The sequence below is a fragment of the Euprymna scolopes genome, chromosome 14 (genome assembly GCF_053919585.1).
Source record: "Euprymna scolopes isolate OS-2025 chromosome 14, ASM5391958v1, whole genome shotgun sequence".
In the NCBI taxonomy this organism is placed as follows: domain Eukaryota; kingdom Metazoa; phylum Mollusca; class Cephalopoda; order Sepiida; family Sepiolidae; genus Euprymna; species Euprymna scolopes.
The window spans coordinates 364,983-427,257 of NC_136495.1; the positions used below are offsets into that span (position 1 = coordinate 364,983).

The window sequence follows — 62,275 nt, forward strand, 5'->3', positions numbered from 1 at the left end:
TAACGTAGCATTTTCAGACAGCTTACAAATGTCTGTACATCTTTGTAAATCCAGCTGTCTTATTTTAAGTAACTCAGCTTGTGTCTGAGGGTTACGTATTCCCAGCACTATTTGATCTCTGAGTACTGAGGAAACGCAATTGTCACAAAAATTGCACGTTTTTACTAACGTCTGAAGTGCCGTAATAAAAGATTCCACGGTCTCTGTTTTTCCTTGCTTTCTCGTGTGAAAAACATAATGCTCATAAGTGTCATTTGTTTCCCCTGTAGCATATTTATCAAACGCTTGAATAATTTCCGTACGCGTTCTTTCATCTTCGAGAGTTGAAAAGTGAAACCCGTAGTACACTTTCAAAGCATCATCCCCTAACGTATGAAGCAAAAGTGCAGTTTGATATTGTATCGACTGGGTTGTCAAATACGTAATAATAGCATAATTATGCCATTTCAGCTTAAATAGCTTCCAATTCTCTGTCAAATTCTGCTCCATACATGGGGTGGTGGTGGTCTTATGCCAGCTACCGGTCTGTTTATTGCACTCATGTCTCCTTCTGACATTTTTTTTCCTCCTCACCACCTCGTGGCATCGTAATTTTCACACCGAAAAATTAAACATTACTTATCTGTTTTTTTTTTTCTTTTTCTGCTACCTTCCCACCGTTTTGTTTTTTCTTCTCTCTATTGTACATCGCACCGCCATCACCATGTTTCATGTATGAGGATGCCCCTGGATAAAATATAACATAAAACCAGTCGTTGTATTTACTCGGCTACCATCTTTATTTAATACTCTTTTTACACCGGTCACCTCCAAGGGGCGTTACTCCAAATATTCATGCAACAGTATCATACTTAAAGTTTTTCTGTCATCTAAATAAGCTAATCTATAGGGAATCTTCCCCCCCCCCACTACCTCGATGCGTCATGGTAAAAGGAAAAAATTTAGTCAGGAAATTGTTTTAAAATAAGTAAGAATGACTTAAATGTGTCTGAGAAATAAAAATAAAGTAAAACTAAACAGAATATTATGTACACACGAGAAAAGAGGGTTAGATTTGTTTGACTTTTTAAGAAAGAACGGATAAAAAAATGTACTTAGCTTAAAGTTACGTCTTCGAAGCATGCCTTCCATCGGTCAGCATCCAAGTGACGCTAAAAATTCTACCTGTACTAATGGAGGTCATTGGAGGGGGGGGGTCGTCCAATGGAAGGTTTCCTAAAAATAACAAGCTATGAATGAATTTGCGAATGCGTAAAAGTAATAAAAATATATCGGCAAGTTGAAACGAACACTTTGCATTTAAACTTGCCTACATATTTCTGTACATGTTATTTATCTAAGATTTTACTCTTTATAAGCCATCCTTAGTGTATTATTATTTCCTGCTAATTTCAATGTTATGTGACAAGTAGCTTAACAGTTTATCGGTTAAATATTTTCACACAGACACACACAACATACATATGCACACAGAACTGATAACTTGAGAGAACTTATTGCTACCCAAATTCCAATTAAAACCAATAGTTGTTGCCAGAGAGAGAAATCAATGATAAGCAGCTGTTGCGATAACGCAAATTCACATGCAAAGATTATCGAAAGAGGTGAAGAAGAGTACTGGAAATCTGGGGAACCTTTCTGTCATTCAGACTCCAGGAAACAATATAGTTTGTTCTCAAAGACAAATGTTTCATTATGGTATGTGTGAAAACTAGATACGGGCAAAATGAATGCCGCTGCTCAAAATCTATAAACATTTTGACCCCTCCTTTTACTTAAAAATTCACCAAAAATCAGGAAATTAACCAATTTTAATGAAATTTTCAGTATTTATTAAATAATGATCGTGGAATATAATGAATTAATTATTTTTATTGAAATCTCAGAGAAAATGTATTATTTTGTTTAAACAAATATACATTTACTAAAGTTATGGTGTCGTGGGGGCAAGAAAACTACCTTTCCCCACTCCACCGTGTTTAAACACGCATCATCTCTAGCATGAGCGACTGAAGAAAAGAAAGGAGTGTGGACGAATAGCCTCACCTAAAAGGCAAGGTCAGCAGCTGACCTACTTATGTCTCCCTTCCCCCAGCATCCTCGCTGTTAAAGGGAAACACTCATAAAAATGAATCTTTTACGATTAATAACGAAATGATTGTCTTTTTTGTTTCAGACGGAATGAAATTAAATACAACTCTCAAACTGCCAAACTAAGTTTGACTTGTAAACATTTCGTCTGGAATTAATGACTTTCATTTATCCTTTTTCCGAGACCGACGCCAGTTGTAACACCCTGTCTCCAGAAAGAAAGCGCCTCTCGGCCATAAAAGTTAATCCGGGCTTTCCGGTGGGGCAAGTTTATTGCTTGTTGCGCCCCGACCGGGGAATGCCGACGGGGTTACTCAGGCAATTTTTAAAATTGCAGGAGTGCCCCTCCTTTAGGGGAGCTAGGTTACCACTTTCCGGCTGAGTGGACAGCAAATAAATATAATCCGGCTAGGGGGCTACGAGTCCCCTGAATTGGAGATCCACTCACACTAGCCGACGGATCTCATGCGGTAGCAGCAGCGGTCAGGAAACACCCGAGAACCAGAACCAGTGCCGAAGCAGCGACAGCAGTATTCAAAGAGCCCTTTTCAGGGCTAGGTTCCTACGAAAGACCTACCACTTTGTTTACTCTGTTAGCCCTCCTCAGAACCACTCCAGGACCAGCGCCGATGCAGCTACAGCAGTAACTCAAAGAGCCCTTTTCAGGGCTAGGTTCCTACGAAAGACCTACCACTTTGTTTACTCTGTTAGCACCTCCTGCTTCCAGCTTCCTGCATCTCCTCCAGCTTCCTGCATCTCCTGCCTGCAGCATCCAGATTCCTGCCTGCAACCTCAGCTTCCTGCACTGCATCTCCTGCCTGCAGTCTCAGCTTCCTGCACCGCTACCTCGCTTGCACCTCTGCACCGCTACCTCGCTTCCACCTCTGGTCCACTACCTCGCTTGCACCTCTGGTCCGCTACCTCACACCTCCGGTCCGCTACCTCGCTTGCACCTCTGGTCCGCTATCTCGCTTGCACCTCTGGTCCGCTACCTCGCTCGCACCTTTGGTCCGCTACCTCGCTCGCACCTTTGGTCCGCTACCTCGCTCGCACCTCCAGTCCGCTACCTCGCTCGCACCTCCGGTCCGCTACCTTGCTCGCACCTCCGGTCCGCTACCTCGCTTGCACCTCTGGTCCGCTACCTGGCTCCGTACCTGTCGTCCGTTCCGAACACTGATCCCTCCGTTCTCGGTGTTGTCGGTTCCTCAACACTGACCCCCGAGCTCTCAGTGTTCACCCTGCGTTCCGGATCGCCCTGACGCCCGGCTGACCGTTTCCATACCCAGCAAGCACCCTCTGAACCACACTACGTCCAGAATACCAGTCCGGACCTCCAGACGCTGCCTCCAGTGACGTGCGACCTTCCAGGCGATCAGCACCCGGATTTGAACATTTTTGTTTATATTCAAATAAAAGGCGAACCCTCGTCTTTAAATCGAACAACCTGTGTCTGTCATTCTTCTTTGCCTTGCATGCTGTTCACCTTTTGCCTGTGTTTATTTTGTTAGTTGTTGGGTCGATTGTCTCCGGACGACCGGCCCCCGCAACAATGGTTTTCAGTAGTAAATAAAAAACACAAGAATTTATTTTTGCTTTTTTTTATATAAATAAAGCATCGTAATTTGTAACAATAAAATAAAAATAAAATAATTTTTACAGGAAAATTACGAAAAACGCCCCTGAAGTTCGTATTAATGAATTCGATATAACTCGAAGAAAAATTTATTTCTCGAGCTACCAATATTATCATTGAATTAAGTATTGTTTATTTAATATTTTCACACACAAACACACACACACACACACACACACACACACACACACACACACACACACACACACACACACAAAATTATAATTGTAAAAATTATTTCTACTTTTTTTTAAAAGTTTACACGTTTTCGTAATCTTTACATGTAAGATTCTAATATTTCCTTTACATGCAAGAACGTATAATTATCAACGTAAAATAATGTCCATATAATCTTGGAAAATAAAGTAAAAAAATTAAATTGAAAAACAGGAACATAGAAAAATAATTTAATTAAAAAATGGCAAAAATTATACGAACGTTCCATGTCGGTAAGTACGGATGTACAGAGTTGAAAAGAAAACCAGCCTGTTTTGTCCACCCACCTCCTCTTTTCAACTACCCGCCTGTTTGTGTTTATCAACTTTAAATTTCACGTAAACATTATGATAAATTTTAACGTAAGTCTGTATTTTTTCAGTGTGTAATTTTTTCAATGATTATAAATTGTTTTTTTTTGTTTTTTTTTTTTTACAAAGGCATCACCACATTATCAAGGCCCAGAGGCCACTCAAGGATAAGGGTTAAAGAGTGTACAGTAGAAGTTGGTCAATATAGTAATCATTAGTAATGAAAATTTGGTAAATTTAATAACTTATATGGAACGGCTCATCAAGAACTTATTTACCTTAGACTTGAACACAACCATATTGTAGTCAGCTGGAAAGCAGGAAAACGGAAGACAATTCCACAGGCGTGCAGTTCTAAGAAAGAAGCTTTGTTCATGGAATCTATGTTTAGGTTTAGGCACAGATAAAGAGTGGGGGAAATTATTGATAGTGTTTACAGCTAGACGAGTGTTTCTTGTGAAAGTTTGGCGAGGGGGGACCATAGATTGAAGCTCAGTTGAACACTTTCCATGAAAATAACGATACATCAGAGACAAACTCGCAACATCTCTTCTGTGAGATAGAGGTTGTAAGGAGGAGAAAAGGACATCTCCTACGAGGCTACGAAGTCTATTTTGAACTCTATCAAGGCAGGACAAGTCCTTTCTAGCAGCTCCTGCCCAGATGTGGCAACAGTATTCCATCCTTGGACGTACCTGGCTCTTATATAGATAGAGAATAGCATCAGCAGTGAGATATCTACTGGATCGATAGAAAGATCCCACCATTTTTCCAGCGGCCTTGGCAACAGATTTGATATACGTGTTCCATTTAAGATCAGGAGTAATGGTCAAGCCCAGAAGCTTGTCAAAACTTGAGGCCTCCTGAAGACGAGAGCCATTCATTTCAATTGATGACAAATGTGGATTAAAATGTTGATGATGTAAAGAGAGAAGCTTGGTTTTAGATGCATTAAAAGTAACCAGCCACTCCTTTCCCCATTGTACTACATGCTCAAGATCAGAGGAGAGAGAATTGGAGAGTACTTGCTCGTTTACTGTCTTAGATGTGGTACCATAAATGGTAGTGTCGTCAGCATAAATTTCTACAAATGATGTAAGGATATGATTTGGAAGATCATTAATGTAGATCAGGAAAAGAGTTGGGCCCAGGATGGATCCCTGAGGGACACCGGCATTAATACTGAGAGCTTCTGATTTTTGCCCCTCAACTACTACTCTTATGAACCTATCAGAAAGAAATGATTTAATAATTGAGAAGACTTTTCCAGCTATACCATAGCTAGCGATCTTATGAAGTAAACCTTTATGCCATACCCTATCAAAGGCTTTAGATATGTCAAGAGCAATTGCCCTAGAAAGATTGCCACCGTCGAGAGATTTGCTAATCCTATGCGATATAACTGTAAGGACATCTGCTGTAGATCTAGCATAACGGAAACCATATTGAGTGTCACTAAGAAGGTTATTTTTGTTGAGATGTTTGATTACTTCTGTATTTAACACAGATTCTAGCAACTTACTCATGACGCACAGGAGACTTATTGGCCTGTACTGAGAGGGGGATGAGCGATCACCTGAATTCTTAAATACAGGGCATACTGATGAGATTTTCCAGGGAGATGGGAAACTATTCTCCTTAAGACAACGTTTAAACAGTTTTGTAAGTATGGGCGCTAGTTCAGGTTGAAGTTTTTTGAGTACTATAATTGGAATACCATCAGGGCCAGTTGCTTTACTGGAATCAAGGTTTTTGATTAGCTTGGCAACATCACGTACAGATATACGTATATCACATAGCGTGTTTTCTGATACAGGAGGAAATATTGGGGGTTGGCGGTCTTGGTCGCAAAGGGTAGAATTAGCTGCAAAGTTCTTGACAAAGAGTTTGGCTTTGTCTGATGCAGACGAGATTACCTCAGGTCCATTGATAATAGTTGGGATGGAGCACACGCTTCTGTTCAGGATTCTGTTTGCTATTTGCCAAAACTGGTGGGAACCAAGCCGCTGCTCAGCTACTTTGGACTTAACAGATTGAGCATACAACTCTCTTGCGTTCCTTATTACTTTCTTACAATGGTTGCTGGCAGTCCTGAAAACGGCTTTAGTTTCCATACATCTATTACGTTTGAAGCAGTGGAAAAAGTGATTTCTGTGCGCAATGACAGCAGCACATTCTGGAGAGAACCATGGCTGGCTGTTAGGTTTTTGCTGAAACTTTTTAGAGGGTATGAAATGGTCAATACCTACAATTAACCATTCAGTTAGGTCTAATACTATAGAGGACACATCCTTTTTAAACATGGAATGCAGAGGTAGATCAGATATAAATGTACGGAAGCTATCCCAGTCAGCCTTAGTGTATCGATATACTGTACGATGAAGTGGTACGTCTGGGGACTTATTACATTTCATTTTTATCTTAATTGATACAACAGAGTGGTCGGAAGATCCAAGAGGCGACAGAACAGAAACTGAACATAGTTCAGGGCAAGTTGTGAGAAAAAGGTCTAGTAGGCTCGCATACTGGCCGTCATTATCGGGCACACGGGTAGGTTCCTGAACAATCTGAGTGAGGTCATAGGCAATGGAGAAATCATGACAGAACCTCCCCTCATCATCGGTCTTGTTTGAGTGGGTCAACCATTCGACGTTGTGAACATTGAAGTCTCCACATACGTGAATGTTAGCTGAAGGATAAGTAGAAAGGACTTGGTCAATTTTCTCAGATATGCTTTGAAAGATAGTAACTCCGCTGTTGTGGGGGCGATAGAGAGTAAATATAAATGCAGTAGTGTGAGCTAAAGCAACCCGGAAGCACATATAGGGTAAGTTAGGATCTTCCCTGGAGATGTCCCTCCCACATGGAAAGCTATCTTTAATATAGGCACATATTCCATGCCCATGGCGATCTTGGGGGTCAGATTTAGAAGTTAAGTTAGAGTATCCTGTAATTGCAAACTCATCTAGGGAAATAGCCTGTCCAATGCCAGTTTCACTTAAAAATAAAAGGTCTGGTTTAGTCTCCTGTAATTGGGTTTCAACCGCTGGAAGGTTAGAACGTAGACCCCTGATGTTGGAGAAGGAGACATGGTAGTAGGGGTCTACGTTGGAAGTTGGAGAACCGGGTTTAATCGTGTATTTTTTCTTGAAACTTGTCATGATGAAATTTTGGAATTTGTGGACTAGGTCGACAGATTTACTTAGAGCAGGACAGAGAGGGGAAACTAAGAGAGAAAAAGAAACGAAGAATTTTTTTTTTTTTTGTACCACATGATAAGGTAAAGCCGTAACAATTACCCACTAGTATGGCATCGAGAGGCCCCACCAGAAGCTACTGCATGGTCCAGATTCCATTCACCAAATGGCAATACAGCAGCCCCAGTACTTTGCACCTGCTGATAGGACAGCCTCCTTAGTGGTTAATCCAAGGTTCGGGTCCCTGACTATCAGGCGGATAACGTCAGCCCAGACAAAACGTTTACCTCCAGCACCCTTACTAGTGACATGGCTACAAGGATAGACATAGAAACAGAAAATTTCCACCAACTCTGCCAACTGTTCGCGCAAAAATACTGCCAACCTAGAAAACAGCTTATTCTTCTCCCTTTGTCAGAAAAATCACTCATTTAAAAAATGAGGACTGAGGGACAAATAAGAAGAAGCGAGAGTAACAGGAGCTGCCGATAACACATCCACAATGCGTTTTCTACTCTTTTCTTAACCAATTGTAATTCTATATTAATATTAATTAATAATGATGCTAACTTTTTTTTTTCAAAGAATAAATTGTCAGTAGTATAATTCATGAATTTAATTAACTTTTATGCATTTTTAAATGAAGAATGGAGGGTCTGCGACTCAAAAAAAAAAAAAAAAAAAAAAAAAAGTCGCTCTGTGTGTTAATGTTAAATAAAGACATAAATTATGTCTAATTTGTCCTTCCATACATACTTCAATTTTGTCGCCAGAGGTTTTATGGATACGATAAACAATGTTTGTTCCTACCGGTGATACATTTTTGGATAATTATTACTTTTTTTTTTAGCAAAAGTTAAGTACATTTATTGTATTAATTCATTATCTGGTAATCGTGAAGAAAGAGAGAGCCTGTTTCCTCCGTTTGACTATAGGTGGCGTTACTGTCTGTCCACCCAGTTACGGAAGCACAAAATGTATATAATGCCACTCTTCAAATAAAAATAAATGTTTTTGTTATATTTTAATTTTAAACATGTTTTTTTTGGGGGGGGGCAAACATATTTAAGTTTTGTTTTTTGTTTTTTCAAACATATTTACGTTTTTTTTTGTTTGTTTTTGCAAGCATATTTAAGTTTTATTTTTCCAAACATTTACGTGTTGTTGCTTGTTTATTTTAAAACATTTACGGTTTTTTTGGGGTTTTTTTTTTTTGCAAGCATAAACTAAATATTTTTGAAATATTTTTCTTTTTGAAAAGTTTGCTTATGCACTTATTGGTACCGCGCTATTTTTTAATAGTAGTTTCAAGTAAGATTCAAGTTTTACAATATCCTTTTTCAAATAATATATATATATATATATATATATATATATATATATATATATATATATATATATATATATATATATATATATATATAAATACTTGCAGAAAAGGTAAAATAAGTGCAGAAAAATTAAGAAAAAAGGGGGGGGGGTCCATAAAAAAGATAAAAGAAAAAACGTTGATTTTTTGGTATTATTATACAAACACCGTGACAGCGAATTAGTAAAATCTTTTACGTAGTATTCTGTTACGTTTCGGTGTGCGTGCTGAACACGAATCTGAAAACTGGGGTAGGGTTAGGGTTAGGGTACATTTTTTTCTACTAATTCGCTGTCACGGTATTTGTATAAATTTACCGATTTTTTTTATTATCATAAGAGCGTAAAAAATACTCGCGGAAAAACGGTTGTACCCATAAATATGTTTAAAAGAAAAATATAGCAAAAACATTTAGTTTATGCTTGCAAAAAAAAAAAAACGTAAATGTTTAAAAATAAACAAGCATCAAAACGTAAATGTTTGGAAAAATAAAACTTAAATATGTTTGCAAAAAAATAAAACTTAAATTTGTTTGCACAAAAAAAAAAAAAAAAGAAACATGTTTAAAATTAAAATATAACAAAAACATTTATTTTTATTTCAAGGGTGGCATTATATACATTTTGTACTTCCGTAACTGGGTGGACAGACAGTAGTAACGCCACCTATAGTCGAACGGAGGAAACAGGCTCTCTCTTTCTTCACGATTACCCATTATCTTAAGACTTTAACTTAATACTAAACTTGGAAATAATTCCAGAAAACTTATATTTTTCTTGCCAGAAAAATGTAAACGCGATTTTTTTATGATAAATTTTTACGTGAAATCTAGGGTTTTTCAGATTTGAGATAAAATTATTCCATGTATTTTTTATCTCACACACTTTTCTTTTTTGAGAAATCAACTTTAAACTATAATCTTTCAAATACAATAAAAAAAAAGTACTCGAAAATTAAAAAAAATTATTATGATTAACCGGCGTTAAAAACCATGCCCCCCCCCCATACCGAAGCAGGCATTAATTGTCCGTATCTAGTGAAAACTCACAGGAAATACATAACAGCAGCAACTTACAAATAACGAGAGAGAGAGAGAGAGAGAGAGAGAGAGAGGACGAATGACTGAGAGACAATGAAAGAGGGAGGGAGAGAACGTTTGAGCTGATAGCGCATGCGCCGACTACTTCAATCTAATAACAAACCCTTTGTCCTGAGCATCATATGAGGTCACAAAGCTAGACTTATAGATTTAAATTAAACAACAACAATAATAAAAAAATAATCAACAGAATAATAAACAAAACTAAAATGTAAGAACCGTGTTTACAATAAGTAATAATAACAAACTTGTCAGAGAAAGAGAGGGGTTGAGAAACCCAGTAGAAAAAACCTCAATATGATTTGGAATACACTATGTGACCATGACGAGATTTACTTAATTCTAAACTTTTAAAGCAAGAAAAAAAAAAACTCACAATCCTTAAAACATCAACGAATATTTTTACCACGTAAGCCAACGAAAGATTAGATAATTAAAAAGTAAGTATTTGAATTATTTCACCTTTTTGTGAATATATTTTTTATTAGTTTTTCAAATATATCATTTCGAGGTGAAAAGCAATTTTTCAAGGAAAATGTCGGTACTTGGGATTAGATAAATTTAATTCCTGCATTTTTCTTAGACGTTTTAAAGTAGACGGTGAAGATGTGACAATCAAGTACATAATATTGCTTTTACTTAAAAATACATATTTAAAAAATTAGGTACGTGTAAAATGAATGCCGATACTCAAAATGACCCCCCCCATACTTAAAAATCCATTAAAAATCAGGAAATTAATCAATTTTAATGAAATTCTCAGTATTTATCAAATAATCATCCCCTAATATAATTAACCTATTACTTTTATTCAAATCCTCGTGGAAATGTATTATTTTTAAAACCAAAAAATCCCTTTATTAAAGTTATGGTTTAAAAAAAATGCATGAATTTATTTTGGCTTTTTTATAAAAAATAAAGCATCGTAAATTACAACAATTAAAAAAAATTTTTTACAGGAACTGAAAAAAAAATTAATTTTCCCTTAAAATCCAATGACTGCTCAGTCGAGGAAAGGAAGCAATGTGCACCTTCACCTACCTTAAGTTGCGGAAAAATTGCCCCCCCCCCTCCCGCGACGTGACAGTCTGTTAACAGTCTCTAGCCAGCAAAGCTGAGGTAATCAAAGAGTAGCTTTCCGGCACCAGCCACAAATGCATCTGAAAAAAACAAAAAAAAAAACTTAACCACTGGGCAGAATCTTCCTTTAAATAACCAAAAGGTCATGTGATTAACTGTTACCTGACCTGAGGGGGGGGGGGAAACTTTAAAAAGGCAGAGAAGGCAAGGCAATCTCTTTTTGTTAGTAAGCAAGGTAAGTGCGCACCTCTCTCCCTCTCTTGAGCAATCATTAATCCGCCCCCCTTTTTTTTTTCACACATTCCCCAGGAAAGAAAAAAAAAGAAAATGAAGAAAAACCAAAAATATAAGGCATGCACTTACTCGAGGAAGTTAACCTGTTAGTATAATTTTTTGGTTATTTTTTTTTCTTTTGTTGGGTACTAATTATTCAGGGAGGAGGCTAGGTCTACCTCGCTGCCGTCTCCGGGGTGCACAACTTGTACAATACCATTTCTGTCTGAGAGGAGGTTGAGACTCGATTCCCACACACTAGAAGTGACACCAGTAATCACATCTGTCGCAACAAATCATGTCCTGATCACCCTGTGGAGAACCGCATATAGGACAAAGCCAAATTACTTCGTTGGCAGATGTTGATTGAGGAGGAATAGCGTTAATCCCATCCTCAGGCCTATCAACAGATTCAGGTATGGATCCATCTTGATCCTCTCCACTTAAGGATAATTCAAGGGGCAATCTCTTTTTGTTAGTAAGCAAGGTAAGTGCACACCGCTCTCCCTCTCTTGAGCAATCATTAATCCCCCCCTCTAAAAAAAGCTCCAAAGTCCGTTTTAACAAAATCGATATAAATCAAGGGAAAATTAATTTCTCGAACTAACGATATTATGATTGAATTAAGCATTGTTTATTTAATATTTTCACGGAAAAAATTATAATTGCCAAAATATTTCTACTTTTTTATACGGTTACATTTTTAACATAATCTTTATATGTAAGATTCTAATATTTTGATTGCACGCATGAACGTCTAATCATCAATGTAAGATAATTTTCTTATAATCTTGGAAAATAAAATTTAAAAAAATTATATTGGAAAACAGGAACATACAAAAATAATTAAATAAAAAAATGGTAAAAATTATACGAACGTTCCATGTCAGTAAGTACTGATGCACAGTTCTGAAAAGAAAACAGATCACCCTCCTGTGACCCAACGTCATTTTCAGATACGTGTGTGTCAGTCAACTTCAAATTTCATGTAAACATCCCGATAAATTAAAAGGTAAGTTTGTATTATTTGTTAAGTATGTATTTTTTTCAATAATTTTATAAATTGTTTTCTTTCTACTTTGAATTCTGTATAAATATAAATAATGGTATTAACTTTTTTTCAATGAATAAATTATCAGTATAATTAATGAATTTAATTAACATTTATGCAGTTTGTCGTTCAAGTTTAAATTCTATTAATAATTAAACTTTTTTAATGAATTAAGTGTCATTGTAACTTAGTGAATTTAATTGACCTTTCAACACTTAAAATGCACTTGTAGTTTTATTAAAAAAATAGGTACTCATGCAGAGAGTGATCCATGCTGAAATAATAATGTTATTATTTAAAAAGCCATTCTTAACATGGGGAGGGGAGGGTGTTTTGTACCTATTCTGTACTTTAACCTTACAATTGAATAAAAAAACATATAATAACACTTTAATTAAATGTGGAAATACGATTTTAAAAATAGCATGGATCACTCACTGTATTAGCACCAAAAATAATTTATTGACGCATTCAGAGTAGCCGACGAAGCAAAAACGGAGTAAAAATAAAAATATATATATATATATATATATACATATATTACCGAAGGCAAGCTATCTTTCTGCATAACTAGATAAGTTTTGTTTTGTGTATGTTCTAACTTATATTTAAGTGTTTTTTTTTTTCTATTTATAATTAAAGCTAGTGGAAAGCCTGCAGAGTTAGAATGAAATAAAAGCTCTCTTATATTCTATGATTATTAATTAATAAATACTGACATTTTCATTAAAATTGGTTGATTTCCTGAATTTTGATGAATTTTAAATGAAGGAAAAATTTGCACGATATGCCAGAACAATATTAAATAACGAAATTATGTTCTTTGTGCACCTCCATACTTTTTGAATTTTGTCGCCATGTTATTTTTTTACACGATAAATAAACTTTGTTGCTACCACTGTGTTATAAGGGACATAACTACTATCGAACCGGATACGAAATAGTATATAAAAGAGCTACCATTTTTAGGTAGGGCGTCTTATCTTGTTTGCAGCCTTGCGTCCTACCAGTCTCGTGTCTTACACTTTACAAGTATACTCCGGTTAACCAAGCTTCCCAGAGACAAGCTTTTAGCTCTCACACGCTGTTCCTTTTTCTTTACCTTCAGTTACATTTATCTAACTTCAAAAGCAAGTAGCCATTTTGTATTTGTATTATTGCAAAGTACTAATGTAGCAGAATTAGCAGTGACCAAAATGAGAAATAGAGCTTACCTTGGATACGTCTGTTTTGGGTTGAGCGAAAGAGAGAGTTCCAAGATGGCGTCCATGGACTTTTATTAGCGTTTACCCAATGTAATTATCGTTGAAGCACGTCTGCTCTCGCGCGATTATGCAAATATGTCGTTCCCGGCCGCTATAAAGGCAGGACACTGGAATGGAGAGGGAGCGTTCTGCAGATTGTGTGTAGGTGATTCTGGCTTACGACCCACATGTCTGCGAGAAGCGAGTTTTTTGTTCCGTCTGTTTTTAGTTGTATTTTTTTTTTGTTTTGCCTACTACATTTTTGTTTCAACTAATAAACCTTTTTGTTACGCATTCCACTCAGCGTATTTTGTCACATTATTATATACCGTTGAACAGGATATAACAGTTGGCGAATGAAGATGATTTTTTATCTCTTAACAGAGATAAATTATCGTATTTAAAGGATTGTGTACTATTCAATGATTTTTGATGAAAATTTCCAAGGATTTTGTTACTGAACTACCATTAGGATCATGTGTGACAAAGAACTATTCAAATTTTCCTACATAAAGTAGTGGAAAGTATGGATTTCTCCGATAAGAACTCATGGAAAGGTAATAAAATTGTACTTTAAAGATATTGTTATAACAAATGCGAGTTAAAGTGAACTGTATTTATATTTTTGACAAAAAAATATTTGGGAAACGCAAACTGAATTCGAACTCGACACCATAGGATTACGAGTTTTTCGAAAGAAAAGAAAGAACTCTTACGATTCTTTTTCTCTAAACAAAACAGAGACTATTGTTATAATTTTTTTTTTTGCAATCATATTTTTGTTGAAAAACAGTTTGTTCATCATTGTTTTGAGTAAATTAATTAGAACTATTTGTTGTGTGAATTTGAAAAAGTATTATTGTGTAAAATTACGTTGTTGAAGCAGTTTATTTTGCAAAACTTGTAGAAGTATTGTTGCTAATTTGCGAAAATGCAGATTTATGAACTTTTGTAGAATCATTGTTGTAAATTTTGGAAAGACATTTTTTTAAGCTAAAATGGAACAATTGGCTGAGTTGACGAAGGTGCTAACTCTTAGCATTCAGGAACAGTAAAAAATGACACAACAATTCATAGTGCAACAGCAGCTACAACAACAGCAGGAAATGACACAAAAAAATTTAGAGGCACGACAAGAAAAAACAAAAATACTTCAATGCCAAATGTCGACTTAAGAAAAGAATTTGGAAAAATTAATTCAAACCTCGACAACTGAGAAAAAAAATTAATTTTTCTGCAGAGGGTATTTCAAACTCTTTGTCAGAATTTCACTACTCTCCCGATACTGGTGTTACATTCCCAGCATACTATAGAAGGTATGAAACAGTTTCTACAAAGAGGTGTTCAGACTAGACTGACGAAGAAAAAGTTATGCCGTTACTTCAAAAACTGGGTACTGACGAAAACACCAAGTATGCTAACTTTATTTTACCCAAAAAATCGGAAGAAGTGACCTTTGAAGAGAAATTTATATGTTATCTAGAATATTTGATAAAAGAGTTAGCCTTTTCTACTCTAGATATAAATGTTTAAATTTACAGAAATCGGAATCTGAAAACTATCTAGAATGTGCTTGTACTGTAAATTGCTTATGTGAATCATTTAAATTAAATGAAATTTCTGTGGATTTATTTAAATGCTTGATCTTTGTGCAGGGACTCACAGCACCAAGGGACAAAGATATCAGATCCCGGATCTTGACAATTATGGAGTCGGACCCAAATATAACTTTACAAAAAGTTACTGAGGAATGTCAACGTCTCATTAATATCAAGAGAGACAACACCCGCATTGAAGAAAAAAGCATTTACAAGGTACAACATGTAAAAAGGCAAAGGACCTCTAGAACGTACAAGACCCAAGAACAAAAGACCCCCAAAATGCACAAAGATCAAAATTGTGAATGCTGCGGAAGTACGAGACACACCAAAAAGACTTGCTGGTTCAAGAATAGGATATGTTACGAATGTGGATTCAGAGGCCACAAGGGAACGTACTGTGACCAGAAGAAAAAGTGAAGGACCGACAAAGTGAATGCACTTCGCACAAGAAAAGAGAAAAGTTGCGAATGGCGCAAGTATGTCGATGTTCACATAAATAGACATCCTGTAACATTACTCCTGGATAGTGGTGCGGACATCAGCATTATAGATGAAGATATCTGGAGAAGGATCAGTCGACCTGAACTAAGGGAAACCAGCAAGATGGCGAAGAACGTGTGCGGCAAAAAGTTGGAATTCAAAGGAGAACTGAGGTACAACGTGACATTTGGTGGTCAGACACGCAAGTCCAAAGTGTACGTGGTACCAGGAAGGAACACAAGTCTATTTGGAGTGGATTGATTTGTCCTGTTTAACTTATGGGAGCGACCAGTTAATTCTTTTTGTAATAGTTTGAACACAGAGAAATTGAACCAAGTGGAAGGCTTCCTGGACGATGTAAAAGCATAATTCCCAAGAATTTTTGCCGAAGGACTTGGACACTGTGTGAAAATAGAAGCCAAATTTGAAGTGAAGAAAGATGCCACCCCAGTGTTCAAACCTAAAAGAAATGTACCTTTTTCATCGATGGACGCAATCGAGAAGGAGTTGGAGAGACTTCAACAGTTAGATGTCATTGAAAAAGTTGACCATACGGATTGGGCCAGCCCGACTGTATATGTGAAGAAAAATAAAAATAAAATCAGAGTCTGTGCTGATTTCTCAATGGGCCTGAATGATTGTTAAAGGACCACAATTATTCCCTTCCGTCGGCAGAAGATCTATTCTCAAAACTAAATGGAGGAAAAAAATTTTCCAAGATAGACCTCTTGGACGCGTACTTGCAAATCAAGATCAATGATGAATGCTCAAAGTACCTGTGCATTAACACGCATAAGGGTATCTCCAAGCTGAAGAGGCTTCCTTTCGGCTTAAAGGTCACCCCTGCTCTCTTTTAACAGATAATGGATATGATGCTCGCAGAGTTGGAATTTGCAATGGCATACCTTGACAATGTCTTGATAAAGAGCAGTAATTTGCAAGAGTACAAGAAGCATGTCAGAGAAGTACTTAAGAGAATGGAGGTGTTTGGTTTCAGATTGAGTCCAGAGAAATGCAATTTCTTTATGAAAAGGATCAAATACCTGGGTCAAATAATTGATGAAGATGAACGAAAGCCAGATCCACAACGGACTGAAGCAATCAAAAAGATGCCTGCCCCAGACTCAGTATCAAAACTACAGTCATTTTTGGGATTGGTACAATATTACGTGATATACATCCCTAATGTGCATAATTTGAGAGCTCCTCTTAATGAGCTACTAAAAAAAGGCAGTAGATGGAACTGGACAAAGGAATGTGAATCTGCTTTCCAGAAAATTAAGAAATGTCTACTGTCAGATTTGGCATTAGCGCATTTCAATCCAGAAAAGGAGATGGTACCAGCAACGGACGCCAGTGATTACGGAGTTGGTGCTGCATTACTCCATAAGTATGAGGATGGAACAACAAAAGCAATCGCTCACGCGTCAAGAACTTCGGTTGCAGCTGAGAAAAACTACAGCCAGATTGAAAAGGAGGCTCTCTTGATAATATTTGGAGTCAAAAAGTTTAACCGTTTTCTCCATGGACGAAACTTCATATTACAGACAGATCATAAACCGTTAATCGTGATATTTGGATTGAAGAAAGGCATCCCTACGCATACCACAAATCGACTACACCGATGGGCTGTCACTCTCTTAAACTATCAGTTTAAGATGGAGCATGTGTCATCAAAAAAGCTAGGACACGCGGATGCACTGTCAAGGTTGATTCTAAAAAGAAATGAAAGTTTTGGAGAGACGGTAATTGCAGCTCTTAAAGATAAAAGCGAATGCTCAAATTCAATGTGCAATATGATCCGTGAACTCTCGGTAACTCTAGAAGGGATTAAAAGAGGAGCTGCAAAAAACATTTTCTTAAAGAAAATGAAAAATCAAGTAGGACAGACGGAAAGAAATAAAAAGGTAGGACAAATTACACTTTTTTCCATTTGCAAAGATGTACTCATGTATGCTGATAGAATCATAATTCCACAGGTATGACGAAGAAAAATGCTAAAGGAATTTCACACAGGTCATCCTGGCATTTCAAGAATGAAATCCCTAATTAGTGGTTAGAGGTTACGTGTATTGGCCTGGTATTGATAAAGAGGTAGAAAACTGTGTCAAAGTGTGCAAAGGATGTCAGTTAGCAGCCCAAAATCTTCCGGTAAAAACGACCCCGTGGCCGAAGACGGGCTTGCCCTGGTCACGTCTGCATATTGATTATGCCGGACCCGTAGATGTTTATTTTTTTACTTAATTGTAGTGGACTCTTTCTCTAAATGGCAGGACATATTCAAGATCAGACATCCAACATCAAGGAACATTGTAAGTGCACTGGACGAAATTTTCAGCCAGTTTGGTGTACCAAAGACCATAATGAGTGACAATGGTACAGCATTCACAGGTTACGAATTTAAAGAATTCTGTAACTCACTGGATATACAACACATCACGACACCTATTTACCATCCTAGGTCGAATGGGTTGGCAGAGAAATTTGTGGACACGTTTAAGCGGGCATTAAAGAAAAACATGAACATTGACACAGATGAACGAACAATACAAATATTTCTAGCGATCTACAGAGTAACCCCAAATCCAAACAATGATGTAAATTCATCCCCTGCAGAACTTATGTTTGCCAGAAAAATTAGATCCATTTTCGATAGACTCCTACTGGATAAAAAGAAAGTTGCTAGAAAAGAAAACTTTAATGTAATGTAGAAGACAAAGTTTATTTTAAAAATTTTCAAAATGGTAAAAATCAGTGGGTGGATGATATCATTAAGAAAAGAATTGGGAACATGGTTTATACTATTCAATGCCCAAGTTTTGTCTGTAAAAGACATATTAATCAAATCTGCTCCAGAATTTCGGAAAATACAGAGGAAATCCCAATGGAAACGTTGTGTGACACATTTGACATTCCAAAACCTGGGTGTATATATGGACCCATGAACGTATCCCCTGAGCCTACCATACGGGCTGGACAGAATTCTTTATTGCAGGAAACTCTGACCAAAAGGAAAAGCACACGTAAAAGGAAAGTCATCAGGCGTTTAAGCCCTAATCCTAAACAGAAGCGGTATAAAGCTAAAATCAGGAAGATTTCAGCTTCAGGGGAAGGTGTTATAAGGGACATAACTATGTATCGAACCGAATACGAAACAGCATATAAAAGAGCTACCATTTTAAGGTAGGGTGTCTTGTCTTGTTTGCAGCCTTGCGTCGTACCAGTCTCATGTCTTACACTCTACAAGTATACTCTGGTTAACTAAGCTTCCCAGGGACGAGCTTTTAGCTCTCACATGCTAAGTTCTTTTTTCTTTACCTTCATTTGCATTTATCTAACTTCAAAAGCAAGTAGCCATTTTGTATTTGTATTATTGCAAAGTACTAACAAACCTTTTTGTTACGCATTCCACTCGGCGTATTTTGTCATTATTATATACTGTTGAACAGGATATAACACACTGTCAAATTTTGGATAATTATTACCTTTTTTATCAAAAGTTAAGTACATTTATTGTATTAATTCATTATCTTAAGACTTAATATTTCATTTGGAAATAATTCAAGAAAACTTATATTTTTCTTGTCAGAAAAATGTAAAGACGATCTTTGTCATAATGAATTTTTATGTGAAATGTACGGTTTTTTAGATTTGAGATAAAATTATTCCAGAGATTTTTTATTTCACACGCTATTTTTTCTTTGAGAAATTAACTTTAAGCTATAATCTTTCAAACATAATCAAAAAGTAACCAAAATTAAAAAAAAATGTCATGATTAGCTGGCGTTCAAAACCATGTTCCCTACCCAGTCAGCCATTCATTTTGCACGTACCTATAAAAACTCGATTGGTATTTTTTTTACATTAGGTCCATCTCCACAATTTTCTTTAAAATGATGACTTTTACAGATTTTCGACTATGCTGAATAAGAAAATTTCATTTAAATTTGGTAGCGACAAGAAGTTTGAGATATAAAGATTGCTCCCTTCCCCCCCTCCCCTCTAAATCGAATTCAATTTTTACAATATTTGTAAATTAAAAGTACAGAAGAGTTATAAAACACCATCCGTTCTCAATGTGAAGTATGTGTTACTAAATAAGATTTCAGGTCTGCAAGAAAAAAATAGATAACAATATTTAAATAAATAAAAGGAGAGAACATTCAAACTCTACACTCACTTTTGAAATTACGACTTTTATTAATTTTTGGATATGCTGAAAACGAATATTACATTTAAACTTTCCATGGACTCCGGGTATTAAGACACCTTGGTGAAATAACATGGTAAATAAGTAACAAACAAGATTTTTTTCTGAACAGAAAAATATTTGAAAACCAAAAAAATGTGTAAGAAAATACCATTTTAATAAAACAATTTTTGAATTAAAGCAGCATAGGATTTTTATAAAGTAGAACTGTGCAAAAATGTTAGCGACTTTTTGAATGAATTATAAGTGAAGAAAAAAAAAATGAAATTCTCATAGCAAAACTGTGCAAAAATTGTTAGCAACTTTTTGAATGAAATATAAAGTGAAAAAAAAATTAAGTTCTTATGGTAAAAAAATGTGAAAAAGTGTCAGTGATAATCTGAATGAAGCAATGTAACTGTTCCATCGGAAAAATCATTTGGTGTGTGAATTTGTTTCTCGTGTTTTTTTTTTTCATCAGATATTCTTGTACATACATATGCGCAACAGAAATTCTATAATACAGGCCTTTATATCTCGCAAACAACTTGTTTCTGTAAAATTTAAATCAGATTTTCATCTTCAACATAGTCGGAAATCTTTCAAAGTCACAATTTTAAAGAAATTTGTGGATTGTTGGTCACAGAGAAATAGATTTGTTTATAATGTGCTTCAGTGTCAGTGGCATGCATGGCATGTTCGTTTTGTAGGATCACAAAACACTAATGGAAAATTTAGACATTTGCACTGTTGACTGGATATCTTTCTGCTCAGAAGTTTGCAACAAGTTGTTACAAAAACTAAGACTCAATAGGAGGCCATGTATTGAGGTCGAAATTGATGAAACTTAAATGGTTCGACGAAAATATAACTGAGGAAGAGTCCCAAGTTCTGAGTCAAATTTGGCTTTTTTGAGGGTATCGAGAGGATTTCCAAATAGAATTTTGTGATCGTTCTGACAGGCCCCAATGAATGGAGAAACGATCATCTACATGTGATATTCGTTTTCAGCATATCCGAAAACCAATAAAAGTAATTTTAAACGTGAGTGTTAAAGTTGAATGTTCTCTCCTTTTATTTTATTTGATACAATTTTCTTTAAATGACGACTTGTATAGGTTTTCAAATATGCTGAATACGAAAATCACATTGAAATTCTGCAGGGACGAGTAGTTAGAGATATATAAAGACAAAAAATTACCAATTCTTTGGAGGGGGCAGTGTCAATGTTTTTTTTTTAACAATTATCATAGATTACAGACTTAAGTATCATATTAACAGAAAAAATTTTGAAAAAAACAAATTTAATGATTTTTAAGAAAGGGTTCTAATTACATGACACGTTGGTAAAGAAATCGACTGTAAGTCTGGTAGCAATTAAACAGAACATTATAACGAGAAAATGACCTCCGTTCTTAAAAGTCAATTTTTTTTTTCAAAAGTTTTTCAGTTAATATGGTACTTAAGTCTGAAATCTTATGATAATCTTCAAAAAAAGTTAAAAAAATGGTAAAACACGCATTTTTAGGGGGTGAGCATTATCGTACAGGTCCACTGAATTTTTTCCTGCTAGGTGGCAGAAGAAGGGGGATCTCAGAAAAGTGCCTTTTGTTTCCACTAGGTAGCAGTATCAATTGTAGAGAAGTAGATTATTTTATAATGGGCATGGATGCACGTAAAAAACATTGCTGCCAAAGAATACAGTGCAAAATACAGTTTTTTTATATCTTGAATAAAAAACGACCCTGGTGTCTAACTCTGTCCCGTGGGAGCCACTGTAAATAGGAACTACTTGTCTCTGCAAAATTTCAATGCGAATTTCATATTCAGCATAGTTGAAACCCCATAGAAGTCATTTAAAAAAAAATTGTGGCAGTAGACCTAATGTAAAAATTGACCAATTGATCTATCAACTCTATCACAACACACACTAAAACTATAATTAAAAATTTATTTAATCATTTTGAAAATGAAAAAATACTGAAAAGCCAGTTACGGAATGAAGATGAAAATTTAAAAAAAATCACATAATTTGATAAAGTAATTTTTGTTTTTAGTCAAGCAAATCAAATTTTACGACAAAGCAAATAAAATAGGAGTGTTTTCATCTGCCATGATTAAATCCAATAGAATAAAAAAGGGACAACTCAAATCGAAGTTGAGATGTCAAAAATCAGCCTCATGTTCAATGTAAAATTGCTAAAAATCGTAAATTTTGATTTTCTTAGTTTTAAATAAAACTACTTGATCGACATACGTGAATTTTGGAATATGATATCTTTTTCTGTAATGAGTATGCAACTCATACAAACTTTTCTGTATATTCATTATTTTTAATAGGCACCATAAGTGCCAATCTGAATAAGCATCAAACTTTCTTCTCATATTGACACTTTTTTCAAATAAGTGAATTCTAGAAATCAAGATAATGTTTTCTTTTATATTTCAGTTTATCTTTAATAATTTCATAGGCGCTTCTACAGGATTGGGACGAGATTTTGTAGTTGATAAATGGAGTTTTCAGATGAAAAAGCAATGGTTTTTAATTGATTTTTTTGTCAATTCTAAGAAGTTACAATAGTACTTCCAAATTATGCAGTCGAAATTACTTGAATATTACTGAATTATTAAACAAAACAACTTTAATCATGTTAGCAGATTAAAAATTGCCGCCAACTTGTTTAAATCAAAGAGGAAAATTACCTCCCTTTTGAACTCTTCTGTGTCTTACGATTGTTTTCATCAAATTCTATTTTTTATTTTCTTTAATAAATAATTTTCTACCTTATCGATTTTCGTAACTTTTGGATATAATCATCTTAAAAATACAAGGAATACATAGATACCATTGTTTTTATGCGAAATTAAGTATGACGATTTCCGAAATTTCGTCCCAATAGTTTAGAAACGACATTCCATAATAACAAAATTAATATGAAAAAATATTTGATTACAATAGAAATTTACTTGTATTTGCTAATAATCAAAGAACCCTATGCTGTCCGGCATACGTGTATAAGGATAATTGCCAGGCTAAAATAAATATTTGAAGCCAAATTTTTCTGAAAAAAAGGCTTAATTAAAAACTGAAGCCACACTCTTAGAAAAAAAGGCCAAACGAAGAATTTTCCTTATTAATCTATCTATCTATCTATCTATCTATATATATATATATATATATATATATATATATATATATATATATATATATATATATATATAAAAGAGTGAAAGTGTCTGTGTACATTTCCCTACGCAATAACTCTGTCAATTTTTTGTCTACAGACTCGAAATTTGATATACTGGGTACTGAGATTTGGGAAAATCGATGTGATCGGTTTTTGGCCAGAAATTTGGCGATTAAGGGGTGAAAGTTCAAATTTTGACTTTTGAGAACTCTACCAAACTCCTCGTACAATTTTGGGTCTAAACACTGGAAATTTTAGATATAGATTCCTTGGACATGGATCTAACTTAATAACTTGATTTGAGCCCAAGACAATAAATTTTAAGGGGTCATAATAGGGGTCAAAGTTTAAAAAAATTGACCTATGCGGCCTCTTCCAAATTACTCAGACAATTTCTGGTCTAAATATTTGAAATTTTACATAAAGGGTATTCAGAGATAGGGTAAGCTTTTTCATCAGTTTGGGTCGAAAATTTTTAGTTACCAATATATAAATGTATGTATGTATGTCTGTTTGCATGTCTGCCTTAAACTTTCAATAGAGGCGACAGATTTTACCAAGATCAGTATCGTTTTAAAGTTTGACCTTTCATACGACAAATATCAAAAATTGGCTAAAAACATTAATATCTTCCCCTTCAACTAGGCACTTTTCTACAGGGGGGGGGATCACTTTTTTCGCCGATATTTTTGAAAGTTATCCTCTTTTTTAGATTGTCTAGCCTTACTTTTAAAAATGTTGCTTCCGGTTTGGCGGTGATTGTGACAACATAAACATTAGGTTTTACCCCGTTCTTTTCCTCCTTTGCGGTACGAGTTCGAGCCTGCCTTCCTACTACCACTTTTTTTTGCTCAACATACACATCCAAACACCCGGGCAACGTCAGGCTGAAATGCTAGTGTTATATAAAGAAAAATGGCTATATTGACAATGTTTACTCTGTCCTATATAGATGTTAGCTTCAAAATATTTGTGTTTTATTTTTTTAGTTTTGAACTGCTTCCTTTAGAGTGATGAAGTATAGATGTTCTCTATGAAATCGAAATCATGCTTTTTGTGAAAATCCAAATTATTTTAGATAAATACCTTTGCACTAAGGAACATTAGTTATGCATTCTACAGTTTATAAATTATTTTTAAAGCATATTTTTAAAAGAATACTTGAAAAAGCTATATTAAAAGAAATATTTATAAATTTATAGATTATCACCATCAAATAAATCCCACTCCCACTAAAATGAGATTCTTTTTATTTAAGTGATTACGTGTTAGGATAAATAACAATTTTGTATTTCAGCATCTAGAGTTGAGAATTAGTTTTACGTAAAAAATTAGTATGAATTTATCAGCTATTTCAGGACGCTTGTCTATCTGAATAGCGGTTTAAGAGAATATAATTAAATCTTTTTAACTAAGAAAGATAAATTATGTTTTTTTGGGAGGGGGGATTAAAATCTTCATTAACCTTACCACGAACCCTAAGTTCAGGATGCCACATTCCTTCCAAATCCCTCCCTTAATCCTCCCATTAACCTTAGGTTCATGTGCCCCCACTGTAAATCTAAGTTTTAACTAAAATGTTTAGATGCCATTCAAGCACTATCTGGCCAGAATGTAAATGATCATTTTATGTTAACCGTATATTCAAAACTGATTCCTCAAGCTAAATTCTAAAATAGTTGTGTTTTTACCTAGTTTTTTTTCAAAATGTTCATACATAATGACCTAAAGAAGCATATTTTTTGTTTTTGGATGCGTGGGTGTTATAAAGCTTAGGATCCTCATCAACAATAATTCCAAATCTTGAAATTCCTACTTGCATTACATATTATATTTTGCATTAATTTGAGTTTTGTGAAAATGTTTAAAAATCTCTAAAAGTTAAAACGTAGAATGGTATTATTTTCACATAATGCTTTTTAAAAGTAAAAAAAAAAACAAAAACAGATTTTCCAACTTTTTTGTTTGTATGGCGTACTGGCTGGTGCATCTGCCACTAGACTCATTTCTAGACAGGGTTAAAAAAGAGTCAGCAACCTAATAGGTTCTGAACCTCTGTCTCATCACTGAAACGTGGCATCCTTGTGGTTGTTTTACAAGTATTGGAATGGAAAGTGCTTTGACGAACTCTGAGCACTAGTACCCCCTTGACAACAATAACCTTGACTAACCCGACAAGCAGCAAAATCCTACCCATCCACTGTAGAGATCCCTAGATGCCGTAAAGCCTTCTACTTGAATAGCTTTTTCTATCAAACTGCTGCACTTTGGAATTCCCTCCCGGGACCCTGCCTCCTTGACTGTACTGACATGCAGAAATTCAAGTGTAATGTGGACAGACATCTCACTGCCAAACTCCATAAATAGTATCCCTGCAAATTTAGTCCCAAATAGTAGCCCTCCACAACTAAGTTGTTTGAAGTGAAATAATAATAAAATAATAATTATTATTTTTTTACAAGTTTCAAAGTTCATTATTTGAAAATAACATTTAATTTAAATTAATGTGTTATTTATATAAAAATGGTGACAAATGCATTAGCAAGCATTGAAATATGCTAATATATTTCTTGCCACATTAGTTTTGTTGTTTAAAGTAGCAATGGCTGTGAATGTTGTTTTATATGTTGACTCTTGATTGTACAAAGTTCAAATCTGCAGTTTTTTTTTTATATTAGTTAACACATCATTCATGGAGTCCCAAGTTTAATGTATGAAACAACACATTTTAGGTCGCTTCATCTCCTTCAAAGATGATACACTGATTCCGTTTCTCTAATAATTTGATGCCTAATTTTTTGTGTAGAACAATTTGTTTTCAAAATACACCTACGTTCCCAATATCACTTCTTCATTGAACATCATTTGTGTCTGTATGACCACATTTAAATTCTAATCATTTTTTCTGATAGAGCCAAGTCAAAATAACATTTTTCAAGTCATTGCTTTCCTTGAACAGTATTTTTCCCATCAGAAAATAAGGTTGATAGGTAAGCTTGGAAGTCAATTTTTAAAAACTGTCAAACACATGACCACATGTAAAACAGACATTAAACTGGAGATAATGATTATAAAGCAACGTTTTATCAACACATAAAATTCAGATTTTTTTTTTACTCTTTTAAAAACTTACATAGTTGCTTCATTTAAAGTTAATTGTAAACTAATAATCCAATTGGACTCACATTGTGACATGTACCATTTGAAGGTTAGTAGTTTATAAAATTCATATGGATATTTTATTAGTGGTGCCATCTATATGTCAAGCACGGGACTTATTGCATAGTGTATGAAATACTTAGTCCCCAAATTGTGTATATTACAGAAACCCACACAATCTTTTTCTTTCCCTTTTACCTATTTCTTTAAAACAACATAAAGTGAAAAAAAATGAGTATTAAATTTCTCCTTACAGAAGAACACCTTTCTTTCACTAGAACGTTCTTAGATTCTTTGAACTCTCATTCTTTATGAACACTTTATTTTGCATTGTCATAACAATGTTGTCAACAAAAATTGATTATTTTGTATGCATAGATATAGCCATTTTTCTTTTCTTTTGACAAGGTCCAGTCTTCCATAATGTTATTGTGAAATAAAGATAATGTTGCAGGTTTGAATACAAGTATCAATCATTCCAACTTTTTTTAAATATGTATAGGCATTAAAAACCTTTTATAAAAAAGTAAGACATGAGTCAGATAGTGCTCAGTGTATATATGAGGTGAACTTATGTGTTCATTGAGCGAAATGTATATGCTTCACGTACATTGTATCTAAAGTTCACAATTGTCTCTTATTCGTCTCTCTAGGCCTCTTTTACCTGGGACCAAAATTAGCTTTCAAGAACGAATCCACATGTGTTGGGTAGGAACAAAAGATAATGGGAGTTTGGTTAAGAATTTAAATATTCCCGAGAGTCATAGGGGCTCTAAAGGATTGCCAGCAAGATTGTAACACAAGCATGAAAGTTCTTTCTGGGAGGAGAACAGGAAAGATTGAGAAAGACGTTGTGCTCAGCATTTTAAACTACGGACTGGTTTTCTCTGATGAGCTGAAAAAAACCCAGTTAAATAATTTTATCAAATGAAGAGCTGTTACACAAATATCACATTTACTATGCTGTTATGCTTAATAGCTGAAAAATACTTAATTATATCGTTTTCATTAACAGTTACTAAAAATATAATTTATGTGAAATTGTTAAAAGCAAAGCTAGAAATTAAAAAAAACTATAACCTTTTGGAAGACCAAACTAAAGAATATTTATGTGTAACATTTTCTAATAAGTGCTTTCAAATAGATATATATGTAAAACATTAAAGAAAAGGCCAAATTAAAAAGATCTATGCATTATTTAAAGACTAAACTGCTTAAATATCAATTATAACATTTTCTTTAATAATTAAATATATTTAATATTAAATAAATATTTCTGTAAAATTACGAAAAAAAAAAAAAAAAAAAAACTGAAGCCAAGTTTTTAAAAAGGCTAAATATAATTTTTTGAAAGCTTCAAAAAATTCAAAATTCACAATATTTGGCCTTAAAAAAGCTTATCTAGCAACCCTGACAGTGGGTGTTAAGGCCAATTCTTATATATTATTTGTAAGTAATGAACACTCGCATGCAAGGAAAAACAAAATCATTTTGTTATCACAACAATGGAAGTGTTTATTAGCTATACTGTTTAGTATAAGTCGCATAAAGTTGAACAGATGAGGGAAAGAGAAGTTATAATTCAATAACTTAAGTGTTATTTCTTCTGCCCGTCACACCAATAATTTCCTGGGTAAGTTTGACACTGTTGTCCAAACTTCCAACTTCCAAACTTCTGTATACGCACCACACCTTCTCTCAACTCCAAACACACTTCTGCTAATTCAACTTCTTTCTTTGAAATCCAACTTCAAAATGAACATCCCTCTAAAAAATCAACCCTCTTTTATCTCCAACCAGGAGCATCTCATTTGCATATTTGGTGGTCACATTGCAGGCATATAGAGATAAGGCAGCCATTTTTGTTTCTTTCTTCTTCATTCATTTCGTTCCACGACCGACCCATTGAATTATGCACATGTGTTAGTTAGGTAAGTCACGTGTTTCCCTATACTACCCCCTGATCTCATGATTATACACAGGGCAGGGGGGGGCAGTCGTCTTTGTCGGGTACTTCTTCGAAGAATCGGGGACAGCACTTCCTCATTGCCACAGTTATTGCCACCAGTCTGTTCCATTATCCCCTCTTGTGGTTCCCTATACGGTGTTTAACAATCAGGGCAATGGGGCAGTATCCGTCTTTGTCGGGTACTCCTTCGAAGAATCGGAGGCATCACTTCCTCGGTTCCATCTTCCTCTTTCGTGGTGCTATATGCGGTGTTTCACAATCACGGAGGGTGGGCATATATGTTTTTCTTGGGTATTACTTCCTCGTGTCCATCGTTCTCATCACTATTGGCACCAGTATGTTCCATCATTCCCTCATCTGGTTCTGTAGGTAGGGTTTCTATGCTCACCTGAAGGGCCAGTAGGCGATCAGGATCATCCCTGAACTGCATGTGATCTTCCTCATTATCCTCAGAATCAGAAGAGGTATAACAGGGGTTGATATCTTTTGCATGATGTGGTACACCATTAATCGACATGGTCTGAGGACTTATGGTTTTATCTATTTTTCCTCTGCAAAATTTTACAGTGCACTCAGCATTTGGGTGTTTTACCCAAACACGGTCTCTCACTTGATATGGTGTATTGACAACGCTAATCACTGATGGTGTGACATCAATTCCTTTTATATGCTGTTCAAATCCCATTAGTTGGTGCAGTTTCTGGTGTTGCATCATACTTTGGTGTCACATTATACCTGTACACAGCTTCTGGAATAGAACACTATGTCCTGGCCGCAATTCTTTTAATGGTGCGGTGACACCATTCCGCTATACCGTTACCTTCTGGAAAATATGCACATCGGTAACGCATTCTAATCCCCCATTCCTGCGTGAATTTCTGAAATTCTTGACAGCGAAACGTAGTGGGGTTATTAGTCAGAATTTCAAGCAGGGCACCACATTAAAAAAAGACAGCTCTCAACTCGTATAATGCTAGATGCATCCTGTCGTGTCAACAGGTGCCATATCGTGAAACATGTAAGGCCACAATCTGTCAATGTCAAAAAATGCTTGCCCTCATAATGCATTACATCCATTCCTACTCGATACCAGTTATCCTCCACCTTAAGCTTCCCTTTTTGCCATTGGGACGGTGCTGGATCAATTCGCTGACATTCTTCACACGAGCATATAGCTGCATTGATTGATGCTCTTGTAGTTGAAGGACACACTCTTTGGACAAAATATGTTGTCCTCTGAATTCCAGGCTGTCCACTCTGCTGATGTATTGTACGGATCTGGTCAGGTGTTAATTGATCTGTTACGGTCGGACATGTCTGTTGTGGAGGATCAGATCCCTGCCTTATTACATCAATCCACCTCTTTGGTACACTAGTCGAGCTATCAGCCAAATTCTGCATCAACAAAACTAAGGTAATGTCCACCTGCAAGCTGTATTCGTCAACTAGACACTTTATTATTGCCAGTCTTCTTCGTACTAACATCTCACTTGCAGCTCTAGTCTTAACTCGAGCCTTTCCAGTCAAGGTGTCGGTCAACCAGTGGAAAACACGCAATGAGGCAGTGTGGAGATGCACAACCTTAGCCTGCTATTGCAATGCAAGATTAAGCCCTTTTAACGTGGCATCAAGTTCTGCCAAATTTATATGCTGGCATCATTTTTCGGACAAAACCAGCACACATCTTCCACAACAGCACTCAATTGTTCCAACACGACACCTGTAGCCAGTGAATTTGTGTCAACCCATGCATTAAGTTCGTTTCCAGATACTTGCCACTCACCGCGGGCAGGGTCGTTCCTATGTACTCTGGACAACATTTCAGCCATCATTTGCTGGAGAGAATCATCATCCACCATGTCGTCCCATCCTTTGGTTACTGCAGTTACTTATCTTTTTAACACTCCTGTTGCCGATCGGAGCCATCCACAGACAGGTAGATGTCCTACTAATTTACCGCAAATAGAAAACACAATGTGTCTTGTCAATACACTGGGTAACTCTGGAATGTGCTCCCTCGCTTCCATCGCAAAATATTGCCCTCCTCTCAGACCTCTAGGCCGAACACGGCCACCCCATCCTTTAGACACTTTGCTTATTAACCCAAACGATTCCAGTTTTATTCGAACCACATCTGCAGACATTATATCCTTATTAATGTAGATGTCAATGTAAGCTGAAGCAGCTTTTGCTGTGGTCTCATCCTGCATCAAAACAGTTTTAATAATAGTTGCCATTATTAAGGATGCTATATTTAGGCCAAGACCTAAATGTGTCAAACAATATCGTTTTCTCTTGATTATCACTGTCTGAAATGGCCATAATGACTCATGGACATGTATCTACAGGTAGGCTCTTTTCAAATTCAGCAGTGCGACATTACTCCCTTTCTGACACCACTCTCTTAGTTTAGCAGTGCACACATCTGTGGTTTCAGTTTTTTTGAATGCAGGTAGAAACCATTACAGCATAGAATTACTGTAAATAAATGGATGAAATGCATCAGAACTTCAACAGCAACACCCATCATTAGTCAACAGAAAAGGCTCAATACTCCTCCACAACATTAACCAATCGCATGTTACTAAGCTGATCCTGCAGAAGTTTAACAAATTGGACTACAAAACTCTACCTAATCTGCTACACTTTCCAGACTTCTTAGTTACCGACTACTACTTTTCCAAGTATTTCGACAACTTTCTGCATGAGAAATGCTTTAAAAAACCTCAGCGATATCATCGCCATCAGAATACAATATTTTCATATAACTGGCATAAATAAACTTGTTTTGTATTGGCAAAAGTGTGTTGATTCTGATGCTGCTTATTTTGATCAATAAGTTCTTGTTAGTGCCAAGATATGTACATCTGAATTTAAAAGTTAAAAATGGCAAGAAGTTTCTTGTCAGTCCGATTAATCTCCAGTGTTTATTCCATTGTATAAAATCCTAAAATCTTTAGCGTTTATTCCAATAAACAACCTTTTTATCGGTCCATCACTTCTTTGTGAGAATTAGCTGTATATTGATCTGTGGATATCTTAACACTGCCTTCTTCGATAGTTGGATGCAAAAAGAAAATGCTGTTACGCCCCAAAACTCCCATCAAATTTGTAAAACTGTTGTTAAATGCCAGCGCTGTTGTCAATCAAGATTCTTGTGAATGAGCGTTTCTATATTACAACAGAATTAAGACAATAATCAAGAAATGTGAATTTAAAAATAGTTTTAATTTTGTTAGTTTTCCAGAATATGTATGAAATTAATATTTTTTCTTTAAATTTATCCTTAAATTGTTTTTTAATTTTGCAGAATATCATTCATGTGAAAAACAAGTATCATTGGATTTGAATCGATCTGCGTTCTCTTGACGATTTGAAAAATGAAAATGTCATCAAAATAATTTACTGAAATTTTAAATAAAATTTTGTGTAATTTGCCTTACCATTGTGAACAATATGAAAGTCTTTCTTCCATTAAATGAAGATATATTTGATAAAACATTTTCGTTTCAACTGTATATATTTTATCTGTTATATGTCTAAAATTAGTAGAACATTAGCTCATATGCTTGGTACAAAAGCATGCACCTAATGTACATATGCTTGTACTTAATGAACTCAGAAATTTATTTATATGATTAAATTTCTAATAACCCAGAATTGAAAAATTGAGAATGATTCAGAATTTATTCAGTTTTACACGTAAACTACGGAGAATTAAATTCTAAAATTCTTAATCATTCTGCATTCAAAAATGAGTTATAAATCTAATACTGAACAGGAATCACATTCTTGTGAAGTGTGTGGTTCCTTTGTCACAAAAAAGCACTCTCTGGCTATTCATATGTGTACACATACTTGAGAGAAACCATATACTTGTGAAGTATGTGGTTCTAAGTTTCCAAAGAAACAACATATGTTGCAACATATGCGGACACATAATGGAGAGAAACCATATTCTTGTGAAGTATGTGGTTCATCTTTTGTAAGAAAAGATAGTATGTTGCAACACATGCGAATACATACTGGAGATAAACCATATTCTTGTGAAGTATGTGGCTGTTCATTTGCAAGAAAAGATTGTATGCTGAGGCATCTACGAAAACATACTGGAGAGAAACCATATTCTTGTGAAATATGTGGATCTTGTTTTACAGAGAAACAAAGTATGTTGCAACACATGCAAACACATACTAAAAAGAAAACTTATTCTTGTGAAGTATGTGGATCTTCCTTTTCCCAAAAACACAATATGTTACAACATATGCGAACTCATACTGGGGAAAAACCATATTCTTGTGAAGTATGTGGCTTTTCTTTTATACAGAAACACCATATGTTGCAACATATGCGAACGCATACTGGAGAGAAACCATATTCTTGTGAAGTATGTGGCTCTTCTTTTACACAAAGACAAAATATGTTAAACCATATCCGAACACATACTGGAGAGAAACCATATTCTTGTAAAGTATGTGGCTCATCGTTTACAGAGAAACAACATATGTTGCAACATATGCGAACACATACTGGAGAGAAACCATATTCATGTGAAATATGTAGCTCTTCTTTTACAATGAAACAAAGTATGTTGCGACATTTACAAACACATACTGGCGAGAAGCCATATTCTTGTGAAGTATGTGGCTCATCTTTTACGAGGAGACAAAGTATGATTCAACATATGCGAACTCATACTGGAGAGAAACCATATTCTTGTGAAATATGTGGATCTTCTTTTACAATAAAACGAAATATGTTGCAACATTTGCGAACTCATACTGGAGAGAAACCACATTCTTGTAAAGTATGTGGGTCTTCTTTCATACAAAAACAACATATGCTGCAACACATGCGAATGCATACTGAAAAGAAGCCATATTCTTGTGAAGTATGCGGCTCTACTTTTACAATGAAACAAAGTATGTTGCGACATTTTCAAACACATACTGGAGAGAAACCATATTCTTGTGAAGTATGTGGCTCTTCTTTTACAAGGAAACAAAGTATGGTGCAACATATGCGAATACATACTGGAGAGAGACCATTTTCTTGTGAAATATGTGGTTCTTCTTTTTCACAGAAACAAAGTATATTGCAACATATGCGAACACATACTGGTGAGAAACCATATTCTTGTGAAGTGTGTGGTTCTTCATTTACACAGAAACATCATATGTTGGTCCACATGCGAACACATACTGGAGATAAACCATTTCATTGTGATGTATGTGGCTCTTCTTTTACAAGGAAACAGAACATGTTGCAACATATGCGAACACATACTGGAAACTCTAAAGATGGTACACCAACATCAGGAATCAAGAGCCAGTAGAACAACATCCATCACAAAACTGGCCAAACATTTTGGGGAAGACTGTCTTACAAGTGAGACAGAAACAGAAAAGATACCTGCGACTGAAATAGCCAGAAAAAGTCGCCAGAAATACACTAAAGTTTTCCATGACAAGAAAGTTGAAGAATGGGCCAACCAACAACGGGCCAAGTATTTTCTGGACGAATATAACCAAGACTATATTGATAAGGAAGGGTCTATAAGCTGGCTAAAGGATGGATCGCTCCACTATGACCAGGAGAAGTATATAATAGCTGCCCAAGATCAAGGCTTGATGACCAATGCGTTTAAAAAAATGAGTGGTCTCAGCAAAGACAACAAATGCAGGTTCTGCCACACAGAAGTAGAGAGTGTGAGCCACCTGATTTCTAGCTGTAAGGTTCTGCTAGGGGACGGCTACTATACAATGCGACACAATGAAGTATGCAAATATCTCCACTGGACGATCTGCAATAAGTTAAATATCGAATGCAGTAAGAAGTCATGGGAACATATACCCGAAAGAACAGTCGGAAACAAGTCATATACCATCCACTATGACTATGCAATCCCTACAGCCACATACCTAGAAAACGGAGCTATAAAACCCGACATTGTAATATGGGACAAGAAGGAGAAGGAAGCAACCTTGGTGGAAGTTAGTGTCCCGAATGATGCTGGGTTAAACAGAGCTGAGAGGGAAAAGATTACTAAATACCAGGGTCTTATGTATGACATGAAAAGAAACTGGAACCTTAAGAAGATCTCTATCATTCCAGTAATTATAGGAGCAACCGGACTTATGAAAAAGAATTTTACAAACTATCTTACAAATATACCAGGTAAACCAAGTGCAAAGGAGATTCAAACAATTGCACTTAAAGGGACGGTTAGAATCTTAAAAAGATCTCTCGGTTGGAGTGTCTAAAATAGCAGGTGTATGTTTGGCATCTGGTAGGATGCCCCATCCCTGGCTTAAACAAAATGATAAGAAAAATGAAAAAATAGAGAAACTAAACAGTTTTTCAACGTGTCATTTCTTTCAGAAACAACATATATTGCAATATACTTGGACACATATTTGAAAGAAATCACATTATTATGTATTTGTGCTTGTTTTTTTAAAGAAAGTAAATGTGTTGTATGTTAGCATATAGAGCAAATAAAAATATATTCTTACATCGTATATATAGATTTCATTTAACCTATATACGCTATGTAAAAACAAACCTGGATACATACTGAATATAAATTTAATTCCTATTTACTTTGTGTCTTAAAACAGATTAAATGTGCTAATGCTAAAAGGAAAACGATGTGGCACATCGTTATGTGCTCAGAAATTAGTTGCATTATTTACAATGTAACATCATATGTTGCAACACAAGCGAACAAATGCATTATTAAAACTATTTAATGATGAAGTCTTACACACAAGCCACATGTAGTGAGACATATGTGTATACATAATGAATTAAACCTATATTTCTGGCAATTATTTTGTTCCTTGTTATCAATAACTGAATTGCATTACATGCAAACAAATGTGAGAAACTATATTGTTGTAAAATATGCGTTTCTTTTTCAAAGGATCCTATATTTTGCAGGATAATGAGACTAAGATTCCAGTAAAATATATAATTCTTTACACAACGGTTGAATATTATACAAAAGCATGCATGCTAGAAACCAAAATATTGTGACGTATGGTTCACTATTACAACAAACATATAACATTTTTGCCTAATCTTTTAAAACAAAACCAATTTCATTAATTAATCATGAAATTATAAAATAGCTATTAAAAGTTACTTGATGAACAAATACCAGTATACCAAAAAATGTATCAATCGTTTTGCATTTTAAATTGATCTCTCAGATTTTAATATTTGGATACGATTAATAGAACTAATTGTTTACACATATGTTGAAAACATAATATAAAAAAACTGAGCTGATACAATACCCATTCGTATATTCGACAATGTCAAATCAATGCAAATCTAAAATCAATTTTTAAATGAACAAAATATGGGAGAATATTTTATCAAAGTGTTTTATTTTATAGTAAGTAAAAATATTATTTTAAACAATCTTTTGAAGATGTAAACAAATCAATTTTCTTTAATTAATAAAATATGACTCCTAAAATGATATCTCTTTATTTTACCTTCATACTTTGCAACAAAAATAAAATAATCTATTACAAAAGGTGTAGAAAATGTGCAGTTTTTCCCTTTTTTTTTGTAAATACACCTTTGTTTTTATTTTATTTGATACATTTTTACTGTTTTCAAAATGTAACACAATATTTTATATTTACTATTTGTTTAATATACTTTGAACAGTGAATAATTAATTGCAAACTAATTTGCCTATTATTTATTGTGAATGGAAAATGAGTAATTTTACTTCGTTTTATTTAATTTGCATAAGAAATAATGGTTGTTTGTTTTGACGAAAATATTTTTACTAGACGAAATCGATTTGAAAAGACAGTCTCATTAAATCCGTTACTTCTAGTACAACTGGAATAATAAATCTAAGACTTGTTAGTAATTGGTTTATGAAATATAAATGTCAAATTTTCTTAGTTTTTTTATAAATATTACATAAATGAACATGAAAAATCCTTTTACTATTATAACTGTGGAGAAAGAAGTGGCTTGCCTGCAGAGCACACATTGAGAATCAAGATGGCGCCCGCAGGCTTTTATGTGGAAAAAAGTCTCGGGGAATCTCGTACCGTAAATAACGAGGAAAGGAAGGCGGGAGGAGAGACGATTTTTAGTCACTAAAGCCAACGGACGTGTGTAAAAGAAGAGGTAGAAGAAAAGAGTGTGGTGAACCAAACAAACAACGACTCGGTTGAAAGTAGAGTTGTAACGAACACAAGCTATTTCGGCATGACGTCAGGATTTGACCCCAAGCTAATTCCCTGTTTGATGGCAGTAGCACTGATCACTCAGTGCAGGAATGGGTGGAAAAAGCAGAATTAATATGTCAGTTCAGTGGGGTGAAGCGTATGGAATGCGTGGTCCAAATGCGCCACACTGGGAGAGCATATGCAGTATACCAGCAGTTGGCTGATGAGAAGAAAACAGATTTCGCCTGCATCAAGTGCGCCCTTTTTACAGCATTTGTGTTAGATCCAGTTACTGCATGGAAGGAATTCATGGCCTGAAAATTACATCCCGGAGAAACGGTGTATATGTATCTGGCTGAACTAAAAAAGCTATCGGTCCTTTTTGGAGGGATGTCAGACAAAGGCTTGGTGTGCGCCTTTATTGCAGGATTACCTAAGAGTGTCGAAGATCTGCTCCGTGCCTTATCCCAAGTGGATGAGATGGACATATCGGAAGTATTGGCGCGGGCACGAGCAATATAGACCAAGCGGCAGCTGTAAACCATCACAGGTTGGATTGCAGGATCTGGGCGCAGCTACAACCTGCTAAAAGTGTGGAGGACCCAACCATTTGGCCCGTGATTGTCTTTCGTCACATCAACCAACTCAGAAACTTGATGGGCCGCAGTGCTACAAGTGCAAAAAACGTGGACACCTGGCCCGCACCTGTCCGGGAAATGGGCAAGGGGAAGAAGCTACAGCGCCAGTCTTCTCCCAAGATCGTTATTGAGCAGGGTGTTTCCCACTGTAAGCATACACATCGCGCTTGTGGACACTGGGTGCACCCAGACTCTCGTAAGCAAGATATGCTGTGCCACTTGGAAAGCAGAGAGAATTCCGGTACTAACTGTAGGCGGAGGTTCACTAGCCTCTTGTGGGATGAGCATTATCTGCGCAAGCATCAACGACGGGCCTGCAGTAGCCGTGCGAGCCCTGGTTGTGGAGGGAGAGCTTCTCGGATACGACCTACTCCTGGGTATGGATTACACAACTGGGTGGAATTACTGTGGACAGAACCGGCAAGGTACAGTTCTCCCGATGTGAGGAACACGTTTGTGCTGCCATAACTCTCGACGAGCCTGACTTTCGTGCAGAGTATGATAGAAACACCAATGCATGGACGGCGTCTTGGAAGTGGTTCAATGATCAGCCACCAATATCCTTGCGGAACCGGTTATCGGAATATCCCCCACCCATGTGGCTAAGGGAACAGTATGAAGAACTGCAAACGTGGATCGACAATGGCTGGCTTCTTCCATACCCAGAGGATGAGCTTGGCCCCCCCGTGAGGGCTAATTCCCTTGATGGCCGTCATACAAGAGACCAAACAAAAGGTCCGCCCCATCCTAGACTACTGTGAGCTCAATGAGCATGTCGACCCATATACAGCAAGGGCTGATGTGTGTGCATTCAAATTAAGGGAGTGGCGACAGCAGGGATCGAACGTGGCAACTCTGGACCTACGCACGGCCTATCTGCAAATATGCATTGAGAGGAAATTGTGGCCATTTCAGACTGTGGAAATTGGAGGAACCTGATATTGTCTAACCAGGCTAGGGTTCGGTCTAAATGTGGCCCCAGGCATTATGACAGCAATCATGCATGCTATCCGGCAGCAAGATGAGGCAGTGCAACAGGCAACATCCTCATACATTGATGATATATTCGTCAATGAGAACCTCATGTCAGCGCAATCAGTTAGAATGCACTTTGAGAGCTTTGGACTGACATGTAAGGAACCAGAGCGTCTGTGCGATGGACCAAAAGTTCTCGGCCTGCACATGCGCAATAGAGGGACTTTGCTGGAGAAGAGGAAGTCACGTCCCCAATGTCCCATCAAACATCACTCGACAAACAGTGTTTTCGCTTTGTGGAAAGAGGGTAGGCTATTTCCCTGTGTGCGGTTGGCTCAGGGTGGCCATGGCGGCCATAAAAAGACGTGCAACAGCCGTGTCGTCGGGATGGGACGATGAAGTACATGATGTCACCCTAAAGAGCATGCTGACAGAGACTGTGTCCAGAGTGACCAGTGATGACCCCGTTCAGGGAAAGTGGTGCATCAGCGGGAATGAGTTCCCGGTCCGGGTGGATGTTAGTTCACTGGCCCTTGGAGTTGCCCTTGCAGTTAATGATTCCATTATTGAAGATGCCTGTTGGCTTCGGCCAGAGAATGATTCGAGGCACATAAACCTGGCCGAACTTGATGCCACATTGAAGGGCATTAACTTGGCGCTTCAATGGCAAGCCAAGGTTCTACATATCATGACTGACTCGGCATGCACTCATCGGTGGATAACCGATGCATTAAGTGGAAGAGTACGGCTGACGACACAAGCATTGAGTGAGATGTTAATTCGAAGACGGCTTGCCATCTTGGTCGACACCATCACAGAGTACGACCTGACTGTGGACGTAGTGTTGATCAGGTCTGTGCTCATCAGAGCAGATGCTTTGACAAGAGTCCCTCAACGATGGCTTCTGGCTGGTGCTCGGAGAGATTCTGATAATCTGCAAAACACATGTGCAGCAGCAGTTGTGTGTAATGTGGATGCAGCACGCATCATGGACATTCATTGACAGTGTGGACATCCTGGCATCAAGCGGACACTGTACTTTGTCAAGATGATTGATCCAGGAGTAGAAAAAAAAGATATCCGAAGAGTGGTGGAAAGTTGCGAGGCCTGCCAATCCATCGACCCAGCTCCAGCACGATGGAAGAAAATGGAGTTGGGAGTGAGTGGTAAGTGGCAGAGAGTGGGCATGGACATCACACACTACGGTGGCAACCACTTCCTTACCCTCATCGATTATGGGCCTACTAGTTTCGCAGTCTGGAGACTCCTCAGGCGCCAGGACTCTTGCAACATTATTCGCCAGCTGTCATTCGTGTTCTGTGAAAGAGATGCGCCCGATGAAGTGCTGATGGACAACGACTCAGCCTTTTGCAGCCATCAGATGAGGCAGTTCTTACAAGAATGGGGTGTGCGGTTGCGGCTTAGATGCACTTATGTGCCTTCTGGCAATGGTATAGCTGAGAGAAGCCATCGCAGCAACAAAACAATTGCAGCCAGGAAGCAATGCACCATCGCAGAAGCTGTGTACTGGTATAATCTCATGCCAAAGGATGGCGTCTCTCCAGGAACGGCGCCTGCAAATGCAATCTATCAGTACCGTGTCTGAGAAAAAGGAATCCACCCCGATACAACTGTGGCCACTGAGATAGAACGGAATCGATTTGCCAAAGGGGATGCTGTCTGGGTGAAGCCGCCAGGAAACTGATGTACTGACAAGTATAAACAGGGCACAGTGACCGATGTTGTGAGTCAGCAGTGTGTCCAGGTTGATGGCGTACCCCGTCACGTTAGGGACCTACGGCCGGCGACACATGTACCACCTCCAGTAGACGAGGAGAGTGACTCTGACTCTGAGACGAGTGGGCCATTGCTTTGGTTTGCACCATCCCTATCAAGCAGTGACTCTGATATTAGTAGACTCCACGGAGATGAAGCCTTCCCCGACCATCAGGCGGTGGATGAGAGCACACGCGAAACGAGAGCAGCACTGTCCCTCTTGACAGAAGCACTCGACGGCGGCGATCGCCACCCCCCTGCCGTCTCTGTGATCATGAGATCAGGGGGGAGTGTGGAGAAAGAAGTGGCTTACCATTAAAGCGGCTGCGCGTTTGTGCCTACAGAGCACACATTGAGAATCAAGATGGCGCCCACAGGCTTTTATGTGGAAAAAGTCTTGTGGAATCTCGGGGAATCTCGTACCCTGGTTTGATAAATAACGAGGAAAGGGAGGCGGGAGGAGAGACGATTTTTAGTCGGTAAAGCAAACAGACGTTTGTAAAAGAAGAGGTAGAAGAAAAGAGTGCGGTGAACGAAACAAACAACGACTCGGTTGAAAGTAGAGTTGTAACGAACACAATAACATTTTGTGAAATTAACTTTTATCTAAAATGTACTGTATTTGTAGCATGCTTACTTTCTTTTTATTTGGTTTTGTAAAATATAGAAGTTGAATCTGCATTTTCTTAAATCATTTTTAATATTTATGTTAAAAATAGTTCGCTTTTCTATGTATGAAATATCTATTTTATTTTGTGAAATATTTCCAACAAATGAAAATGTACAATCATCATAAAGACAATTTCATTACGTCGATCTCATGCTGAGATGCTGAAGGTAAAATCTGGGTAGAAATTTATTTGCTGAATTCAATGTGAAATCCATTGTTGAAATTAGTATATGTAAAAGGTAATTTGACAGTATAATAGAAAAACTACTTGCATTATAATCGAGTAGAATATTGTAAAAAATAGGTAGAAAGAGAAAATGGTTGAAAGGAACAAGGGAAGAAGGCTAAATAAAAAATGAAAGAAATCGAAGTTATAAAATCAGGAATGTCTTTTTCGTTTTATTTACATTGCTAGGACAACGTTGCCATGAGAAATTACAGATGTCATCTGCCAGTGTACAAGAATTCTGGTGAAAGGACCGACCCTCAATTATCGCTCTACCTCTCCGACTCCTTTGCTAAAATCTACCTATATAAGAGCAAAGTACGTCCAAGGATGGAGTACTGTTGTCACATCTGGGCAGGAGCTGCTTGAAAAACCTTACACTGCCTCGATAATAGATTTTGTAGCTTTTCCCTTTCCTGCAACATTTTCTCCCAGAAGAGACGTTGCAAGCTTGTCTCTGCTTTATCGATTTTTCATGGAAAATGCTCGTCTGAGATCCAATCTAGGGTCCTCCCTTGCCAAATTTTCATGAAAAATACTCGTCTTGTTGAAACCACTATAAAAAATTCCCCCACTCTTTATCTGTGCCTAAACCTAAATGTAAATTCCGTTACTACTAACGATTACTACAATAGTGTCCCATTCATTTTTGTACACTCATTAACTCTTAACCTCGAGTGGCCTCCAGCCCTTGAAAAGTAGTGACTCCTATGTAAAAAAAAAACAAAAAAAAAAACAAATAAAAAGCTATGAAGGGCTATAGTAGTATGGGCGGCTTTTTATTGATTTATGTCCGTTTTTTTTTGGGGGGGGGGAGGATAAGTTTGTAATTCCGGATCGATCCTGGACTAATCCAATTGCTAAATTCCATTTGATTCAGGAGCTGGATGACTTTTTGATTACAATCCGATTGTTATCCCATGCAATTCATAGTGATCTTACTCAGACAGAATTTTCATTGATCCTATGTAACATCACAACCAAAACATAATCAGCTGTTCAGGCAGAATTTGCAGTGATCCAATGGATCAAAATATCTTGATGAAGTAGAAGCATGCAGTACAGTACAAAATGATATATCTCCAACAATTGTTGTGAGTTTAGAGCGCTAGTGCGCATGCGCACTAGATGTTTACAAATAGAACGAAATTGGCGCCTTTTCCCAGCTTAGTCGTTCGTTACCGACCATGTTGATGTACCTGCTGAATTTTATGTTGAATAAAACCTTTTTAATATCTTAAAAGGTCTTTATTTTTCATTACAATTTATTCAACATAAAATTAAAAATTAACAGCAGCAATGGATGCTATACTGAGACCTGGTAAATTCGAAGGATCGTCAGATACAACCGAACCGCTGACGAATGGAATCATTGGTATCGTACCCTCATCAACTGCATCGACTCTCTCACAGTCGCTCATCTTCAAAATCCTCCGAATAAATTAAGTATTATGATTAATTTCATCTCACCGAAGGTCTATTCTCTTATATCTCACTGTTCAACATTCGAGAGGGCTATTAGCATCCTTCAAGCAACCTATGTAAAACCGGTAAATTCTGTGTTTGCTCGTCACCTTCTCGCCACTAGGAAACAAAATCAAGGTGAATCTATTGATCAGTTTCTCCTAAAACTAAAGAATCTTTCTAAAGATTGTAAATTTGAAGATGTTACTGCCTCTCAACATGCGGAGCTAGCGATACGTGACGCAGACGCATTTATCACAGGTCTCACTTCCTCAACTATTAGGCAGAGATTACTTGAAAGTTTTGAAATTAACCTAGATCATGCCGTAGCAACTGCTCGAAGTATAGAAATGGCCCAACATAATGCAGTAGCTTATGACACATCAATTGTAGCAAAGGCATCTATTCATGCAGATGAATCTGAAAATAACTCTAGTTTGGAACTAACTAATGAATGTGCTGCTGTTTCCAGAAATAATCAGGCGACTCACTTCGCCAGATGCCAATTCTGTGGACGAGAAAATCATTCTCGAAATATTTGCCCAGCTCGGAATGCTGACTGCCTTAAATGTGGAAAGAGGGGCCACTTCTCTAAAGTCTGCTGATCTAAAATAAAACAAACAACTTATAATACCAGGACTAGTTCTGCATATATTGCCCTCACTGCGTCATCCCAATGCACTCCATGCACACAATATTCTGTAGTAAATGCAACAATTAATAGTACCTGTTTGAAAGCTATGGTAGACAGTGGAAGCACTCATAACTTTATACGAATGAACATCGTGAGATCACTTGGCCTTAGTATATTACCTTCTAATGATACGGTAAGCATGGCTTCCTCGAATCTCACAAGCAAAACCTTAGGACACTGTGTTGCATCCATCGCTGTTAATGGACAAATTTACATTAATATGCGTCTATCTATCCTTCCCAACTTGTGTGCTCCAATTATACTAGGACAAGAGTTCATGCAATTGCATAACCGGGTGGAATTCCGTTATAACGGAAAGATACCATCTTTACAGATTTGTAACGTCACTCAGATGAAAATCGAGCCACCGTCTCTTTTTGCTAATTTAGCAAAGAATTGTAAACCCATCGCAACAAAAAGCAGAAACTACTCAGCATCGGACTGCGAATTTATCAGGAATGAGATACAAAAATTATTAAAAGAAGGTATCATAATCAAATCGAATTCCCCATAGAGAGCCCAAGTACTAGTAACTAGAAATGAAAGACATAAGCGTCGCATGGTCGTTGACTATTCTGCAACTATAAATCGGTTTACACTTTTGGATGCTTTTCCGCTTCCCAAAATTTCGGATATCATACGCCAACTATCACAGTACAAAATTTTTAATAAGTTGGACCTGAAGTCTGCATATTATCAATGCCCTATACGTAGAGACGAGAGAATTTACACAGCATTTGAAGCTGACGGAGGACTATACGAGTTTTCTAGGTTACCTTTTTGGCTAACGAACTCAGTAGCTGTGTTTCAACGTATTATGCATAATCTGATTCAAGAACATGAACTCCAAGGTACATTTGCCTACATTGATGACATTGTCATCGGAGGAAAAACTAAGAAAGAATTAAACGAAAATATGGAAGCTTTTAGAAAGGTTATCAACCGTCTTAACTTGCAACTAAACCCTGTAAAATGTGAATATGGTATAACCAAACTAAAGTTTCTAGGGCACTTATTGGAAAATGGAACAATCAGTCCTGATCCAGACAGACTTACACCACTAAAAGAATTACCGATTCCGAACTGCAGTAAGTCACTCAGGCAGGCTCTAGGTCTCTTCTCATACTATTCACCATGGATAGAGAATTTCTCAGATCGGATTTCACCTTTATTAAACATTACGCCCTTTCCTATCACTGAGAAACTCAAAAATCAATTTCAAGCCATGAAAGATGAAATTTGCAAGGCTTCGGTTGCAGCCATTGAGGATGAAGTTCCTTTTACGATAGAAACTGATGCATCTGCGGCAGCATTAGCAGCCTGCCTTTCCCAGAATGGACGTCCAGTAGCATATTTTTCCAGAACCCTAACGCAGTCAGAGCGTCGACATTCAGCAGTGGAATGTGAATCGGCAGCCATTGTAGAATCTGTGCGTAAATGGCGTGACCTCTTACTCGGTCGACACTTTACCATTATTACTGACCAACAGGCTGCATCATTTATGTTCAACACGCAGACACCAAACCGTATTAAAAACGATAAGCTGCTTCGGTAGAGACTTGAACTTTCAAACTATTCTTATGAGATAGTATATAGACCAGGTTCTCTTAATAACTCTGCAGATACCCTTTCTCGATCATGCTCTGCTTCGCGCTCATTATCACTAAAGGACCTACACGCAGCACTTTGTCATCCTGGAGTAGTGAGACTCTATCACTTTGTGAGGCAGAAGAATCTACCATTCTCCATGGAAGATGCTAAGCGCACCTGCGCTGAATGTCAAATATGTGCTGAACTAAAACCAAGGTTCTTCAAACCTCCATCAGGTCGATTAATCCATTCTCGATCCCCCTTTGAACGTCTTTCATTAGATTCCATGGGACCGAAACCATCTACGAATAATCTCAAATACCTACTCGTGATTGTAGATGAATATTCACGCTATCCTTTTGTCTATCCATGTCAGGACATATCAACAAAAACTGTTATAAATTGTCTCCAGAATTTATTTACCTTTTTTGGCTGCCCAGATTCCATCCATAGTGATCGAGGAAGTCAGTTTATTTCATGTGAACTAAAAGATTTTCTCCGGCAACATGGAGTTGTGATTACCCACTCAACTCCATACCACCCAATCGGCAATGGACAATGCGAGAGAGTAAATGGCACAATTTGGAAAACGATCAAACTTGCACTCAAAACCAGGCAATTGGACGAACGTCACTGGCATGAAGTACTCGACATAGCTTTGCACTCTATTCGATCGCTACTTTGTACAGCAACTAACTCAACCCCACACGAGAGAATGTTTAACTTTTCCAGAAGGTCGGGCACCGGATATACCTTACCCGAGTGGCTGCAAGGAAGACCGGCCCTCCTTAGGAAGTTTGTCCGCCAACACAAGTCAGATCCCCTAGTGGAACCAATAGATATAATATCTGCAACTCCCAATTTTGCCAGAATTCGTTTCACTGGCGGCCGTCAGTCAACAGTCTCAACAGAAGACATAGCCCCCACTCTTGTCACTGACCCCTCCTCTACAAACTTGGAATCTCCTGTCTCCCCTGATCATGGTACATCACCAGATTCTACTACTCCATCAAACATCCGCGAACCAGAGTTGATTGATCAACAGGAGACCCCAAAGAATAATACCTCACCAAATGGAGAATCTTTCTCTTCAGTCAACAAGACAAAGTGTTTAGAAATAGAAGAGCAGCAGCAACAGTCTGACTCGAAGAAGGGCGTTTTCAAATTTCTTCCAGAAGCAACAAAAAGGGGAAGGAAGATCACCTGCAACCCGAAATATAAATAAAATGTGGTGGAGAGTGTTGTGAGTTTAGAGCGCTAGTGCGCATGCGCACTAGATGTTTACAAATAGAACGAAATTGGCGCCTTTTCCCAGCTTAGTCGTTCGTTACCGACCATGTTGATGTACCTGCTGAATTTTATGTTGAATAAAACCTTTCTAATATCTTAAAAGGTCTTTATTTTTCATTACAACAATAAAAGCAAAACCACACAAAAACTGCTAAATTGTGCAACTGAGAAAACCATGTAAAAACATAAATTTATTGGACGTAAGGAGTCGGATAAAAAAATTCCTACTCAGACTCTGACACCTAATACTCATAGAAATCCGACTCTGACTCTGACTCTAGCAAAAATTTCCAACTCCCAATGACTCCAACTCTGACTCTGAAACCCTGTTTATTAACACAAGGTTTCTGTCGATGTGTAACCATGGCGCAGTAAATAAAGTATTTAGTAAAATTCAGTTGTAAGATACACTATTCTGAAGTTTGAAGACTCAAAGTACAATTGTCAATTATTTAGGACTTTCTAGATTAAATAAAGGATTCCATTCGAAATTGCATGCAAATTCCCAAGTTAGAACGATTCAGAAAGTCCAACTCGCCTGAAAAAGTTTGGAGGTTACATTAACTGAAGTGTTATGCAAATCACATTCAAGATAAGAACAGTGGTCCAAATAATCTCTATATTTTTTTTACTCACCTTTACTCCAAACAAGGCATATTGCCACTTGGATGTAAGGAGCGACTAATTGGGACCATGCCTAGAAATATTTAATAAGATGTTGGTTTACATTAAATTGTAACTTTTGCATCAGTCTGGGAAGCAAGTAGTAGGAAAGGAAGCAAGTAGCAGGAAGGGAATTCCAAAGTCTAGCTGTTCGAGAGAAGAAGCTATTAGAGTAGAAAACTTTCTAGCATGTAGGACCTCAACAGTGAAGGGGTGTGATCTTGTTGCTAAGCAGGTTTGCCGGCGATATGTACGCAGAGGGAGCACATGTGCAATGAGTTCATCAGAGCACATTCCATTAAAATACTTGTAAAAGATACACAGAGATACAACATTGTAGCAATGAGATGGGTTGGAGTCTAGTTGACAAATTGGGACCTATTAGATTGGATACCTTTTTTTGGACGCTATCCAAGAGGGGAAAAATAGTGGTAGATGCACCAACCCAGATGGGGCAACAATACTCTAGCATCGGCGAATGGTGGCTTTGTAGAGTTACAGGATACTGTAAGGTGTAAGTAGTTTTAGACGAAGCGCACCTTCTTGCAGCACCCTTCGCAATGTCCTTAATGTATTTGTTCTAGTTCATCTTGCCCCTGAATGTTTAAGCCAAGCAGTTTGAAAAAAAAATTTCAGATAGATATTTGTCATGGATATCGGTGGTTGGAGAGGCTTCTTGTAATTGTTAAAGGAGAACAGCTTAGTCTTACTGGCATTAAATGCGACCATCCATTTATATCCAAATTTTATTATGGTATGGAGGTCATTTTCTATAGATTCAGTCATTGTCTTAGATTTGTGTACATTCGTTCTTTCCTCATGCATGTTATAGAGCATTCTATTCTCGGCAAATATACCTATATCATACAAAATATTATCGTGAGGTCGTTTATATCAGGAATAATAGTGGTCCAAGTATCAACTCCTAACATACTCCTGCATTAACGTTATGTCCATCAATGACAATCTAGATAGTCCTACTGTCTAAGAAGGATCTAATTATATTTAGTATTCTTCCAGTTATACCATACGATATAATTTTTTTTAGGAACCCTTCATGCCAAACTTTGTCAAAGGCCTTGAATATATCGAGGGCCACAGCCCTTGCTTCGCCCACCTTATTCAGTGCATGGAATATGTGTTCAGAGATGACTGTTAAAATATCTGCTTTCGAATGATATTGCATAAATCTGTACTGTTTATGAGAGAGAAGATTAGATTTTGTTAGATGGTGGATTAGTGCTTGATTGATTAGCATCTCAATGATTTTAGTGAAGAGGGAAAGGAGACTAGTAGGGCAATAATTGAGAGGGTCAGATCTTTCACCAGGATTCTTGTAAGTTGGTATCACAGACGCCATCTTCCAGCTATTAGGGAAGCAAGAGTTAGCAAGGCATTTGTTGTAGAGTTTGGAAAGTACAGGAGCTAGCTCAGCTGAGCATTTTTTAATTAGTATAGCAGGGATAGATCAAGTCCACATGCGTTGAAGGTGTCTAAGTTTTTTTATAATATTGCGGAATGAGAAGGGGTTACTTTTAGATCATCGTCTGACTTCAGTCCACATAGGGACATTTGGAAGAGAGTTGTTTGTTGGTTCTAAGGTGGAGTTAAAGGTGAATCGTTGGGCAAGTAGTTTTACATTCTCGGTTGCTGTGCACGCAAGCTTCTGGTTGTTGGAAAGTAAGGGAATTACTAATTGACATTATTCACTACACTATCATGAATTTTCCAGAAATCACGTGTTCCTATCTTCTGCGATTCTATGCGTTCATTGGTTATTTCAGTATGCTTCTTTTTATTGTGGCTATTTTCTATGTTACAATAGTTTCTAACATCTACAAATCTTTGCCTATTTGTATTTGACTTATGACATATGAACCGGCAGGATGCATGCCGTCTTTGTGCAATGGAAGCTACACAATCTATAGTGCATCATGGAGGTGAATAGGGCTTGCTATAATGCTTCGATACGGAGACATGTGCTTCACTATTCCTTTTGCACAATTTAGTTGTCTCAATGGTACATTGTTGAGCAGGAAGAGAGAAGATATTGGCCCATGGGTATCTATGATATGTTCTTTGATGGCTTTCCAGTCAACCCTTTTGTAGTACTTCATCGTTTTGAGGAATGACTTTTCATCTTGAGGTTGGGATTTAAGTGTGATGTCTACTGATACCACCAAATTGTTTGCATTTCCAAATGGACTCTGAGCATTAGTGAGACAATCTTCAGGTACAGTGAAGGACGAGGTCTAGAAGTGAAGCCTGTTGGTGTTCACGATCTAGGAGGCTGCCTAGGAACATGACTGTATTTGTGAGGGAATAGGCTATGGAGAGGCTATAAGTACAGCACCCAGCTGTATCTGTGCAACCTGCGAAACCAAGCCATTTTATGGTGGATATATAAGTCACCAAACACATGTATTTGTGCAGAACTGTCCAAGAAGAGTGCTTATTATAAGAGACATGATCTATTAAAGTACAGTCATGACTTGCGGGAGAACGGTAGAGAAAATATTAGTAACTAATGCAGTGATGAAAGGCTAGTCGAAAACACATAAACGCCTTCTTATTCGATTCCAGAGCTGTTTTCTAGTTAAGGGGAGGGTGCTTTGAATATAAACTTCAAGCCCGTGCATATATCATAAACTTCTTAAACTCCTCAGCCTAACGTTTACAGGGAACATGAACTGGAATAGATACATTGAGAGCATTGCCAAAGCTGCTGCAAAGAAGGTAGGCTCTCTTTACCGTGCTAGAAAACTACTTACGCCTGAAAGTATCCTGTACCTCTATAAGGCCACCATTCGCCCATGTATGGAGTACTGTTGCCACATTTAGGCTGGTGTATCTGCTGCTTGTCTCTCACGCCTGGACAGGGTACAAAAGAGAGTCATCAACCTGATAGGTTCTTGTTGTAAGGAAAACAAATACTGTATACCCTTTAAATAAGGTTTTTATTAGCACAAAAGAACGATACGTCAGGTCCGACGTCAACACTATAAAGTAACATGGCGGACACTACTGTAGTAGTATACAGAGCTGGCGCTTCGTCAGGGAGAGTGCTATTGGGAAGTTTCATATCCAACATTCTCCCCTCCATTAAATTAGAAAGTTCCTGCCGTGGGTGGAAAGTTCATTCAAGTATTAGTGTATGAAGGTGGGTTGATCACAACCAATGCAAGGAATGTAGTTAAATAGTTCACAATGTTAAAACTCACTAATTCAGCCAGCACAAGGAGTGCAATTTAATAGTTCAGATGTGCAAAATAAATTTAATCAAGATTCACTAAACTCTAGAATCACAAATTCAACTTATCTGGTGGTTTTCTACTACGTTCTGACCGTCGCAAAACAGGTGGTTTTACTGATGGAGGTAAATTTTCCTCTTGCTGATCGGCTGGTGTATCATTCCAGTTTTCCGAGTCATGTGGGTGATTGGTGAATTGGAAGTCTTTCAACGGGGCCAAGTCAAGTGTAGATACAGTCATCTGCCTACGCTCGTTGGATCGAACAAAGGCCATAATGGGGGTTAGCATCTAGAAGTTCAACCTTATCAACCAGAGGTTCATATTTAGTTAACCAGTTGTGTCTCTGCATTAAAACAAAACCAGATTCGGTAATCCAAGACGGTACTGCTGTCCTGGACACTGATCTTCTTGGGTGTTTAAACAGTCGCTCATGAGGTGTCTCATTTGTGACTGTGGATATTAAAGATCGAATGGAATGGAGGGAGTCTGCTAAAAGCTCTTCTCAGTGTTCAGTCGGCACACCTTTGTCTTCCAATGCTAATGAAATAGTTTTCCACACTGTTCCATTCATTCGCTCCACTTGACCATTCCTATGTGGGTGATATGGAGTGCTGTAGCTGGTGGAGATCCCTTTGCCGTGCATATAATTCTTGTACTCAGCACTCTTGAAACAACTCCCGTTATTTGAATGAACTTGGCTGGGCATGCCAAATATAGAAAACAGGTGGGAGCAAGATTGCAGTACACTCTGGGTACTTGTGTCTTTGCAAGGGTATACAAATGGGAAGCGGCTGTATTCATCAACTAATACCAACATATACTTCTTTGGGGTAGATGAAGGTAGGGGTCCTTTAAAATCGAGGCTCAACCTCTCGAAAAGAGTTGATTTGATTAAATGCCCATCAACAGGGCGGAAAAATCTTGGTTTGCACTTGTTATCTGCCGAATATCCTCAAGAGAGTAAGGGGAGGTTTCTATTCCTTATGAATACCATCATCCTTGTAATCCCAGGATGGCACACGAATCGATGCAAATTGAGGAGGTTGCTATTCACAGTAGCACAAGAAGCACGTATCAATGCGTCAGCTACAAGATTATTCTCACCAGGGAGATAGATAATGTCGAAATTGAAGCATGAAAACTCCAATCTCCAATGGAGCAATTTATCGTTTTTTATTCGACTATGGTGATTTTGGTCGGAAACAAATTTTACTGATTTCTGATCAGTAATAAGTTTGAAGTGCTTCCCCAAGAGGTAATGGCGTCAATATCTAACTGTTTCTAGAATGGCAGCCGCTTTCTTTTCATCAGCTGGATGGTTTAGTTCAGAGCCGTATAGAGTTCTTGAGAAAAAACAACTGGTCTACCATTTTGGTTGAGGACTCCAGAAAGAGCACAATCAGAGGCATCAGTCCCCAACTCAAGGGGAGCATTCTCGTCGATAGTTTTTATTACAGCTGATTCAATATCTAGCTTTAGACTGCCAAATGCATTTCGAGCTTTCTGATTAAGGGGAAATAAATTGGTCTTGATAAGAGTCTGAATCTTATCAGAATACCCATGGATCCACTTTGAATAATACGAGAAAAAACCCAGGGCTTGCTTGAGTGATTTGCCGTCAGTTGGATAAGGGAGTTCTTTTAAAGGCTTCAACCTCTTTTAATTTGACCGTTGGGTCCAATGATATAACCCATGGAGCTCAGTTCATTCACAGAAAACACACACTTTTCTTTATTGTACGTAATTTTCCGTTTTTGTGTTACTTTGATAAATTTCTCCAGATTCTCATCGTATTGCTCCTGATCCTTTCCACGGATAAAAATATTGTCCAGGTATCCAAAGGTGTCGTGTAAGTCCTTAGAACTAATAATTTCATCGACAATTCGCTGAAAACAAGCAACTTCGTTTGTAACCCCAAAGGGTATTCGGGTGAACTGATACAAACCGGGGTTAGCTTTAAAAGCAGTGAAGGGGTTGTTATTCTCATTGATGGGGATCTGATGATACGCATTTTTCAGGTCGATTGTGCTGAATACATGATACTAAGCAACTTTATTCACTACGTCATCCAGCCGGGGCAGGGGGTAGGCATCAAGGCTTGTGTACTTATTCACAGTTTCAGAATAATCAATGACCATTCTCTTTTTCTGATTATCGGATTTAACCACGACCACTTGTGCCCTCCAGGGGGAGTTTGAGGTTTCGATGATCCCCTCCTTAAAAAGGCGCTTAATTTCTGAGTCAATAAATTTACTATCACTTAAGCTATAACGTCTAGAATTGGTGGCAACCGGTTTGCAGTTCTTATTTATATTAGCAATAAGTTCAGGGAGTTCTTCCACCGAAGCCATAGTGAGTTCACAAATCTCAATAGGAGTTGAACTCCCACCGTACTTGAAGGTAACGTTTTCATGTTTACTTTGAAAATCCAGTCCGAGAATCACATCACAATAAAGGTTATTTAAAACTGATAGTTTCTGGTTGAGATGCATACGTTTGTAAAAAGTACGTTAGGAAAACAATCACCTAACACTTTAGATGAGAGGTCAGACGATGCCATCGAAACTCTCAAGTCTGAATCTGTTATTTTTAAATCCAGATCCTCAGCTACTGCGGTATAAATAAAGCTGTCCATTACTGCTCTTAATGGCCGACTCAAAATGTGGATTTTTACGGTGGATCTCTGTAAGGACGATGGAACTGCCGAACTGGAACTTATAGAGGCTAAGGTTGGATAATGGATCGAGGCAGAAGTTGATTGAGTAGTATTATTTGATTTGCAGCATTTTGCAAAATGCCCGATCCGTTTACATCGATGACAAACACTCGATTTTCCTGATTTTGGGTGTTTATAATTTCCACAGTTCCAACATTTTATTTCTGATTTAGCAGCATTTAGGTTTATTTGATTAAAATCCAAGTCCGATGTCTCTTCCTTCCCGAGGGCTGCAGTGGTTGGTTCCAGGTATCGTGCTGGTGAATACGATTCCATATTCCTCGTTGCATTGTCCAGCGCTTTTGGGCCTGGTTAAACAGTGTCCAGGTCGAGCGTTTTATTTTTCAACAAAGCTGGCAAATGGTATGGGACTGAATTTCGGCAATAAAGGCATCCTGAATCGATTCATTAGTGTATATTGCCGCTCTGACGTCCCTAAAATTGCAGTCCTTGCTAAGGACTCGTAATGCTCGAAGATACTCATCCAGTTGCTGACGCCTCATAGCGAGTAGATGCCGTGCGTATATCTCGTTTTTTGGTTTGATAAAGAGTTCCTCCAGTTTGAGACAGGCTTCTTCATAATTTCCGCAATCGCTGACATATTCGAAAATATCCGGTGAAATAAAATTTATCAGGATCGACAACTTGGTGAAATTTTCTTGGGGTAGTGCCGCTAAAAAATATTTGAATGTAGCAAACCAGTGCTTAAATTCTCGCTCGGCATTAGATGAATTAGGGTTTACGTCCAATCGAGAAGGCCTCTGGGCACGATCCATTTTTAAAATCATTTACTTTTTTTTTTTTTTACCCTTTTGTGCTAATAAAATTGTTGTAAGTAAAACAAATACTATATACCCTTTAAATAAGGTTTTTATTAGCACAAAAGAACGATACGTCAGGTGCGGCGTCAACACTATAAAGTAACATGGTGGACACTACTGTAGTAGTATACAGAGCTAGCGCTTCGTCAGGGAGAGTGCTATTGGGAAGTTTTGTATCCATACGAAACACAATACAACAGTCCTGAACTATCATCTAGGCTTCAGCCTTTGTCTCACTGACGATATGTTGCATCCCTCTGCCTGCTTTACAAGTACTTTAATGGCGAATGCTCTGACGAATTACAACCACTCGCCTCGATGTAACTACTCCCGACAAGCAGCTAAGTCCCACCCTTCACAGTAGAGATCCCTAGGTGTAAGAAAACCTTTTATCTCAACAGTTTCTTCCCCAGAACTGCTAGACTTTGGAAATCCCTTCCGGGATTCTGTTTTCCCAACTGTACTGACGTGCAGATGTTCAAGTGTAATGTGAACAAATATCTTGCTACTCATTTCCCTTCATAATGCCCCTGCAACTTATGTCCCTGATAGTAGCTCCTAACTTCAAAGTGGCACTGTGCGTTGTTTGAGGTGAAAATTGATATATATATATATATATATATATATATATATATATATATATATATATATATATATATATATATCCAAGTCTTTACAGCAGAGATGGGTGTATCCGGTCCTGTTAACGTAGTTAGAGAGGATTGAGGAATATAGGTTTGTTTCACTTAATGCTAAGATATCTGAGGAGTTTATTAAGAGGTAAGACTCTACATCATCGACGTTACTTCTTTTATTTATTTATTTGTACATTATAAAGTCCTTGTACTTGCGGGGGGGGGTCGCCTTGTTCTTATGGGTCGGTTTCCGGGTTGGTATCTCTGATCGTTGGTTTGCCTCCACTGGTTGTCCTTGCTTGTCATGTGGCGTGTCTCTGTCGTTGATATTGGACGGAGTATTTGCTTCTAGTGAGTCAGGGCTTTGTTGGGGCATTTGTATTGTATCGTCCCAACTAGTGTTTTGAATGGGTGCGTTTATAGCAGTTATTGAGAATTATATATTTCTTGCAGGTGTCGTCTGTTACGCCTCAGTAATCTTCCGTCCCCATACATCTTGACGATGTAACTGCGTGGTTCAGTGCATTTGTCGACCACTGTCGCTGGTTGCCAGGTGTCATCTTCCTGTAGGACTGCCACTTTGCTGCCAACAATTAGTTCTGGGAGATCTTTTGCACATTTATTGTAGTATTGTTGCTGTTTTTTTTTTGTTTTGTTTTTTTGCTTCTGGCACACAATTGTTGTCTGATCTCCTCATCTCTTGGGTTGTCTGCGCTTAACAAGGTTGGAAGTTTTGTTCTTATTTTCGTATTGTATAGGATTTCTACCGGAGATGGCAGATGGTTGTCAGGTGGGGTTGATCTGAGGCATAGGAGGGCCATTTAAAAATCCATTTTAGGTTGTTTGGCTTTTGTGAATGTTTTTTTTTTTATTTACAGTTTGGACGATTCGTTCTATGAACCCGTTTGATTATGGGTACCTGAGGCTTGATGTGATGTGAGTCAACCCCCCTCTGTGGCGAAATTGTGAAACTCGTTGGAGATAAAATATCTTGCATTGTCTGTGTATAGCCTTTCAGGTATGCCATGAACAGCGAATATTGCTTTGAAGTATTCTGTGCAATTTAAGCTTGTTGTGCTTTTTAGCATTTTGCTGAAGGGTATTTTGCTATATTAATCAGCGATCAGTAAGAATTGTTGATTGTTAAAATCAAAAATATCTGCGGCAACGTACTGGAACGGTCGCGTTGCATGTTCCTTGATGATCATAGTTTCTTTTTGATTTTTTCTTTGATGTTCTCTGCAGATCTTACACGTCTTTACTAGATCTTCTATGTTCTTGAAAATTCCTCTCCAGAACACGCTGTTTTTCGCCTTAAGTTGGCATTTTTCGATGCCTTGGTGAGCATCATGGATTCTCCTTAGTACCACGTGTTGCATACTTTTGGGTATGACTATGGATTGTCCCTTTGTGACCATACCATCTTGTACGGATAGGCATTCTTTCAGTGACCAATAATTTCTAATTATCTTAGGAGTATTTTTTACGTCATTTTGGCCATCTATTTAGTATCACCTCTTTAAGTGTTCTGAGTTAATCATCTGCTTCAGTTGCATTTTGTAGTTCGGTCTGTTTCTGAGCTGTAATGTCAACAGTGTGTATGTTTAAGTCAAGTTCGATTTCCTTACCTAAGATTGATTGGTTTCTTGGAAAGTAGTCTGGAATACACATTTCTTTTGCTACCTTGTCTCGTTCTGCTGCAGTTCTGTGCCTCTTTTGGGATTTTCCGACCTTGTAGGTTCGTTAGACATTATTGTTCGAAGTGGTGTAAGCCATTGCATCTTCTACACGTTTTGTTGAAAGCATAGCAGTTTTCTTTCCTATTTTTGTGGTGTCTGCCGCATCTTGTACATGGTTTATTTTTTGTAGATACCGCGTGGTATATCTCATTTTTCCCTTCATTGGCGACTTTGTATTGAGAATTATCTTTTGTGGTTATCTCATACGCCCTAATACAGTCTATGGCTGATTTGAGGGTTAATTCGGTTTTGGCAGCGTTCCTAAGCCCTTTTATAATTTGTTCCAAAATGCGTTCACCTTTGTTCTTCCCGAAATCGCATCTGTCCGCTTTTGTTTTAAGTTTGACTAGGTAGTCGTTTATGTTGTCTTCGTTTTGCCCCATTGAAGAAAATTTTAACCTCTCGACCCATGTATTTGGTTTTTGTATCATAATAGCAGAATTAGCAGTAACCAAAATGAGAAATAGAGAGCTTACCTCGGATACGTCTGTTTTGGGCTGAGCGAAAGAGAGTTCCAAGATGGCGTCCATGGGCTTTTATTAGCGTTTACCCAATGTAATTATCGTTGAATCACGTCTGCTCTCGCGCGATTATGCAAATATGCCGTTCCCGGCCGCTATAAAGGCAGGACACTGGAAAGGAGAGGGGCATGCTGCAGATTGTGTGTAGGTGATTCTGGCGAGTAGATTGTGCTTGTTACGACCCACGTGTCTGCGAGAAGCGAGTTTTTGTCCTGTCTGTTTTTAGTTGTATTTTTTTTGGTTTGTTTTGCCTACTACATTTTTGTTTCAAGCTATTTCGGCTCGACTATGGCGAAGGTGCGGATAAGTAGCGATATTATCAAGCCATTCTCTGGCGAGGAGACGTTGTAGCGTGGCTGAAAAAAGTGAGACTTGTCGCACCACTTCAGCAGGTGGATGATGTAGCGAATCTGCTACCTTTATATCTGGAAGGTGATGCACTGGCCCTCTACATGGAAATGGAGAAGGACGATCAAAGAGAAATAGACCAGATTGAGGCCCGATTAAAGGAGGCATTTACCGACGACGCGTTTGCAGCATACAGAAAAATAACTATGGTTAGATGGGCTGGCGAACGTGTGGATGTTTATGCCAACAAAATCAGGCAGTTGGTTGAATTGGCTGGATTCAGAGCACGGGGAGGACGCATAAGCGCCAGTCTCCTTCCCCACCAAGATGCGAGCACGACACTCCCGGTGATAAGCATCCACGTTGACGGGACGCGATGTTTGGCGCTTATTGATACTGTATGCTCTAGGACTATTTTACATGCAGACTGGTGTCGGTCTTGGAGAAAACGAACGTAAATGTCAAAACGATTGGTGGAATGTCCCATGCGTGCTGCGGTGTTGGAGCGGTCTCTGTGTCCACTGACGAAGTGTGTCTGCCAGAATCGATGTGTTGGTGGTGCGCGGCAAACCACTGGGGTTTGACTTACTTCTAGGGATCGACGCCATAAAAGCTCTGGGCGGTGTCGTTGTCAGCCTTACAGGATCAGTGCGGCTGGGCGACAGGAAAAATATTAAATGCGCAGCCATTTCTATTAATGAACCAGATTTCACCGCCACCTTTGATCATCAAAACCGAACGTGGACCACATCGTGGAGGTGGTCTGAGGACCACCCCCCTGAAAGACTACACAATACCCAGTGCCGGCAGAAATCCGTGAAGAATACACGCAGGAGCTCCGCACCTGGATAGATAATGGTTGGCTCGTACCGTACCCAGAGGATAAATTGGGACCTCCCAAAGGCCTAATTCCTCTGATGGCTGTGATGCAGCAGAACAAAGCCAAAGTGCGCCCGGTAATGGACTACCGGGAGCTAAATCATTACGTAGACGCGTTTACAGCCAACACAGATGTTTGTGCGGCTAAGCTGCGTGAATGGAGACAAAAAGGTGCTAACGTGTCTCTACTGGACTTCAGGAGAACATACCTACAAGTCCGGGTCCATGAGACACTGTGGCCATACCAGACTGTGGAAATCGATGGGAAAAAATATTGCCTGACCCGTCTGGGGTTCGGTTTGAATGTGGCTCCCCTGATCATGAGAGCAATTGTCAGCGAAGTATTGTCTCAGAAAGAAGTTGTAAGCTGCGCAGCATCTGCTTACATCGAGGACATTTTTGTCAACGAGGATGTGATGCCCGTGACCCATGTAAGAGAACACCTAGCGCAGTTCGGGTTGGAGTGCAAGAACCCACAGCGGTTGAAGGACGGTGCACGGGTGCTGGGATTGGCGGTCTGGATGGAACACAGTGAACTACGGTGGAAGCGAGGAAATGCAATTCCAGAGGCTCCCAGCATTGTTACGCGACGAACAATGTTTTCCCTGTGTGGTCGACTTGTCGAGCACTTTCTGGTGTGCGGTTGGCTTCATGTGGCTTGTGGAATACTTAGAAGGAGAGTAAGTTCGGGTAACGAATGGCTGGGATGATGAAACAAGGGACATCATACTGCATCGTATGATGTTCGAAACCTTGGAATCTGTGCAGCAGAACGGTCCGGTCCGGGAAAATTGGTGTGTGTATTGCAAAGAGCTGAATGTATGGATCGATGCTAGCTCCCTAGCAATTGGTGCAGCCTTGGAAATGCGCGAAACTGTGTTAGAGGATGCATGTTGGCTGTGACCTGAAGGTGACTCTCAACTTATCAACTTAGCCGAGCTGGATGCCATATTGAAAGGTATCAATTTGGCTCTACAGTGGCAGAGCAAAGTGCTACACATAAAGACAGATTCTGTCTGTGTATACCATTGGGTCTCGGACATGCTAACTGGAAAGGCGCGAGTGCGCACCAAAGCAGCAAGCGAGATGCTTATTAGGAGGCGACTAAGCACTCTAAAGGAGCTCGTGAAAGAGTACGGGCTGACAGTGGACATGACGCTGGTTCCATCAGCACAAAACATTGCTGACCGATTGACACGAGTACCACAGACATGGTTTGAGGCAATGAAAAAGAAAAATGGGCTTGACCCGGTGATAGGTGCGGTTCACACAGACGAGCTGGATGAAAGTCAAATCATGGCTATTCACAAAGGTAGTGGACATCTGGGGGTGCGATGCATTACCTACTTTGTCAGGAGAAATTGCCCAACCACGACAAAAACAACCATTAAAACGGTCATACGAAAATGTGAGGAATGTCATTTCATTGACCCAGCGCCACTCAGGTGGGAAAAGGGAAAGCTGGAAGTTAATGAGAATTGGCAGAGAATTGGAATGGATATCATGCATTATGGCACCTTCCATTTTTTAACTCTAACAGACTGTGGTCCATCGCATTTCTCCATTTGGAGGAAATTGGCAAGGCAGGACTCGGCAAGCATGATCCATCAGTTGGAAACAGTGTTCCTCGAGCGTGGCTCGCCGCATGAAATCCTTTTAGACAATGACACGGCTTTCTGCAGCAACGCATTCCAAGCATTTGCACATAAATGGGGAGTTCACTTGTGATTCCGTTGTGCGTACGCTCCAGCCGGGAATGGCATAGTGGAGCGATGTCACCGTACGTTGAAATGAACAGCGGCTAGAATGTGGCATCCCTTCTGTGATATAACTTCACTCGGGGCACTGACCGATTCAGGACATGAAAGTATGATCATCTATCTTATTTTACTTTCTTAGCTATATATAACGCAATGCAGTTAAATGAGCTGGTAAACAGCAAAACAAAATAAAAATAAATACAATAAGCAAAAGTTCAGCTAGAATTCTTCACTGTCAACTTTCTCTCTCAACTTCCAGCACATGTTCTGCCAACCACCTCTGCTAACAGGCATTTTATTAGAAAACCGACTCCGTTCCATTTGCATATGTGTGATCTCATGAGATTCCATGAGACTACATTATAAATCCATGGCTACCATCTTTAATCTCTCTCTTTCTCAGATCCCATCCGAAGGTAAGTTATATAACCACACTGTTATACCAGCCTTCATTGACCAGAGGAATTTACACCAATTAGCACGATAAATAGTGCTAGTAATTCCAATACCGGTGAGAGAGATGCGACTGCACTTCAACTGCTAGCCGAGTGCCCAGCAGATATACACGTTTTCCTATCTTTGTACATTATTATTAATACACTTGTTCCTTAACCGAACCTCGACTTGATTGTTCTTTTTTTTTTTTTTTTTTACTCAGTGATCACCACTTATCAAGGCCTGGAAGCCACTCAGGGATAAGGGTTATTGCAAGTACATTACGTTAGTGTGGAGATTTTATGAAGTGTTTACTTAAGGGGGCGGTTCATTAGGAATTTGTTAACATTGGACTTGAAGACATCCAAGTTGTAGTCCAGTGGGAAGCAGGCAGACGGAACAGAGTTTCACAGGCGTGCAGTTCTAAGAAAGAAGCTTTGTTCATGCAGGGAAGAGAAAAGGGCATCCTCCACTAAGCCACGAAGTCTATTTTGTACTCTGTCAAGGCAGGATAGGCTGTTTTTAGCAGCTCCTGCCCAGATATGGCAACAGTATTCCATCCTTGGACGTACTTGGCTTTTATATAGATAGAGAATTGCATCAGTAGTGAGATATCTTCTGGAGCGGTAGAAGGATCCCACCATCTTTTCAGCGACCTTGGCAACAGACTTGATGTACGTGTTCCATTTCAGATCAGGAGTAAAGGTCAAACCCAGAAGCTTGTCAAAACATGGGGCCTCACCCAGACGAGAGCCATCCATCACAATTGATGCCAGATGGGGATCAGAGCGTTGATGATGTAAGGATAGGAGTTTGGTTTTGGATGCATTAAAGGTAACCAGCCAGATCTTCCCCCACTAAACCACACGCTCGAGATCAGAGGAGAGAGAATCAGAGAGAACTTTGTCATTTACAGCCTTTGATGTGTTGCCGTAGATTGTCGTGTCATCAGCATAGATGTCAACGAATGATTTAAGTATGTGTTTAGGGAGGTCATTGATGTAAATCAGGAAGAGAGTTGGGCCCAGGATTGACCCCTGAGGGACTCCAGCATTTATATTGCAGGCCTCCGATTTTTGTCCATCTACCACTACTCTTATGAACCTATCGGAGAGAAATGATTTAATGATCGAGAAAACATTTCCAGTTATACCGTAGCTGGAAATCTTGTGAAGTAGACCCTTATGCCATACCTTGTCGAAGGCCTTTGATATGTCACATAAAGGCTTGATCGTCCGTTTCTAGGTTTGTTTCTCTAGTCAGGGGGAGGGTGTTACGAATGTAGACTCCAAGTCCGTGCATATGTCTGTCAGAGTCCTTACGGCAGAGTGGGAGATAGCCAAGCATGTTAAAGTAGTTAGAGGGGATGGAGGAGTGTAGGTTAGTCTCGTGCTATTAAAACGTGCTCAGCCGAAGCAGCTCCAGTTCTCTTCAAACTCTACAACAAATGCCTTAATGAATCATGCTTTCTGTTCTGTTGGAAAACCGCTTCTGTGGTACCAATATTCAAGAATTTTAGCGAAAGAACTGACCCATCAAATTATCACCCCATTAGCCTCCTCTTACTTTTCGCCAAAATATTTGAGACTATAATTAACCATGCTCTAGTATGGCACCTTACAGATGCTAAACTTCTGACTGACAAACAATATGGATGCCCATTCCACAACTGACATCCTCACTGTAATCTCTGAACATATATACCATTCACTGGACAAAGTGGGGAGGGCAGATCGGTAGCTCTGGAGCTACTTCGGCTGAGCACGTTTTAATAGCACAGCTGGGATGAGATCAGGTCCATATGCTTTTGAAGTGTCAAGGTTTTTTATGATAGCGTGTACCTGAGCAGGGGTGATTTTTAGATCGTCTAGCGTCGCGTCTGTCCGCAAAGGAAAGTCAGGCAGAGGGTGGTTGGTAGGGTCCAGTGTGGAGTTCGAGGCAAACCGACTGGCAAGCATATTAGCCCTGTCGCTTGCTGAGCAAACACCCTCGTGATTGTTGGTTAGCAGGGGAATTGTTGATTGCCCATTATTTACTACACTGTTGTAGATTTTCCAGAAGTCACGATTTTCTAATTTTTGTGCTTCGATGCGTTTTTTAGTGGTTTCAGTAAATTCTCTCTTAGCTGTCCCTATTTCATTCTTAACGTTACTTCTAGCTTCTATATACTTCTGTTTGTTTGAACTGGACTTATGTCGGTTAAATCTGCGGTATGCATGCTGCCTTTGAGCAATGGCAGTTGCGCAACTCGAAGTAAACCATTGGGGAGAGTGGGGCTTGCTATAAAATTTCTGCATGGGAACATGTGCTTCCATTGCTGTTTTGAACTATTCAGTGGTCTCATTTGCGCACTGTTCAGCAGGAAGAGAAAAAATATTTCCCCATGGGGCATCTCTGATGGCTTCCCAGTCAGCCTTTTTATAATATCTTGTTGTTTTGAGCACTGGCTCTTCAGTTTTGGGTCTAGAATTTAGGGCGATTTCTACCATTATCACTGCATGGTCAGTGTTCCCGAGTGGGCTGTCAGCATTTGTTATACAATCCTCGGGAACTGTAGTCAGAAACAGATCTAGAAGTGATGCTTGTTGTTCTTGCTGGTCAGGGAAATGGGTTGGAAACGTAACCATTTGTGATAGGGAGTGAGATTTAGCAAAACTATGTGTTGTGCTGCCTGCAGCATCTGTGTGAGTAGAGAATCCAAGCCAGTTTTTGTGGTGAACAAAGTCACCAAATACATGTACTTGTGCGCTAGTGTCAAGGGAGAGTGCTGTGTCTATGCTGTCAGAGACTTTGTTTATTATGGTGCAGTCCTGGGTCGAGGGAGAGTGGTAGA

General features: G+C 38.2%; 3 protein-coding genes across 5 annotated transcripts; 1 reads left to right on the plus strand and 2 right to left on the minus strand.

Annotated features, from left to right (window-relative positions):
- Positions 1-9,949: 9,949 nt before the first annotated feature.
- LOC145292832 (uncharacterized) lies at positions 9,950-35,517 on the plus strand. 3 transcript variants are annotated; one of them, XM_080138877.1, is made up of 2 exons: positions 9,950-12,281; positions 31,461-35,517. In XM_080138877.1, exon 2 carries the CDS (start codon positions 33,376-33,378, stop codon positions 34,411-34,413), a length of 1,038 nt encoding a protein of 345 aa, XP_079995003.1. In that variant the 5' UTR covers positions 9,950-12,281; positions 31,461-33,375; the 3' UTR covers positions 34,414-35,517. The 3 variants fall into 3 exon arrangements, with proteins under 3 accessions (XP_079995003.1, XP_079995002.1, XP_079995001.1); XM_080138876.1 differs by having other exon boundaries at positions 9,950-11,231; positions 31,461-33,621; XM_080138875.1 differs by having other exon boundaries at positions 9,950-10,356; positions 31,461-33,621.
- A 14,573-nt stretch (positions 35,518-50,090) lies between these two features.
- LOC145293324 (uncharacterized protein YagA-like) lies at positions 50,091-50,405 on the minus strand. Its single transcript, XM_080139966.1, has one exon. The coding sequence runs from the start codon at positions 50,403-50,405 to the stop codon at positions 50,091-50,093; it is 315 nt and encodes a 104-aa protein (XP_079996092.1).
- Positions 50,406-52,648: 2,243 nt separating this feature from the next.
- LOC145293326 (uncharacterized) lies at positions 52,649-53,080 on the minus strand. Its single transcript, XM_080139967.1, has one exon. It carries the CDS (start codon positions 53,078-53,080, stop codon positions 52,649-52,651), a length of 432 nt encoding a protein of 143 aa, XP_079996093.1.
- Between the last annotated feature and the right edge of the window lie 9,195 nt (positions 53,081-62,275).

Excerpts from the sequence above, each read along its gene's own strand:
- LOC145293324 (XM_080139966.1), bottom strand. The coding sequence starts at position 50,405 with ATGTTGGTATTAGTTGATGAATACAGCCGCTTCCCATTTGTATACCCT.
- LOC145293326 (XM_080139967.1), bottom strand. The coding sequence starts at position 53,080 with ATGGATCGTGCCCAGAGGCCTTCTCGATTGGACGTAAACCCTAATTCA.
- LOC145292832 (XM_080138876.1), top strand. The coding sequence starts at position 32,067 with ATGTTGCAACATATGCGGACACATAATGGAGAGAAACCATATTCTTGT.